The sequence below is a fragment of the Phoenix dactylifera genome, chromosome 6 (genome assembly GCF_051530095.1).
Source record: "Phoenix dactylifera cultivar Ajwa chromosome 6, Ajwa_hap1_PhDact_Kaust_v1.1, whole genome shotgun sequence".
NCBI lineage: Eukaryota > Viridiplantae > Streptophyta > Magnoliopsida > Arecales > Arecaceae > Phoenix > Phoenix dactylifera.
The window spans coordinates 3,379,656-3,451,744 of NC_143195.1; the positions used below are offsets into that span (position 1 = coordinate 3,379,656).

General features: G+C 41.7%; 1 protein-coding gene and 1 long non-coding RNA gene across 19 annotated transcripts; both read right to left on the reverse strand.

The window, feature by feature from the left end:
* Window positions 1-15,011: 15,011 nt before the first annotated feature.
* LOC103703834 (uncharacterized) lies at window positions 15,012-50,619 on the reverse strand. Of its 18 annotated transcripts, none has more exons than XR_003384991.4 (12): window positions 50,099-50,566; window positions 49,931-50,017; window positions 45,348-45,694; window positions 41,980-42,138; window positions 37,146-37,232; window positions 28,559-28,648; window positions 26,828-26,920; window positions 26,615-26,732; window positions 17,164-17,271; window positions 15,732-15,783; window positions 15,605-15,649; window positions 15,012-15,526 (listed from the first exon to the last, which is right to left on the reverse strand). XR_003384991.4 is itself a non-coding variant. In XM_008786849.6 (12 exons), exons 3-12 carry the CDS (start codon window positions 45,615-45,617, stop codon window positions 15,489-15,491), a joined length of 1,086 nt encoding a protein of 361 aa, XP_008785071.3. In that variant the 5' UTR covers window positions 45,618-45,646; window positions 49,931-50,017; window positions 50,099-50,562; the 3' UTR covers window positions 15,012-15,488. The 18 variants fall into 18 exon arrangements, 13 of the variants coding, with proteins under 13 accessions (XP_008785071.3, XP_026659121.3, XP_008785070.3 ...); XM_008786849.6 differs by having other exon boundaries at window positions 26,589-26,732; window positions 45,348-45,646; window positions 50,099-50,562; XM_026803320.4 differs by having other exon boundaries at window positions 26,589-26,732; window positions 26,828-26,902; window positions 50,099-50,558.
* LOC149753242 (uncharacterized) lies at window positions 43,055-45,340 on the reverse strand. Its single transcript, XR_016395685.1, has 2 exons — window positions 44,714-45,340; window positions 43,055-44,628 (listed from the first exon to the last, which is right to left on the reverse strand). It is a non-coding gene; the product is annotated as an uncharacterized LOC149753242 (long non-coding RNA).
* Window positions 50,620-72,089: the final 21,470 nt, after the last annotated feature.

Sequence of the window (72,089 nt, forward strand, 5' to 3'; positions counted from 1 at the left end):
GTTGCTCTTGCTAAATCATATATTCATATATAATAGATTTATAAGTGTGAGTGAATATTAGGATTGAGACAAATATTGTATCATAAAATTCCATGATAATTGATCTTGGATAGCCTATCTATACACCAAATTAAATAAGTCATAAAATCATCCAGCCCAAAAATAGGGAGGGTGTTGCCATTAAAGATTCGCAAGAACACTGTCTTCCCTTTTTTTTCATCTGAAAAGAAAACTACCCCCTTTCTTTCACGTCTTAGAATGTTATGATACAAAGGAACTAATAAAAGTATAGATAACATCAATATATATGAACCGTCCATGAATGGTTAAGTTATATAAGTATTTATTTATGATTTGGCAAGTATATTCATTAAAAGAAGTACTATTTAGAAGTGGTTTTCTTTTTGAGATCTAAAATTATAAATGATTGCACTTGCTGAAGCATACATGCAAGCATATGTAAGTGTGAGCGAGCATTAGAGTTCGGACAAATGTTGTATCATCAATTTCCATGATCTTTTTATCTCGGATGGCCTATTTATATTAAACACAACCGAATAATTCATAAAGTCACGCGGCCCAATGAGGAGGGTGATGCCACTCGGGACCAGACAATAATTTTATAAATTAGATGTTGCTTGGATTGGGAAATCTATTTTTAAAGTTACTATAGCAGATTCACTAGAGCACTCTCCCTTTTATTTAAAAGGAAAGCTACCTCCATTCTTATCGTTTAGAACATTATGAAACAAACAAACAAATCTATTTGAAAAACATGAATGTCCCGTTCCCCTCGTGTTCAACATTTTGTGTCTTTTTTTTTAATGGATGAAATCCAAGTATTGCGGAATCAATCCTCTTTCTTTTATTTTATTTTTCTTGGGATCTTGCCATGCATTGCTGTCCCTATGTTGGCTTCTTCGTAAAGGTAAAGCGGTTAGAAAACTGTTTCTAACTGTAATTAATTTGATTTCCGAAGAGCTTCGAAGAATACAATGGACCTGGTATTTATGGTTTTGTGCTCCTGGAGCGATGGAGATCATGTAATTTCTATCTCATAAGATAATTTTTAATTAGATTTACACTTAAGTGGAGAGGTGAAAATATCTATCTCCTGCAACGATAGATGCCAAATTTTCAAGTTTTCTAACCATGTCCCTCCCTGGATGCCTAAACCAAAAAGGTAAAATTTCACACTTTTGTAGAAAATTCCAAGCCAAGTGAGGAAAGGTTTATATATAAAAATCCAAAGAGAAATCCCAAAAAAAAAACCATAATTCCAACCATGCACACAAACTAAAATATGTGCCTCCTGTCCAAAATTTCCTACCAGCGCTTTCTTCTCTCTGGCATAGTGGCATATGTCCAACGTTCCAGCTATTTAAAAAAGAAAGAAAGGAAAGAAGGAGGGCATCATGATTACGTAAGAAGTAATGTTCTTCTCGCTTATGGTTATGCTTTTGTTGTATATCTTTTCCAAAGAAATACCCTCTTTGCTTTCCCGAATACTATTTAATGTAAAGGAGATACCCTTTAATCCACTTTTATGCCGTTGTATATATCTAAGCACCGCATAAGATAGAGAGCCTTCTTTTCTTCCTCCAATTCTTTTCATTTCCTTCTCTTCTCTCCGAATAATTCAACATACAAAATGCCACGATACTCAATATAAAGTAGTACACGGATGAACTCCTAAGCATCCTTCTATCACACCTATATGACGCATTGGAGACCGTTGTCAGAACAATCCTCCCTTGCATGATACCATGATATATAAGTGGGGTCCGGAGAATGAATGCATGGGTGATGATTGGTGAGGGGAGAGGTGGGCAGTAGAGTTTGGGATTTAGAAATCACAATACGCATTGGTAAGTGGTAGATAGGAATAAATGGGAGATGGTTATTTTAAATGAGAGAGACCAATGGATATAGCTGCCTATTTATTCCATTCAATTGAGATGCAACAACCCACTCCCTGTCTCCTCTATATAATCCTTGCAACCCTTCCTTTTCTTCACACACTAACACACACTCTCTCTCTCTCTCTCTCTCTCTCTCTTCCCCACCCTCCTCTCTGTGACCAAGTCATATGCTTCGAGATAATAGAAAGGTTTGTGATGGTTTGTGGTCTGTAGGAATGGAGGCTGACAGAAGAGAGTGAGCACATATGGTGTTTTTCTTGCATGGGGAGGGAGACTCCATGCTCGAAACTATTTGTGCTCACTTCTCTGTCTGTCAGCCACCATGCACCAACTCCCTGTATTTTGGTGCAGGCGTTGGTGTTGCTCTTTTCCTGCAGATGTTTTACTTGGATGCGTCATGGGTGTGTACTTTCTTTTATTATTAACTAGTCACTGTAGATGGCAGGTAGTCTTCCAGTGCAGCCCCAGCACCCTCGTTGTTGATTCATGGCCGGTAGTTTTGGAAGTAGCAATCGTAGTTATTTTAGCAAAGATTTCCATAACATGATATATTGGTGGCTTATATATGCAGGATTTATCAGAGGCCCACAGCGGGGGAAAAAATATAATTTGAATGATGAGGTTACGTAAAAAAAGAGGAAAAAAATGGAAATCATTTACCCTTAACTCAAGGTATATCATTGACCTACCAAACCAAGTAATGCTCTCCTCATCATATTACATTAGTAATCAGGCTCCCTGCATCCATGGTTCTCAAATTTGGCCAATTATCAAAGGCCTTTTGCTACTTAGTGTATTCAACAATATGCTGACATATATAATACAACAGGATTCAGGGAAGCATGGAAGGCACCAGTTGTTGGATCAGAGTGACGTCTTATTTTACTGCAGCAAAATTTTCTTTCTGTCAGATTCCCCAGTTCAGCAAGCCTGATTGGTTTAGCAGACGCTGGCTGTCTCACTGGAGGCATGGAGAGCATGACCAGTTGAACCACTGGCTAGTTTGGTGCGATGTTACTTGAAAGCAAACGATCAAGAGACGTTAAGGCACCTAAACGACTGCTGCGATTCTAGAAGAATACATGCTTGTTTATAGTTTTCCATATACTTGATTCAAGGCTGACTTTGATACCAACAAATACTGTTTCCTGTTTTGTAATATGGACTGCACTTAACATTCCTACCAAGGTTGAACCGTCGTGTATTTAGGTCACTGTTTCAGCTACTTCAAACATGGAATGCAGAGTGAAAAAGAAAATGATGAATAATTATTTAAAAAAAATTAAAGATTATAACTAGATGATTTTTGCAGCAAATTATCTACCGCAGAGTCCTCTTTGTCATATGCCTTGCTACAATTATAATAATTATAAGGAAACGACTACAACTGAAGCCTACTATGTTTTGCTCAAACCCTAGCGTCGACCATCCAACCTCAGAGCAATTGCATGTGTTTTTGGTATCATGTAGACAACAATTAGATATAATGTATGTGATTGTTGTCAAATGGAATGGCAATAGCTTAATGTGGAACGCGAAACACTTCTTAATTCCAAAAGAAAATGTTCATGAAGCTACATGCAACCGGAGGTCATCCGAGCGTCAAGATCCGGAGAAGACAGATTCAGCTTGCTCCTGATCCCAAGTGGTTCAGGGGAGCTAGAGGTTTCGGTGGGAAACTTTGCGTGGGACCCAGGAGGATATTGCTTGTTTGAAGGAGCGTTTTTCTCAGGTGGTGTGTTTCATAGCAAAGGAGCTTGATCAGAGTTCCAATTGGTGGAAATCAGCCATTTTAGGTAAGTTTATGGGCAAGGGTTTCCATTAGACTTCATTCAAAAATCACTGAGGGTAAGGTAGAATTAAGCCACTTTTGGAAGGCCTATTGCTATTTTCACTTTTTTTAAAGGAGGTGAAGACTAGGGTTCTGACTCGAGGACCCTGGTCCTTGGCTGGTAATTGTTAGCCGTGAATGGAGACCCACCTTCAGACCTAGAATGGATCGGCCGAGATATGCTTCTATCTGCATCCAACTCTCACACCTACCACTGGAGTTATGGGAAAAGGAGATGATCTTAAAGATCATCACAGTAGCCGGTAAGCCTCTGTTCTTAGATCAGTGAACAAAGGGCAATACAAGGTTGGAATTTGCCCAGGCTTATGTTTAACTTTATCTAACCAAGAGTGTGTGTCCTAGTACCAAACTCTAGATCAATGATACCACCATACAATAGGAGTTCATATATGAAGATCTTTCGAATATATGTTATATATGTGGGAAGATTGGGGCCACAATGGAGGACTGTGGTTGCTCTTGTGAAGGAGGTTATGCCGGCAACAGATCTGTGTTTGGTCCTTGGATTTGGGCAGCTCGAGTTCCTCCTACATAAAGAGTTTCTACCCAAGAAGCGTCAGAAAGATGGGACTCTCTTACACCATCTCCAATTTCTATGCAACCTGCATCGGAATGGGTACAACCATGGCGAACTTCTAAGAAGTCACCCTCGAAGCCCCCAACATCACTCGTGACTTTGGCATCAATAGTGCCGATTTCTCAGTTTGGACCCTCAGCAACATTTGAACTCCCAGAATAGTGGGGGGGGGGGGGGGGGGTTTGGGGCTTAGTGCTAAGTTGCCAGGGTTAGAGACTCCTCAACGTAAGGTGGTGGTTCTAGAGGAGGGTGGAGGTGCCTCATCGGTGCAGTAGTAGGGGTCCTCATCTCTTAAGTCAAAAAATGTGATTAGTCCGCCGAAGAAGAAGGTATGGAGGATGGTATCGACCAACCCTGGTAGCTCTTTGGATTACTAGTGTTTTATTGGGTCGATGCCACCAACACTAGACCACTGAGGCTGCTATTATTCTGCCACAGTCCATAGGTATTGCAACAGTTAATCATAAAACTCATGTTCAACTGTTGAAGCAGCATTTGGTGGCTTCCAAAAGCAATTCTCTATGTTTTATCATCCAGCATGATCTCCATTCAATTAAAGAGAATTATGGGCATGTGATAGAGGGTCCTTCTGGGGATGTTCGTCATGAATGTCATAAGATGGGGGAGTGGGAGGGTCTCTAGCTCCTTTTGAAGAAGTTTAATGAAAATATTAATGTGTAACTGTAGGGTTGCAACCAAGTCCCCTTTTATCAAGTATGCTAGGTTATTGATTGGTTAGTTTTATTCAAAAATATTTGCTTTTCTTGAGGCTAGACTCTTGGAAGAGTCTATGCCTCGGATTAAATAGATGATGTGTCCGATTTGGGATCATCATATGAGGCCAGCTATTAGTTTATTTGGAGGCATGACTGTTGTTTGGTGTAAAGATACAGGAGAGGTTAATTTCGTGCATGTGGATCGGCATGTATGTTTTGACATCATCATATTTAATCAGGATTAGTTTTGAGTGCTTGAGATAGTTTATGCCAGCACAAGTGGGGTGTGATGGCGAGTGCTATGGGATTTGGTGTCCACTATAGGCTTGTCACTCTTAATTGGTGACTTTAATGTAATCTTAAATGCTAATGACAAAAGAGGGGGGGGGACCCTTTAAGGTGGATTTGCTATTCGGAAATTCCAAGCCTTCATCCATACTAGAGGGCTCATTGATTTGGGATTTCAGGGGCTGAAGTATACTTGGTGTAATAATTGATTGGGTTTGGCGCATGTTTGAGAGCAACTTAATTGGGCCTTTGCCTTTGAAGTTTGGCTTTACCTTTATCATGAACCTCAAGTTAGTCACCTTACTAAATTCTCTTGTGACCATTGCCCACTTCTGATGCGTGTTGGTATTCAGGAGGTGGACAGGGAGGCATGGCATTGTGAAGGTTCTTATTTTCTAGGGGTTTGATTGTCTAAATTGTTATCTAATGTAAAACATAAACTTGGGCAGTGGAATAAGATAAAGGTTAGAAATATTTTCAGAAAAGAAGATGTTATTAATGCTACTGCTCTCGATTTTCAAGAGATAAAGGCACGACAAGGAGGGTTAATGCATGAGTAGCACATGCTATGATTATCTTACCTTCGGGTATTCCATAGAAATCTTTGTATGTAGGAAATTGTGGATATAAAAATTCAGAGTGTATAGCTTAAAGTGGGGGATGCCGATACTATGTTTTCCCTTACAAAATGAGGCAAGTAATAAAATTGAGAGTGAGGAAGGAATAAGAACCCTATTACTTAATCATTTTAAAGCTAGATGAAAACTAGAGTGGCAATTAGAAGAGGAGTATGTCCCTAAGGTGGCGCATACACTTACTGATGACCAAAATGTGGCCTTGATCACTTCAGTTACGGAGGATGAAATTGAGGTGGTGCATGGTTCGCTCTATGTACCTTGATAAGGTACCTGGTCCATATGGGGTTCAATCATTCTTCTTTCAAGAGTTTTGACTCAATATAAAGAAAGAGGTGGTTGATGCTATAAAATATACTTTTTTAAGTCTGCTTCTATGCCAGAATCTTGGGAACAAATATATGTAGCATTACTTCCTAAGAAATATAATCCCTTACATGTTGTGGACTATGGACCTATCAGCCTATGTAATACAGTTTATAAAATTGTTCCAAATATCCTTGCTAATCGGTTGAAGTCAGTTCTTCCTTCTTTAATTTCTTCATCTCAGGGTGCTTCCATACAACAGAGGAATATTATTGATAATATACCACTAGCCCAAGAAGCTAATGCACTCTTTGATGAAGGCACCACGCACTCGAAGTTTAATGTTGATTAAAGTAGATATGGAGAAAGCATTGTATAGGGTCCAATGGAAATATTTGATTAAAATCCTTCATCAATTTCATTTCCACCATAGATTCATCACATGGGTCATTGCATGCATTTCACAACCTCAGTTTGCTTTGCTTATCAATGGTTCTCCCACAAAATGGTTTTATACACTGTGTGGCTTGCGGCAAGCTGTCCCTTATCTCCTTATCTTTTCATTCTATGCTTAGAGATGTTATCTGTCTCCTTGCAGGGTGTTGTTTAGATGAAGCTACAACAGGCTTATTTTCTAAGGCCACAGGGTCTCTATTTCTCTCATATTTTTTATATAGATGACTGCTTGTTGGTCACTTGAGCTATAGTAAGAGATGCTTTAACATTAAGATTATTACTTCAGGCTTACTCCTTGATGTTTAGGTAGGCTATAGATGTTGCAAATTCCCATATTATTACTTTAGGTGTTAGGTTGTGGGGTGGAGGTGAAGGGCTCTATCTTTTGTTGGAAGGGCAACCCTTCTACAATCCATATTATCTTCTACTCCCTTATATGCACGTCCCCTATTTATATTCCTCTCCTAGTGGTTAAATGACAGTGAATCCTAGGTTCTTCGGTATTAAGCATGCTGAATTTTATTTTATTTTTTAAACCATGGTTGAACCTGTTCGGGTTGCCTACGTACCCCTTTATAAGGGGGATCAAGTCATACGTAGTTCTTTTTAAGTTTTAAAACGTAGCGGAAAAATCGAATCAAACAATTTAATTCATGCATGCTTACAAGATCAAATCTAGAAATCAGCACCTTAAGAACACATAGGATTATGCCGAAATTGTTTAAACAATTATGCTAAAACTTTCATGCATGATTAACTATCAGATCTGAAACTTAAGAACTCTATTCTGATTAATCTCCGAATATCCATCGAATGGATTCTGGAGATAACTCCGTGAGGAGCCCCAAAGGAGGGTAAAACCTCGGAGAATCAGACCTAGACCCTGACTCCAAAATAAAATATTGATGTGGGATTAATACCTTTTATGATGGAAGAAACTTATGGATCTGATCCTTGACTTCATAGCCACGCACATGAATGGCCTCTATGAGAAGTACACGCGAAGCCCTAGGTAGATCGTCTTCCGCGGGAATGCTAGCTCGCGCAGGAACGTAGCAATGGCTGAAACTTTCTCCTTCTAAACACTCAACCTTTGATTGTTCTTCAAGGAGATGGAGGATGGACGTGAGGAAGAAGGAGAAGAAGGGATGGAGGCCCTCAAGAAATTTTTTCAGAATTTTTTGAAACCTCTAAATATGGTATATCTTGAACCCAAGGCATGGGGGTCTTTTATAGCCAAAAGATCCCCCCACGTATCACACCTAATTTAGCCAACTAATTTGGCTGATAAAATTCCCAAAAAATTCTGGTGGTTTGGCAGCTAAGAGGAGATAAACATATCCAAATTTCGTGCATTTTGGATTTCTAAAAGATAAGAATTCATGCATCCAAAGTTCAGCCGCAGACCACCCTATTTCATGCCCCATGCAATCCCTACAAATTAGGAAATTCATCTAAATCTTTCTAGAAAGATTTAAGGCGCCATTTTTATAGGAAATATAGCGCCACGCCTCCTCTCTTCTCACGCCAATTTTTGGCCAAAAATAAAGAGGATAGGCATAGAAAATATTGGAAATAAATTAAGGTGTCATTCTTCTCCAAGAAGATAAGGATGGGTTCCTAAAATTTAGGGATTCTTCTCCTTATCCAATTCTGATTATTTGGACTCATAATCCTCATCAAATAAGGTCTTCTAATTGATTTGGATCAAGCCCAATCCAATTGGGTCAAGTTCCATCAACTGGGTCAAGCTCAATCTACTTGGGTTGAACCCAATCCAATTAGATCAAACCCTGATGCAGCCCAAATTGAATCCTATTCAATTTGGCTCAACTTAAGCCTAATTACTCAATCAAATTGAGTTTATTAGCAATCTAATTGCTAATTAGTCCTCCAATAATTCAATAATTATTTTAATGCAATTTTTGCTTTGGATAATTTGTCAATCGAATTGACCAAATTATCCCTGAATGATTCTTAATCATCAATCAGCCATTTGATCAACCTAGAAACTTCTATGCGTGTGATCTCATAGGTTCGAACCTAAGCCGGTAGTATAGGAACGTCTTCCTATACTAATCGATGTGACCATCTAGCAATGGTACCCGACGTCCAGATAGGTTGAATATATGCGAAGCAAATATTCTGCAACCCTGGACTATGGTTACTGTATAATTCAATCCCTTTGACTCCTAATGCCAGGATGACTTAGAGCTCACTGTTAACCCTATAATTAGTACATCCATTATGTGATTTACTTTAGATATCACGTGACTCCTCACTGAGATTACCCTGGCCAAGGTTTTGCTAAATTAATCACAAGACATTATCTCCTATTTTCAGGAGGGGTCAATTCTATTTTAACTCACAACTGACTACGCAAGTACTTGACTGCACCCAGTGACCTTCCATCATTGAATTAGAAATTCAGGTAGTCCGGTACCAAAGTACAGTGAGTTGCTTGCTAGTCATAGGTTGCGGTCTTAGGTCAAAGGGCCAAACTTATACCCATATCCACTCGGAACATCTCCTCGACAGTAGAGCATTCCGGAATTGGTCACGTTCAGTGAAATGTACTCCTACACTTCACCTGTATGGCATACCAATGTCTCCACACTCCTTGGTTAAGAGGACAACCAACGTATATGTCACACAACGACCTAATCTCGATAATATTGTCGTCCTAGTAACAACATATCATTTGGTCGCGAACAAGTTTAAGGACTCAAAGATAAATTCTCCTTTATCATAACATAAGTCCTAAGGACTTCATCATATAAGAGTTCATTTGAAGATGAAATGATGAATAATACCAAATAATACTTTATTAATTTGTCAATTCATTTACAAAATTCAATCATCAATATGCTAATGATTGACATTTAGGATACAATTCCCAACATTAAACAATAGAAAAGGAGTTTAGGGCCTTTTTGTGAGAGCATTCTGCTAATCGGTGGGGAGTGCATCTTCTCTCTTGGTCTACAATATATGAGCCAAAGTGCCTGAGAGGCCTACGACTTCATTCTCTGTGGTCTAGTGAGCAGGCTTTATGTGAAACCTAGTATCTTGGCTCGATCCATTTGACTGGCCAAAAGTATTTGGCCCAATAGGAAAAAATATATAAACAAAACTCACACGTGCCAAGCATCTGTGGAGACGGAAGAAGACTCCCAATCGAAGTCTTCTTCCTCCCGACCTCATCCAAAAAGTCTCACCAACGGGAGGATTCAATCATTCTTCAACCCTATTTAGGGTCCCTCCGATCTTCACTTTGATCTCACTAGAGAGCCCAGGTCTCTTAGTTGAAGTCATCATCAGAAATCTTTAGTTTTTCCACTCTGAATGTTAGCAGCCATTCATAACGTTGCCACGGCCAATGTCGCTGGAAACCAGGTAAGGACCCGATCCCTTCAATTTACCCCTCTCCTCTTTCTTCTAAACCCCTTAGAGCCTTAATTCCAGTTGGCGATCGTTAGATTTTTGGCGGAAAAGAGTGATGCCCTATTTTTCTTATTTTTGAAAACCCAATCCTTTTTCTTCTGACTTCGGCTGTCTCAGTCGCCATCACTTGTCACCGGAGGCTTTCCTCGATTCCTCGAGGTGGCTGGAAGCCATAGCTAGGACTCTGGTCACTAGGATGCCGTGGATTCCATGGTTTAAGAGGTTGAAACTCCTATTTTTGGTGAGTTTTAGCGTTATCGGCCACTTTCTAGCTCGCCATGCGTCTCCTGACCCCAGGCACCATTTGTAGCCACCCTATTCCTTTGTTCTTCCTTCTCTCTCTCTCTTTTCTCTCTTTCCCATCCTTTCTCTCTCTTATTTCTCTCTCTGCCAGGATTATCTCTCTCTACTATCACTCTAAGATTGTTCGACCAGTAAGTATATCTCTCAGTGACTTTTGGGATCGTCTCTAGTGAAGAGTCCTGATCTATGGTCGTTGGGCGGCGTGTCAGTCCCCACCCTAGCCCTTATCAGACACTATTAGATTTGATCACCCCCGATCTTTGTTGAACCATCTGTGTCCTAGTCCAAGTATGATTCGATGAAATCACTATCTGTTATAAATATGTTCTTAATCAAATTATTCTTGATTTATGAACTTGATGCATAGTATTTTATTATTATATATACCTTTTTCTAGAATATTGTATGATTGTTGATTGAATGTGTTGGTTTCAATATACATTATGTTCGATTGATTTTAATGTTATATGATTTTATGTATCTTATGATTTGGAACATGTAACATACTTTGAGAAAAAGAGTTTTGCTTCGAAACAGATTTAGACTCACAGCTAGATTATGTATCGATATTCTGCCAGTGGAGGTTATGTGTCGGTATATTGATACCTCGCCAGTGGGGATTATATGTTGGCATATCAATACCTTGCCAGTGGGTTATACGTTGGCATATCAATACCCTACCAGTGGAGGCTATATATTGGCATATCGACACTCTATCAATGGAGATTATACGTTGGTATATCGATACCCTGCCAATGGAGGTTATATGTTGGTATTTTGATTATTTCTGAGCTCATATTCTGGCTCAACAAGGTATAAATATGGTCATAGTTCATGACTATCGAGATAAACTTGATATTTTTGAAAGAAACTGATTTACGAATGAAATTGGCCCACTTTTATCAACATAGAGGAGAATCTTGTTAATGTTCATGTTGCGGATTTTATTACAAGAGATCGTATGTGGGATCTTTATCAACTAGCTACTTGTTTGAATGTTGATATTGTTAAAATATTTGCAAAAATGAAAAAGAATAAGAGAAAGAGAGAGCTGTGATTTTATTTCTCTATTTCAATACATTCGGTACATCCAGCGGTTATATATACTCATGTATAGACTTTAAACAAGAAAAATAAAATAGGCTAATATAGGATCATTCTAATAAAGAAAAATAATACTCATCAATACAAGTTATTATGTGATTTCTAAATTCACTCTAATAGGATCATGCTAATAAAAAAATAATATTGACCGATACAAGATTATGCTAATAAAAAAAATATTATGGGCTGATATAGGTTGCTACGTAATTTCTAAAATTACGCTAACATCCCCTTTCAAACTCAAGAGGGTACTATAGATGCCAACTTGAGTTTGGAAATTAGATCACGAATATACCTAGAAAATGTACTAAATCAATAGTTGAAATAGCATATCAAAAGCTGACGTGATAGACTAAGAGTTGACAGCTCATATACTAACGTGGTGGTAGATCAAAAGCTGATGTGGCAACATAGAGCTTGGTGTGACAGAACATAAGCTGTTATAGTAGCTCAGAAGCTGATATAGCAGATTAGAAGTTAACATAACAACTCAAAAACCGATAAGGAAGATCGATGTGTTTGAATAATGTGACAAACTGACATGTTTATCGATGTATCTAATTGATTTGTCTGATGATGTGGTAGCGAGAAGATACATAGAAGATGATAGTTGCAGCGAGGATAGAGCTCAAAGAGAAGGCAACCAAAATTCGATGATCCCAGTAAACAAAGGCACCATAGAAGAGGAGCATTGGTTGATTGACTTGTCAGATGATATAGCATCGAGAAAATATATAGATAACAGTTGCAGCGAGGACAGAGCTCAAAGAGAAGGCAATCGGAGGTCGACAATTTTTGTAGATGAAGGCACCATAGAAGAGGAGCAAGAAATTTCGAACTGGATGGTGAAGGAGCCAGAGGTAGCAAGTGAATTCGGAGATGGAGAGAAAAGGACCGAGCCACGGTGAAGAGAGACAATTGAAGATCTGAAACTGAGAAGAAAAGTGGTAGAGAGGAGCTGTAGAACTATTAAAAAATAAAGGATCTTCAGATATTAATCTGCCAAAATAGAGGATATAACCTGAGCTTGATAAGGATATAGCATAGAGCTTGATATGGCAGAACATGAGCTGTTATAGTAGCTCAGAAACTGATGTAACAGATTAGGAGTTGACATAACAACTCAGAAGCCGATATAGCAGACTAATGCATCAAGCTAATATGATAATACATAATTTGATATTGCAGAACAAAAATTGATATAGCATTTTAGAAATTGATGCAATAGATTAAGGAGTGTACGCAGTAAACTGATGCGTTAGACAAAGCTGATGTAGCTAACTAATATGGTAGACTAATACGTCCACTAATATGACTGCTTAACATAGTAAACTGGTGTGTTTGTCGATGCGTTTGACTGACATGACAAACTGACGTATATGTCGATGTGGCTGATTGACTTGTCTGATGATGTGGCAGCGAGAAGACACATAGAAGATGGCAGTTGCAGCAAAGACATATCTCCAAGAGAAGATAATCGAAGGTTGATGATTCTCGTAGATATAGGCACCATGGAAGAGGAGAAAAAGACCTTGAACTGGAAGGTGAAGAAGCCAAAGGCAACAAATAAAAATGGAGATGAAGAGAAAGGACCCTAGCCACAGTGAGAGACGACCGAAGATATGAAGTTGTGAAGAAAAGTGGTGGAGAGGAGCCGTGGATCCATTAGAAAATGAAGGATCTTTGGATATTAATCTACCAAAAATAGAGGATATGCAGATCTACTAAGCAATATAAGATCTTCGAATATTGATTCACCAGAAAATAGAGGATCTGCCAGAAAATAAAAGATCTGTGAATCTACCAGAAAATAGAGGATCTTTGGGTGTTGATTCACTCGAGAACAAAGATCGATAGATCGAAAACGGGGGGTTTTTAAAGTTTCTAGACATGGCAATGATGATCATAGCAAAGGCGAAAAAGATGGAGGCGGCAGATTAGGTGATCTGTGTCTCTGATGCCATATTAATATTTACAGAAGGAGAAAAATATGAAAGAGAGAGATAGAGAGAAATAATTTTATTTCTCTGTTCCAATACATTCGGTACATCTCGGAGGTTATATTACTTATGTACATACTCCATACAAGAAAAATAATAGAGCTTGATATAGGATCATGAATAAAAATAATACTCGCTGATATAAGTTGTTATGTGATTCTGTTAGGGTGTCAGTTGTTTTGTTATCCTGTTAGGGTGATTTTAAGGATCACAAGTTTTGAAAGTCCCTAACCAAGCTAGGCGATTAGAGTTTAACTGGCTTTAGAAATTGCAGTTCCCAACGTGGGTCAAATGCTTATGATGGAAGCTTATGTGGTGCCAAATTTCTTGTAAATATGAATTGAATTGGACGGCCTATTGCTGAATTCTTTTGTCTATTGTGACTTGTGTGCAGGGACAGTGGAGGACTACCAACATCAAAGTATGCCATACCATATCAAACCAAATAGTACGGAATGTACTGTACTGTACCGGTTCAGTACCGAAATATGGTATGGAAGATGTGCCGATATTCGATACGCCGAATTGGCTTTCGTACCAGGCATACCGTTATAGTAATAAAATGGCACCGATATGAAGCCTGGTACCGAGACAACATACCTTGGCGTGACATATCCATTTGCTATGCAGTGTTGGCACCGAATGGCTGCGATATCTAAGCTTCAAATTCCCCTAGCTTATTTGCTGGCATTGACATCATTCTTAGCTCATGCCCAGGTGGAGAACGGGGTGAAAGCAATGATGGTTCGCATGGCCTGCTTGATTTGGAATGCCCGCAATGCGAGAATATTTCACCATTAATTTACACCTCCATGGTATTTGTCCGGACAACTTTCTTATTTTCATGATGTGGGCAGGGAAGGAGTCATCTTTCTTATTTTCATGATGTGGGCAGGGAAGGAGTCATCGACACTCGTTCGAAGCACCGGGGCAGCTTATTGGTGCCTAATCAACACTGCAAGCACAGGTTGCTGTCTTGGCTGCCTCCTCCTCCTCCCCCCGGCGTCCTTCGTTGAGGTGTTGAAGATTAACTTTGATGCCTGTGTAGTTTCTCAAGTTTTCCAGGAAAAGAACAGTGCTGCTGATTGGCTATCTAAGAGGGCTCTCCAATGGAGAAATGCTTCCTCTAGAGTTTGATTTTGACAGATGATATAGTAGGGGCTGGATTTAGGAGAATGGCTTGCCAAGTTTGACAGCGTTTGTTGCATTGTTTCTAGAAGTTCTAGTATAGTTAGTCTGCCAGTTGTATCTGGTTGTTATCTTTATCTTCTTACAGTTTCTTGGGCTGTACCCAAAAATAAAAAAGAATAATTGGAGGCCACCAAAATATAATTAAGCATTAAAAAATAGCAAACTAAATGCATTCCCCTCAAGTATTACTTGAACCACATAATAATACGACAAAATATTGGCAAAAAATGCTGCATAAATATCGCAAAAATAGATGTGTTGTAATTATACCAGGATACATCTCTAACATTGGAACTGCAGTTTTCAACTACATAGAAATAATATTGCTTCAAAGTGGTAACTTGGTATTACAGAACCTGTAATAAGTAAATAATGTATATTTGCTAGATCACTGTATTCATTTTAGTCCCCAACTTACCGGGCATTTGTTTTGCCTTCTTCGCCATGAAATTAGCACAAGAAGTTGACGGTATTAGGAGGAAAAGGATAAAGAAAAAGAACAAATGGTAACAATTGAAGCAGCTGTACATACACCTGTATTCACTCCCCATAAATAGAGGTAAGAATGCTAGCAGGCATCTGTTCTTTCTTTGACAGTGCCATCAATGATGCAGATTCTCAGGCTTCAGCATCTTAGATGTTTAGTCCCAGAAAAAACACACCAAAATGGAGAGAGCTGCCTTGAGAATCAGAATTAGTGAAGTTCGTCAGGCTCTTCACAGACTTTGCCAACTGCAGAAAAATCAGACATCATTACGCAGTCGCACGACTCAAAAAGTTCAGACAATAGATAAGACTTTGGTTCCTTACTAGGAACATAAAAAAGTTCACCAGGGTCTTCGCAAACTTTGCCAACTGCAGAAAAATCAGACAACATCGTCATGCAACTGCAAATGACTCAAGAAGTTCGAACAATAGATAGAATTTAATTACTTACTAGGAAGATCGGCAGCTAGTTTTGCTTGAGTATCAGCATCAGAATTGAACTCCTTCAACAGTAATCAACAAAAGCCCATGTCAGTACAGAAGGTATAAAATAACAGGCAAAAGAATGTCAATAATTAAATAGTCAACTGATTTGTTTCCCCTTTTTTTGAAAAAGATCTCTAGTTACCAAGAGAGACAAAATTATGCTCTCCTGAGAAACTTAAAAGAACATGGGAACTCCCACGATAAGTCAATTCTGACATTATTTCCACTACCAAAGACAACAATAACAAGTTCTCTATAAGAAAAGAATACGTTATTTTTGCATATATTGTTTATTGTGTATAACTCCCTTTCTTCTTCCTAACTGGTGCCAAACACCTCTATTACCACAAAAATCACCACATAACTCCACCATTCAACAGTATGTTAGTAAACAAGGAATATTATGTACACTAACAGGTTGGTAGCATAATGCTACTATTTTACAATGTAATTGCTTATACAGCTAGATTGGATGGCTGGAACATCTTCTGTTTAGAGTCCTTGGACTTGGTATCCTCTGTTATGTAGATACTGGTACAGCACAGAGTGGCATATTAATACATTGTACATATATTGTTCATTAATCTGGTTATTTTATAAATGTTTACTTTAAAAAGTAAAGGTATCTCCAAGTTTAAAGAAGCAAAGGGAAACTGTGTCCTATATTTGAAGCATTAAGCTATTAATATTCCAAGAACATTCCTACTGTACTAAAAAACAGTTAACTACGGAGTCATTTGGGAATTATTGTGGCAACGAAGGTCTTAGTTGCAAATAGTGAAAAGAAAGGGACTCATACAAAAATAAACAATAATCTGGGAGGTTCATTGCACCCTCACCGGCATTCGCACGCACGCGACTCATACAAAAATAAACAATAACCAAAGAGGTTCTATGCACACCATCATTCGTGCGAGCACACACGGGGGGGGGGGGGGGGGGGGGGGTGTGTGTGGGCGGAGGGAGAGGGGGGGAGAGAGAGAGAGAGAGAGAGCTTGTTTGTCAAGGCTGTATTACCATGCATCAGTGCAATAGGCAAGGATTGCCTTCATATCTTACCTAAGAAAAATAACAAAACTATTGTGCAGCCTATTCGGGAATACAAGGTTTTAATGTCCATGTGCTTTCTAAAATTTGTGAATGCAAAAATTGCTCCTAAGAGCAGACTCCGATAAAGACAGCCTGTTGATATAAAATCAGCAGATTCTAGTACATGAAGTTAAGCAAAACTGAACAGTTTACTGTATTCATTTATGTCATGGAAGTTTGTACAGTTACACATGGGATGAAAAATGAAGCATTTGCCTTATACTGTGCAAGAAGCATTTTGCTTATACCTTAACATCATACACCAAACTCAACTAAGGTAAGCATTGAATGAGACAGATTCTTCTTACCCTTTTGACATGGCCGATCTTGAATGATAGGAACATGTCCTTCAGTTCTTTTACCTCTTTATACAAGTCAGCCAAATTTTGGTTCTTGGTTTTCCAAAGATCTTGTACCTGTTTTCAGGAAGTAGACAGTGTCATGGCATCAAAACAAGAAAGGGCAATACAACGTCAGATTAGCAAACAATGTTGTATTGATAAAAGTGACAAAGACTAAGAGTAAGACGGTTGTTTTGCAGAAGGCAGACTAGATGATGAATGAATGACAGTGGTATTTCTCTAACTGGACAGAAAAAAATGAGTGGGCACAAACTAAATGATGGCTTTATAGAAGGATTATGGCAGTGATGGATACCATATGGCAGTGATGGATACCATAGAGAGGATATCAGAGGCTAAAAACAAGATACAAATGCCTCTCCTCAAGGAGCTCATTGGAGGGGAAAAAGTATTCCACACATCTGATCAAGCAACAAGCATAAATTCCATTAACCACAGAAATTACACATAGTGGTCATCTTTGCTAAAGGACCAATACTCTTTTCCTAACTGCAACTAAGCCACAAGTGATAAAACAAGACAGAACTTATTTGCATTGGATCAGATAGGATGAAATCCTGCTAGATTTTGAAATCCCATTGGATTTCTCAGCTGTTGCATTTTTGACACAATATTTTATTTGTTAAATATCCCACCAGAGAACTAAAATCCCATGGAATCACTTTTTAGGGAAAAAAAAGGAAGTGTTCAAAAGAACATTTCTCCCCTATGGGAGTTGATGCATTTCTTGCAAGCCTCTCTTATGGTCTTTGAGAAGGTTTTCACTCCAAAACCAAAGAATCCATCCCAACCCTTTTGCTCCCCACTCCCACCTCAATCTCGCATCCCAATCCTACACCTTCCATAACTATTGGTTTACCCTCGAACCCTCAATTCTCCTATCATAAGGCCCTCACCTCCTATACTCCTCCCAACAAAAACTGCCCACGGGGCGCTTCTCAGCGTTGGCCTCTCCCTCATCAATGCAGACCCATTGGTGGCAATGAAGCTACCAGCAACCCTTTATTGGGCTCATTCTCTTCTCTACAAATGACTGATAATCAGCATGGGCCAACTTAGGGATGAACCAGACTGACTAAAATAAGATATGGGCCTTGCCGTGGACCTCTAATTTTTGGCAGATAAAACCTTTGGACTTCATTGGCAGGTCCAAATTGGTCCCATAACCCACGCTGCCTCCCCAATAATCCTTTCCCCTCTCTCCTTTTCTCTCTCTCTCGATTCTCCATTGCCTCTCCAGATTAGGGTGTGGTACCCAAAAACCCGATATCTCAACCCGATTATTTTATAATATTCAAGTATGGATCCAATTTAAATTCCTAATAACCTTATGGATTCAAAGTTAGATTCCACAGAAAAGATCAGATTTCTTATTGAATCAAACTTGGATTTATACTATACTCAAGTCTGAAAACCCGATAACCTGATACATACATGCATAATGTATATTTGTAGTAGATATAGATATAGGAATGTAAAAAGAATTGGCTACATGACTTGCGTTAATTCCTTTTGTCCACGTTCGGATTTGTGCTTTTTCTCACGCATGCGCTCCTTAACTCTCGCCAACTACCATTTCATTTTCCAAATCCCAACTGGCACTTACATTTCAATTTAGTTTTAATCTACATTTCAATTTTATTTTAATCCAATTAAACACAAATTGAAGGCTAAATTTGTACTCTCAAAGTGATTGGAATTTTTTCAAAACCAATCATTCACTGCTAATATCATGCTCCTTTCACACTGCAATCTACTATTTCAGAAATCGACCGCGTGCCAACCTTGGCACTCCAACATAAAGTAGATCGGCACACCTAGCACCCCGACTAGGCCTAGTAAGCCCGATTAAGATGGGCGCTTGGGTGTGCTTTCACATGTAAATCACCTACTTTGATTGAACGGATCGGGTCATTCGGGTAACTAGAAAATTGATATGTTGCACATTTCACTTAACCTTCCACCTACCATCTCTCCCAATTATTCCTCCTTATATCTTCCTCAAAACCACTAAATCCATCCCCACAAGCCCCCCCCCCCCCCCCCCCCCCCCCCCCCCCCCGCCGCCAACAAATGGTGGCTGGTGGTCTCTGGTCAGCGATGAGCAAATAGCATAGTGTGGCGGTGATGGACCATGGAGGTGGCATTAGGGTGGTGCTGTAGTGGTTGAGACATGAACATGGAGGTGGTGGGTGGAGCCACCAATGGCGAACTCGAGGTGAGTACCTTTCTTTCCTTGTTTTCTTCCTCTTATTTTCTTCTTCTCTACCATTTTTTTCTTTTTAATTTTCGGAGGGATGCTTGGGTAGCGTGGAGCTGCGGATGTGCGGGCTACTGCTTGCAAAATGATGGTGGAGACATGGTGGTGCTGCAGCTGCTACCAGTGGTGCCTGCAACAACAATGACCGCTGCTGAGATGGTGCCTGCAACAGCAGTGGCTGCTGCTGTGACAATGCTGCCTTGCAGAAGCAGCAAGCAGCCAATTCTGCCGCCAAGTGCCAATGGTGCTGCAGCTGCTGCCCGGCATCAGAAGCAAGCAGTGGCTGCTGCTATTGATGGCGACACCTGCAGCAGCAGTTGCTGACAGCAGTACTTCCTGGAAACGACAGCAGTGAGCAACTGAGGTTGCTAATGCTAGTGCTGCCAGTTGAAGCATGATGTTGCCGCATCCTGCAGCTCTGTGACAGGTCACATTTCATTTTGGATGTCTGACCCATTCAATAAACAAGCCAGTTCAGGTTGACAAGTTTCTGTAATAGCAATGTCTCAACCCAACCCGACTCAAACCTGTCCCACTGCCACCCCTAATCAATGGTGGAGGAAGCTTTGTACGCGAAAGAGTGATGGTGGGAAAAAGCAAGTTTCTGGAGAGGAAAAAAAGTTATATGGTAGTCCAGTTAAGGAAGGAAGATGCAGGAAGATGGAAAGAGTGACCGCTGGAATTAGCTAGAGTAGAAAATTGCTCCCTAAACAGAGAAATACTAAGAATTCAAAGGCTCAAGGACTCAAACCTGTCCCACTGCCACCCCTAATCAATGGGGGAGGAAGCTTTGTAAGCGAAAGAGTGATGGTGGAAAAAAGCAAGTTTCTGGAGAGGAAAAAAAGTTATATGGTAGTCGAGTTAAGGAAGGAAGATGCAGGAAGATGGAAAGAGTGACCGCTGGAATTAGCTAGAGTAGCAAATTGCTCCCTGAACAGGGAAATACTAAGAATTCAAAGGCTCAAGGAGAGAAATCATGATAACAATTGTCTTTATGTCAAAATGAACAGAAGAGGAGCACACCTATATTCAAAAGGAGGTGTGGTGCAGACACCAGTGCCAAATCAGCCATCACTCGAGTCTACGGTCGCCACCAGGTCCAGCCAGTTCAAGTCTTATGATGTTATTTTGGATTGATTTTATGTTATTTTGTTTTATTTTATGGGTTTATTTGCATATTGTTATTTTAGGACTTTTATGGGATTGTTTTCTTTGTAGGGATCTTTTGTTATTTTGGAACCCTATATATATGGGTCCGTACATTGTTTAGGGTTGATGAATGATGAATGAAAATTAGCCTTCTTGTCTTCTTCTTCCTCCTCCTCCCTTCTCCTCTTCTTCCTCTTCTCTTCTTCTTCTCTCTCTCCCTCTTTTCCCTGAGCCACGGCTTTGCCCCTGTTGCCAAAGCCTCGATCCCTCTTTTCTCTTCCCTCTCTCTCGATTCTCACAGAAAGAATAGAAGGGGAGAAGCCCCTGCGCCAGACCCTCCCCACCTGCCGTCTCACCTAAGCCCGCCGCCGCCTTTAGTCCCCGCCGCCGCCTCCCCCACCTCGCAGCACCGCCGGTTCGCCACCGCAGACCACCACATCCCCACGAAAGCCACCGCCAAAAGCAGAGTCCGTCGTCAACAAACACCATTTGTTTTGGGCTGTGGCCACCCTGTGGGCCTCAGGCTTTACAGAGGAAAGACAAAAAAAACAAAAGAGTAGAAGAAGACAGGGGTTAGGACGCCCCGTCCAAAGCCCCTCTCGTCTAGCTGAGGTGGGGTTCCTCGCTTCCCTAGCCTCGGCCGGAACCCAAACCGACGGCACCTGAGGAAGAAGGCTTGCGATCGGGCGCGAGAAGAAGAATACGCCTGATCCCAAGTGACCTGACGCCCCTTTTCCCCGCCCCACCGTCGCAGCCGAGCGCGCCGCCACGTTCTCCCGTCGTCGTCCACGGCCGATGCAAGGCGGAGAGGAGCCGAACCCACCGCCCCATCACCTTCCGCCGCCGCAGCCCCAGCTGCGAAGATCGGCACGGGCTCCCGAACTGTCAGAAGGTTGAAGACGGACTGCGATTCACGGGTAAGATCCCAAACCCGAAAACCCACTAGCCCGGGTCCGTTCCAACAAAAAAAAAAAGAAAAAAAAGAAAAAAAAAACAAGAGAATAGACAAAAGAGTGTCACGTGACCTACACGTGACGGACCCATAGCGGGTTATCGCAGCGGGTCGCGCCCAATAGCCTGAATCCAATCGGATCCGCAAAAGAAAACAAAAAAAAAGAGGGAAAAAAAAAAGAAAAAAAAGAAGAGAAAAACAATTCCCTTACCTCTGTCATCTTCTTCCTTCTTCCCTCTTTCCGTGGTCGCGCCGCCCGAGCACGAGCCACCTCCCGCCGCCGCCGAAGCTCGCACGCCACACCACCACCACCTCTACCGCGCCTTCACCGCCTCCGCCGTTGCGCCCGTGCCCTCTTCCTTCCGCCGCGCTCCACCTTCTTCATCTTCTCCCTTTCCGCCGCCACGATTCGCCCCTCATCTCCCCCTCCCGTCCGCCCACACACCCCATCAACCCACTTGAGCCGTCGGGCCCAACCACATCTTCTCCCTTCCGCCGACGCGCTCCAACCCATCCCCACTTCCCCCATTCAATTTGAGGGCCCAGCAGGCCCCATCACCCTCCCCTCCCCTCCCCTTTGGGTCCACAGCCCATTAGGCCCCCATGCCCAGCCTCTTCATTCGAGGCCCAGCAGGCCCATCAGCCCGACTACACACCGGCCCACACAGCACCCCCCCTCCTATGGTTCGCAGGCCACTCAGGCCTCACGAGTTGCTGCATGCAGACCCAATTGGAGCCATTTGACGAGTCTACTTGCTATGGCGTGCTTTTGGTCGTCGCTCCAACCCAGGTCAGGTTTCTTTCTTTACAAAAAAAATTCTATTTGTTTGTCTAAATTTAGCATCAACTAACTCTTAAGTACTCTATTGATATTACTCTTGAAAATTTCAACACACCCACTCCAGACAACACCAAAACCCTAGTAGTGGCCTATCTTTGTTCTTAATTGTAGGGCTACCTAATCTTTGAGAGTTCTTTGAAGCTCTGTGCAGCCCAGCAACACACTAAAACTAGTACTATCTGACTGCAACTACTTGTCTGGATTTATTACGTAATTCTACGCTGATTTCAATTGCTAGAGTTAGCTTCCAATTATATTAAGCATATACATTGCATTTTAGACATCATTTTCATGCATTAGGTCTGCCTAGGAATCACCACTATCTTCACATTGTAGGACCAAGCATAATTTAGCACTCTTGATATACGCACTTTCATAGTGGTTGTGTTGTCTCCCAATTCGAGTCTTAGCTGACCATGGATGCCCGCATCGAAGCCTTAATGAAGGTAGTCGAAAACCTAACCACGGTGTCCACCCAGGCCTATGCCCGACTAGACTCAACTGTGGCTTCTCTTCAGAGGATCATGGGATCCAAAGAAAGTAGTGCCTCCCATTTGGAAGGCTCAAAGGTCAAGGATGAAACCCTAGACCATCTAGGGTCGGACCGCTAGGGTTGTTCGACACTAGCCCTTTTCCAGGCCGTCCTCAAACCTACCCTCGTCATAAAGGACAAGGCCCTTTTCCTAATGTCAATAGAGGTTATCGATACAACGTAGAACCCAGAGGGTCTCGTGACCATGTTGAAGATGTGTCAAAAGGCATCCGGGTTGAAGCCCCTACTTTTGATGGTCGCAATAACTCTAAAAATTTTTATAGACTGGTTGCACGAAATGGACCATTTCTTTGAGTGGTATAATTTGTCTGAAAAGAAGAAGGTTCTGTTGGCCAAAATAAAACTCATCAGTCGAGCTAAACTTTTTGGGCAAAGCACCGAACATCTGTTAGCTAGAAGACATCAACATGAAATAATTGATTGGGTAGAGATGAAAGAGAGACTTAAAGAAAAATACCAACCCGTTAACTACCAAGACGATCTCCTTAACCGATGGAGCACTAAATCCACATTTGTAAGGCGCCCTGACATATGGAGCACTTCCACGGGCCCTAATTCCTTAGGGTCCAAACCTTATGTAGGGTCCACTACTCCTAGGCCCCCTCCTACTGCCAATGTCCCAAGCCGAGACACTAATGGCAAAAAAATCCTTCGTGAACCTTCCAAATCACATTCCAAAATTCGGTGTTACAAATGCCAAGATTTTGATCATGTTGCCTCCCAATGTGCTAACAAATCTTTCGTTATTGCTTAGCAAGAGCAGGGAGGTGACATAGATGACTGAGAGGAGCAAATCTATGAACCAAACCTCGATGACATTCAGAACATTGAGGAAGAGTATGATGACAAACCTGAAATCCTAAGATGCACCCACACTACACCTAGCTCGCTTGCACAGTCAGATAAAGAGTCTGACCAGTCCACCATGAGTGCAGTTAGATATACCCTCGCACAACCCATCGAAACTGATGTTAGAATTTCTGAGCCTGCATATGCATTTGCACAACACATTCATAAGTTGCATCAGAAAATCCATAAGGGCATTCATACACGTACTTCTCAATATAAGATGCAAGCTGATTTCCATGCTAAAGAATTTCAAACTTGGGGTTACGTAATGATCCGTCATAAGAAATTGCAATCTCTTAGTGTTGGACTATTCAAGGTGTTGCACAAGGATGGCACTGATGCCTATACCATTGACTTTCCATTTGATTTGGGTAATAACCTTACTTTTAATATCACTGATTTGGTTGCAATCCCTTATGACTCTTTTGCTGAACCCTCTCCCAAGCCAATTGCTTATCCTATTACTGATTCCATACCATCTTCGTCTCCTTTTCTCCTCCATCGAGCACAAAAAGAGTATATTGATTCTATTTTAGCCGAGCAAATAGTTTTTAACAGTGATGGAAGCATCCAGCGTTTTCTGGTTCGCTGGCGTGGACAACCGAAGTCTAGCTACACTTGGATCCAGCACGAGGAGCTACTACTGATTGATCCAGACTTGTTGGAGTACTACCAGGGCTATACCGAGTCACTTTCGTCGAGGTCGAATTCTTTCCACCCGAAGAGAGTTGGTGTGGACACCAGTGCCAGGCCAGCCATCACTCAAGTCTACGGTCGCCACCGGGTCTAGCCAGTTCACAGAGTCCAGCCAGTTTAAGTCATATGATGTTATTTTGGATTGATTTTATGTTATTTTGTTTTATTTTATGGGCTTATTTACATATTGTTATTTTAGGACTTTTATGGAATTGTTTTCTTTGTAGGGGTCTTTTGTTATTTTGGAACCCTATATATATGGGTCCGTACATTGTTTAGGGTTGATGAATGATGAATGAAAATTAGCCTTCTTGTCTTCTTCTTCCTCCTCCTCCCTTCTCCTGTTCTTCCTCTTCCCTTCTTCCTCTCCTCTCCTTCCTCTTCTCTTCTTCCTCTCCTCTCCTCCTTCTCTCTTTCTCCCTCTTTTCCCTGCTGTCCTGCATCAAGGTGCTAAGATGAAGCCTTGTGATGCACAACAAAGCCTTGTTTGAGAAAGCATTATCCAAAATAGAAGGGTTAACATAAGCTTGAGAGCCAATTATAAAAGTTCCCAAATGTTCATGGATCTCTATAAAAGTTCCCAAATGTTCATGGATCTCACTTTGGTCAATAAAGGCAATCCTATGTATGCAGGCTAAGGCTTATGGATCATGTCTAGGTCAAGGTAGTAGACCTAAAGGTATCAAGATGCCAATTAGCAATAGAACATGAACAAAGCCATTTTTTAAGCAAGATACTAATTAAGAAGAAAGGAGGAAGTGTTGCTTATTAAGTAGAATGATAAAATAATTCTGTGAAAATTAGAGGTAAAAAATAGATAATTTACAAGCAATGAGATGTTCTCTCCAATACCAACATAATGTGCATCATTGTCAAGGTACTACTAAGGAAGTTTCCTAGAGGAGTAAAACCAAAAGGGAGACACTAGCTATTGTCATCAAAGTGGGCAGATCTTAGTAGCAATGCCACACATATAGCAGAAATTTCTGGCTGCTGAGGGACAGATTTGATGATTTAGCAAATATGGTATCAACCAAAAAAATAAAAATTGGCCGTGCTCCAACTCATGTTGAGTTACATAAGTCATGCCCTTTATAAAAGTTTTTGGTCTCAAAGCATAGCCATCTAAATGTCTACTTAAACATGTAAACGATCCAGTGTAATATGAAATTCGATGATGCAATATCACACAAATCGACATGCATGCATGCACAGACACCCACACAAACAGAATAATTGATGCAGTTGTTAGGAAAATGATATCTATCTAAGACGATGTACCAATTTGTATTTCTTACAATGTTGTCTCCTTTAAATGAATTGCAAAACATAAAATGCGGACATAAGATGTAACATGAACCAAATTCCAAAACCTTCCCTCCTTCCAATTACCCAATTGACAGCAGCTCTCTTTCTCATCCTCACTCTCTCTTTTTAATATCCCTTTATCTATGATATTTTATAACATTATTGCTCATAATGATAAAAAAAATTAGCATCTAGTTGGTCAACTGATTGTATCTTATAGTTTTTTTATAACTATTATTTTTTATAGAGTAGCTTAACAAATATGATTTTTTTTTCAATTGCTTAACCATTTGATCGCTAATTAAAGAATATAAGGCTATTCAGATGTATGAGAACCAGATAGAGTTTAAAACTAGTCTTGACAACCATAGTGTGAAGTTCTAATAATAGGATCCAACAAGCATCATCTTGAAGGTATAACAAGATAGACTTGACTAAAGCATCAAAACCATCACTCACACAACAAAGAATTGTCTATAGAAGCCAAGGGGTGGAATTACCAAATCACGAACTTAAACTGAAATGGTAAAGTTCTTGTTGCTAATTAAGAGGAAAGTAGAGAAAAGCAAGTGTTTTGCCAGCTTTGCCAACCAAGGTATAAAAAATTTGAGAACAGAAAGTGTTTTGGCATGGGTATTTAAAGTTCTGAAACCCTACCTTATTAATGTAATGTGCTGCCTTGATATGTTTTCATGAAAATGTGAAATATGAAAACTGTAATAAAAACAGTTAGTAACCTTATAACATTAACTGAACCATGTACCTGCATACAGATAAGTTTAGAGTCACCTTGCACATGAATTTGCTTAAATCCTTTCTTAAGAGCATATTTCAATCCTAAGATCAAGGCTCGGTATTCTGCAACATTGCAGGTCGCATCACCCAAACCTTCACGAAGCCGAGAAACCTTCATTCAAGCAACAAGGAACCTAACTTGTCAAGGCAACAATAATTTGTCTAAAATAGAAACATGCATAGGCAAGAGTTTGGTGCATTCTCTACCACAGTTCCATCTTCAGTTCGAAGTACTGCTCCAGCACCAGCTTTTCCAGGATTTCCTTTTGAAGCACCATCAAACTTAAGAACACAAGACATCTGCATGTATTAGACAAATCTTATCTCCTCGAGGATAGTCAATGAGAAAAATACAAAACAATACCGAAAATGGCAGACCAGGGATATATAACCAATCATGTAAAACCAAATATTATTGTTCATGAACAGGGTGAACCTGAATCATGTACCATATAAGCATTTTATCCACAAATATAATCACGTATTACTTAATAATATAATGAAAGATTTCATCTATTTTGAGCCACAAGGTCAATGTAAAGTTTAGAGAATCAAGAGGTTCCTCTGATCCATGTCTGTTTTTTCAGACCACAAAATTTATGATACAATTGTCCAAATTCCAAGAAACAATGTAAAATATGACAGGTTTAGAATAATGAAGGATATAAGCAATGTTGGAGGCATCCATTAATGGATATAGTTTATGCGGGGATACCTCCCATATTAATCAACATAATAGGGAAATAATACATAATGAAACTCAGAGGGGAGGTGTGCATAAACATAACATGCTTATGCTCTTTAATGATGGGCCTGCTAAAGTTTGAAAGAAACATAATGCCAATGTTCATGAGAAAATAAAAAAAAAAAAGGAGAGGAAAAAAAAAGATATGCATTGTATGCAATTTCAAAGCTTATACATGCACTTTCCATATGAATACGCTGCTTTCTGGGCTTGAACGTTGTTCTTTGTAGGTCGCCTGAGGACCCAAACTGTACTGTCACAATCAAACAAGAATTTGAATCAAGGTTATCTGGGACAGCCCAAATAAATGCACTCAGCTTGAATTTTCTCTGAACCACATGACATCATGGAATATATGTGCTTATGCTATACAAAATTTTATTAGACAATACTATCTGGTAAAATAATGATAAGGTCGATGTGTTGTTTTGTTGATGACTCACACTAAAGTGCTCATAGAAAGACTCTTCCCAGAGGGATTATGGTTATGTCAGTATATTAATGTGATGAAGACTTGAATTCAATTTCTTAAAAGACCTCATCATTAATTTCTTAATGCATATGAGCATTTCCATGGCTTCAAAATGACCTAGTATTTTCATCAAAAGTGTAACCAGTTTAATTGGTTTGTCTGGTGTGAAAGCAGAAGCAATTGGAACTAGCAATTCAAAGGTCTACCTCCCTGATTCCTGACAAGATTGACATATATTTTGGTTCCAGCCAGACCCCATTCAGCCAGACTGGTCTTAAACATATCGGATAAAACATGTATAAGGCATAAATCCTTAACTAACCAAAAGAAAGAGAACAAAACATGCATTGTCCCTGGGATTGGCACCGCATAATAAGTCAACCTAGGCTACTAGATAAAATAAGAATAAAACAACAACTTGAGGTCAAAATCTATTTAAAAAAGAAAAGAAAGGACCTAAAAGTGTCTACAGTCAAACAATCCATCAACTTATATCAAATTCACTTTGCATGAAACTTGCATCCAAACAAGTTTTTTGAAACATATCCAGCCAAAATCGTACAACACAAAATAATAAAAGTTTGCGAAACACGTAAGCACAGGGAAGCATCTCCATATAAATGATGGAACACTGACTGTGTGGTACAGAAGAAAGCTTTTTCTGAGCACAAACGGAGCAGAAGAATTACATACGTCAATCTTTAGCCATGCAGAAACTCACATAATTACATGAAATTGGTTGTGCCTCCTTAGAATGCCCTAGTTCGAGAGGTTTATTTGCTTGTTCAGTTGATGTAGATCTAACTGCATCCTGTAGGACACAGCATATAGAGTGAGACAACCACAGAAGAATGAGAATCTACAACAATGTCATAGGCGACAACAAAGAAAGCCTTCTCCTAAAACTTGAATTTAGTGTATGCCTATAGTGCTAAAGAAGCAAACAGAAATACATCACATCAAGATTCGCGGTACCGATCGTACCGGTCGGCTCCAGTAACGGTACGGTACCGGTGCCGAACCGATACCGTATCGATAGGGCACATTCGGCCTGGTTTCGACCCCATCGTCGTTTTTTTTTTGGAGTTCTTTCACTTTTGGATATTTTTTTGATGTTTTTATGTTTAGGTTTAAGGTTAAAACTAGATGATGCAACTTATTACTTCCAAATAATTCAAATAATGAGATGAAAAACATAAAATATTTTCAAATTAAGATACAATCAATTACATACATTTAAAGCACTCTCGGATATCTAAAATCGGGTCGAGTGGCGATGCTTCTCGTCAATATCTGGATCATCAGCATAATATGGAGGCAGATCAACCCATCCCTCTAACCAAGCGGCATTGTAGTCTTGTATGCTCAATCCTCGAGGAATGCGCGTCGGGTCATAAGAACTCTTAGATCTCTCGCTGAAGCTCTGGCTCTGAGAGGTGTCTTGATAAGGGGCCCATCCGAATATGCCGGCACCAAAATCCGACCTGTAAGACCCTCCGGGCTGCGCAGGGTAGTAGCCACCGGAAGATAACTCCGATGCACCATATCCATAGGCTGGCTGAGGCCGCGGATAATAGGAAGACTCGGAACTTGATACATCAATGGATCCGACTCCACATGAGAGGTCATCTGCAGCTGCATCCTGGCCTCTTGAACGACCTCGAGGAGCTCTTCTTCGATATGCAATGGTATCTGACCGGCCTATATCAGACGGCCTACCGTGGTCCGTATCTTGTGTAGCATGCGTAAACTGAGATTCACCGGTGTATCGAAAATCTTTCTCCGGCTGTGTTTCATAAGTAGTACCATACTGTCCTCCACTTCCTCCATGGCTAGTAGATCCATCACCACCAAAACCTTCATCGTTGCTGGTCCAAGTCTCCTCCTCGACACTCCATTGGGGCCCTTTCCTTTTCTTCTTTACTGGGATTGACGCCCTCCTGATCGAGTCGACTAGGTACTAGAGCGTCCTCGTCCTCGCATGAGAGGATCATCTCTCTGAACGGGAGCATCGTACCAGTCATGCGGTGACTGGCTCCCCTCTAGCCACGTCATATCAGCTGTAGGAGTGCGTGGAATGTTGCGCTCAGCCCATTGCTGTGGATCGACCATAGCCTCAGTGGCTATGATGCTGGCTGGTCGTCGAGGCGATCCTGACTCATCAAGCTCGGGCTCGTGCTGCTGGACCGCAAGCCAGTCGAGCATAGAATTATCATCATCTGTAAAAGTCCTATAGATGGGATCTGCATACTTGAGCTTCACTTCCTCCTGAATGCATTTTAGCCTCAACTGCAGATTGTAGTGCACATAAACTAGGTCATTGAGGCGTTTTTTGTGTCAAACGGTTCCTCGATTTGCTGTGGATAAGGCCAAAGGTGGACCAGTTGCGCTCACAGCCACTCAAGGAGACCGTTTGGAAGAGGATCCGGATAGCTATCCGCTTAAGATTTTTTACGGATCCGCCAAAATGAATCCACCATTCAACTGCAAAAATATTGAAGATAATTACATTTTACATATATGATGGCCTCATAGTTGAAGATAATTCAGATGCAGAGGTGTCTTGCAGATTTGTATTGTACCTGGATTCATAGTTGTCTTGCTCACGACAGCTGGTTGCTGTCCAAAACTATGGTTGCCCTCTCTAAATAATTTGGTCTGTAGAAAGAAGCTTGTTGTAGTAGGTCAATAATATAAGATCCAATATATTTACATATGTTACTAAATCATAGTTACCTCTTCTATACATGACGCGGCGACTTCTGGATCAGGCTCCATCTTATAAATAACATTACGCAGAGCATGAAGAAGTTCATCATCCATACCAATTCCACTCTCGTACTGAAATCGAGGATTTAGATAGTATGCTGCACATAGATGACACCATCTTAGTATAATTATACAAATATATCAATCAGTATAATTATCAATATTATCGCTTACCTGCTAGATGCAATTCCTAACCCATTTGGGCTCCCCACCACTGCTCAATGATGTCGATGTACTCCTGGGCATGGGCTACATCTGCCTCCATGATCTGAGCCTTTGCCTTCTCCATCATGTGATACAAAAAGCCCATCTAGGGATACCTCTCGCTATCTACGGCCCGTAGCACTTGATATAATGGTTTGATAGCCTTGACTATCGCATTGGCCCGCTGCCAGAATGACTGCCTATTTACCAAGTCTTCCATTCTGCTTCCTTCAGTGCCGGCCTGGGCATATCTACTTTCCTGCCACTCGGAACTGACAAACATCTGACGTAGGGCTCCTTTCTTCTCAATAAGGCTATCAAGTGCAATGTAATTCGTAACAAACCGTGTGACTCCTGGTCTAAGAATTTCTCTCCCTGCATATTTTCTCATTAATGAAAGAACCCAAGTATGGCTATAAATATACCTGGTGATGCGTTGGGCTATCTCCACCGTATGTTGCACCCTACGGATCTTTCCAATGTCCATCAGGATGAGGTCGATGCAATGTGCAGCATATAGGGTCCAAAAAATTTGTGGTCGCCGCTCCATCAAGACCTGCCCGGCCAACTTATATTGCGACCCGTTATCAGTGACGACCTGCACGATATTCTCCTCTCCAATCTAATCAATCACCTCCTCCATAAGTCTGAGGATGTAATTGGCGTTGTGCACCTTATCTGAAGCATCAACTGACTTATGGAAGAAGGTTTTCGTATCACAGTATGTCAGAAAGTTGATGATGGCCCGCTTTGTCGGACCGGTCCAACCATCACACATCAGAGTGAGCCCATATGTGGGCCACTTGCTCTTATATAAGCCAATCCAATTCTCTAGCTCCTTATTGTTGTCAAGAAGCTCACCGTAAATGTCCCTCGGGCCTGGAGGATCGACACCGGGACCGGCAGACTGTATGGCAGAAATGGCAGACTTGTCGTATGTATTGTCTGCAGCATTCGTTGGAATGTGGCTGAAGTGGAACCAGGATCCAATAGCTCGCCACATATCCTTCTTCTCCTTCTTCCACATTGTGTCTACCCTTTGCTGCTTCGAATCTCTCCTGGGGAAGGCATGCGGATCTACATCATGGATTGACGCACCTGGTGGAATCCCTCCGGAAGACTTCTTTCGGCCACCAAAACCACCCAGGATAGATGCAATCCGGCTACGTCCTCTGCCCTCGCCCTTCCTGACTGAGGTTGTCCTTTGAAACTCTGGATCTTGTCTGCTTCCACCAGAACCGGCGCCCGACTCGAAAAACGAGGGCCCAAATCGAGCCCGATGCCTCGCCACCTCCTCCTACTGCCACCGAATATCCAGACTCGCCCGCATGGCAGCCTGGATCTGTGCCTCCTCCTCATCTGGACCCTCGACCTTCTGTGACTCCATCAAGTGATAGGAAGGTGCTTCTGCAGCTTGGCGTTTCACCTCCGTTTTCTGCTTGGCAGCCCTCTCCTTAGCTGCTTTGATCTCAGCGAGGTTTTTCCTCATCAGTTGATGGGTGCTCGGTGGGCACTCCGAGCATGCAAATATCTCACGAGAATTACCGGCTAAGTGCTGCTTTAATCTGGTTACCCCTCCTCCTTTGAAGCACTTGTGGCAATAATTGCACTGAAACTGGTGCCGTTCACCGAGCATCTTCCCATGCTCCCAGCCAATATTATGCTCTTGGGGTTGCCCTCTCCTTGATGGCTCCATTCCTACGACCACATTAATTTTTTTCAATTTCTATTTTTTTGTAATTAAAAATTATTTTTAAAATTTTTTAATTAAATTATAAATTATATAAATTCTGTAAAAACAAAAGTTAATGTCACCATTAACATTGTCCATATATCGACAACATATAAAAAATTCAAGACGAAATGGAATCATTGAATCATTTCCTATTTTTTGGTAATTTTTGACTTAATTTTTTTTAAGCAATTTAAATGAAATATTAAAAAACCAATGTAGGGGAAAGAAATTTTACCTTATTTAGTTTTTGCTGGATTTTTCTTCAAGAAAAACGACGCTCTCCGACCCTTCTAATTTTTTTTCACACCTTTGTCTTTGCCTTTCTCTTCTTTTTCTCCTCTCTCTCTACCTTTCCTTCACCTAAGCTGATGGATTTATTTTTAGCATTCGGTCGGCTTTTATAGCCAACCGTTGAGCCACTGTGCACTTCGGATTTTGCTACAGCGCGGCACTTCGAAGTGCCGCATCGGCACCTTCGAAGTGCCCCACTGTGGCACTTTCGGAAGTGCCACACTGTGGCACTTTCGGAAGTGCCTTTGGCCAGTGCCTCTGGCCGGCGCAGCGTTGGCAATCCAATTTCAGCACCGAACCGGTGCGAACCGGGTTCGCACTGGTACGGGGGTCGAACCGATCGGTTCCGACCCATAATGGGTCGGAACCATTTTATACCCCTGCACCGGACCGGTTCCAGTCGGTACCGGTCCGGTCCGGTACGGGCTGAACCGACCGGTACAGGTCGGTTCAGCAGACCTTGCATCACATAGTTGGTTTTATAGATGTTATAGATAGGGGTGGCAATTTACTCTGCCTCATTAGCTATTCAGCCTGACCTGACCCAAATGGGGTAGGTTTTACCTGACTTGTTTAGAGTCAGCAGTGGGGGGTCTTGATTTCAAAACCCGATGCAAATCCGCAGAGGGTGCCAGTGCAGGTAATGGTAAAACCTATCCCAAGCCCAACATGAATATATATAACTCTATTAATCCCCTCCCTACCCTTTACCCAAGTTGCTCCACTTGCTCGTCCTGCGACTCCTATTGTCCGGTTGTCCCTCTATTTCCAACCAAACCCTAGCCGCAATATTGCACCCACTCTCCTGGCCAAGTTGATCGGATGCCAGTCGATTCGCCACCCCCTGCACCCAGATTTCTATCCACTAATTCGGTATTAGTTCGATTCTTTACTATTTTGTTGCTTTGTCTTGCTTTCCAATTACGATCACAAGTTCTTGCTTCAGTTCCCATAGAATTTCTTGATACAATTATGGATTCTTGCTTCAATTCCTACGCATTTGAGCTACTTCAATTTGTTCTTTTATTAATTTTTGACTTCATAGAGAACAATATTTTGTTTGTTGTGTTTCTATTATTGTGGAAAAATTGGTTTATTATGTTCTCTGTCTTAAACTCTTATTTTGTTTAATGTTATATGAAGTACTGAGGTTTACTTTTATATTCTTTTTATTTGTTTGATTTGTATAAAAAAAAAGAGAGAGAATTTTGTAGTTTTACTCAACCCGACCTATCCAACCCATTCTGTCTAACTCTACCTACCCCGCCTTGCCTCAAGGTGGATATGGGTATACGGTTCCTAATTGCAGGGCAGGTATAGACAATGGCCTACCCGACCCGTTGCCATCGCTAGTTATAGAAAATTGAAAAAAAATATATTCCAAGCAAGTTTTATTAGGCCATTAAAATACATCAGATTCTTTTAGTTTCTTACATTCTAGAGGTAAACAAGAGTTCAGCATAGATGAGCAACGAACGCATTCATCCATCAATAATTTGCACACCTTTAGAATCTGCCATAATCAGCATCAATTCGTTACATGTGAATTTCCAATCCAACTTGGATTCCTACAATAACCTCATAGCCAAATCACAGAGAACCAAATTGCCAAGTACTACCCAATACACATACCATAATTAAGAGTGACTTCCAGAAAAGGATTTAAATGATTAAGAGAGATGCAGGCCAACCAGTACATGTTTCAGCTTATGTCTTAAGATACTTAGACATCCAATATGAAGTGCTTTGAGCAATTCCAAACAAGTATCATGCAAGCATTCACAAACCCATGTGTGCGCATGTGGCCTTTTTTTCTTGGTGGTGGTGGGGGGGAGTTTTGGGGGGGGGGGGGGGGGGGGGGGGGTGGTGGGTGGGTATGGTGTTCTATGATTGCATGCATGTGCTAGCTTTTTACCCAAAGTATCCTACCATGCATTCTAATCACCATGCAAGAAAAGGACATTTTTTTCTCAAAAAATGAAACAAAAGGACATAAAGAAGACATCAGAGAAGGCTCATTGGAGGGGGGAAGGTGATTTTCCCACAAGCATAGAGATGAACAAATTTGTTACTGGAATATCCCACAATCATGTTCACAAGGATAAATGACAAAAATATGATCAGCATGTTTTACAAGAAATGAACTAAGCAAGCAACGATTTACAAGAAATCATATAAATTGGTACCTAGTACCTGACTAAAATCTTAAATGAAATAAATCCAGAATAAAAGAAGTCATAACTCTAACCATCTAATCTTTTATCATCCGAAGCTCAAATGAATTTTTTTCCTTGGGGGTGGGTGAGGAGGCTATAGGGTGTTGTGGTCGGAAACTTAAACAAAAAGTGAACCTAGATATAAATCTAAAATCAATGAAAAAAAGGTTAACTGCATACCTAGAAATCCACATCCTTGATACACCATTTTGGACCCTCCAGGCCATTTGCACTTTTTGGTGATAACATCTCCCCTTAAGAATCTTTTCGAATCAGCCATGAGAAGCACTGCCAAAGAGGGAGTTAAGCAAGAGGTTGCATAGGGTACACAAGATACTCACACTCGGTAAGGGAGAGTACAAGCAGCCAGCAGGTGAGAGAAAAGAGAGGGGTGAGCAATAGACAATGGAGAGAGTAGTAGTTGAAAGATGCCACTGAAAGCAGGTGATGGAAATAGGAATGTTACATGTAGATAAGAAAAAGAAGAGTTTAGGGAGGCAATGATGGGCAGGAGAAGGTAAAGAATTGCGCCCCATACAGGTGAAAGGTATATAAAGCTAATGGCAATCCATTGACAGTCAAAATCAAATCTTAGCAAGGATGCTGATCCTTTCTAATACATTACACAAAGGTCAAAGTAAATCATGCATTATTGTGATACATGAGGGGCCAAAGTTAAAAAAGAAAAGAAAAGAAAATGGATCCAAGAATTCGTTAGAGTCGACCGCATCATATTATAAGGGTCAACGCAAGATTCATTAACCTTAACAAACTCCAAATAAATAAAGAAGAAGATGCCTTCTAGAACCTCAATTCTTGCAGAAAAATGCATGAAGTTAAATAACAAAAGCCACAATTTTTTAGGCTGTCATAATATAGTCTGATAAGACAGACACACAGGTTTGATTGATTCAGGGACAGAGATTTACAGAAAAGGATTAAATTCTTGACAAACTCAACTTCAAAGCAAGGTCATTAATACATTCAAAGTGGAAAGAGTTTCTAGATATCTGCTTTCATTATGCTTCATTGTGCTTGAAGGCCTCATAATTCATAAGGTTATTTATGATATAAATGCTAACCATGCGATCATGATACTATGGTTCTTAGAGATTATTTCACACCTCAGCCAACCTATCAACCTACCACCTCAACCCCCCCTTCCCCCCCCCCCCCCCAAAAACCAAAAAAAAAACCTTCGAAAAAAGAGCTTCTTTATATTTACCACTATACACATTTTACGCATATATAATTTCTCACTTGTAGAACAATCAGGAATTGCTTCCAAGCTGACGTTTCGCTATCAATTAATTGATCAAAACTGAAGCAACCACTTTCACATTTATCTTATCAAGCTAGAACAATCAGGAATTGCTTCCAAGCTGACGTTTCGCTATCAATTAATTGATCAAAACTGAAGCAACCACTTTCACATTTATCTTATCAAGCATAGTGTTCTAGTTCCAAAGATTTTTTGCATGTTGCTATATATTATATCAAGGAATTACATGGTATGATAGCATCCTTCAAATTGACAAAATTTTTAAATATATTTCAAATCCATTTTAATTTAAATTAATGAATAACATTTTCTTGAAGTGTCATAATTACTCTACATAATTATGCTTGGCCCTAAACTTTCATAATGATTTGCAATTTTTCAACAAACTTAAAGAATTGTATCACTTCTCAAAGTAACTAGTCGGGAAAAAAGCCAAACTATGCACGAAAAAACACGAGGTTATTAAGGAGTTGGTACTGTGAATGTAAAATATAAAGAAAACTCAGGCAATTAACATTTTACTGGACATAATTTGTTTCTTATACCACTCCCATCATTCTATCATCCCCTGCAGCAAACATGCATCCATATAAGAGTAACTCAATTCATAAACAGTTGTCCACACGATAATTATTCAAGCATACAAAGAAAAAGGAAGCAGAATAAGAGACAGATGAAAACATGCTAATTTGCAAGCTAGGTGTAACACAAATTTTGTAAGTGGAATCAAGTATTTATTGCAAGCAGACGAGCCTGCTACAATTCATGCACCAAAATAACTAATGGTACATAATGAGTGAAAGTAACTTACTAAGTTATTCAGCATATCCTTTGACGTTTTCTGAAAGGACATCTTTTTGGGTGTTTTATCAACTAAAGAGGCAAGTCCATCTGGTTGCTGAAAGCAAAAAAGGCACTAACTTTGAAGATTACAAACATATATCCATGTACATAATAGGATCATAATCAAAAAAAATAGATTTCATTCATAAGAAACATCTTCAACTTTATTTCTCCATGTTAACGCAGATCCTTTAGGCCCAGCTTTGTTGCAAGAATTTTATCCCGGAGATGGAGATTTATCCCCATCTAGAACTTTTGTCCTGGGGATCAGCTATTTTTCTGTTTGGTTCATCTTTTTCCACTGTGGTTGCCTGGGGTAAGTATGTTAGGCTTGGGTTAATAAGAGGGGTGAGGGAGATAGAGAGAAAATCATCTTTCTAAACAAACATACAGCCCTTGCATTCTCAACCATCATTTAGCACAGAATGTGGACAAGCCTGCGCACCTAGGCATAGCTAATACTCATGTGGGCTTAGAATGGTCCAGCTTAGCCATCTCAAACTCACATATGGACTAAGGCCCGTTTGCCAAAGCTTTTGGCACTTTCTGGCCCTCAAAAAGTACTATTGGATGATATGATAATGTTTGATAAAAAATCGAAAAGGCTTTGCCAGAAAGCTGAAAAAGTCTACTTGAAAAAAGCTCTATTTTGGAGCTTCTCCCAAAAATGCTTTCTAAACAATGTTAGAAATCTATTTTGGTTTTAATAAAAAATTTCTGATTACCAAAACATCCACCAACAAATCTCACGATTACATCTTATATCATGTCATATCATATTATAATATATTATTATACTATAAATATAATATAATATAAGAATAAATTAATATTATATTATATTATATTATTACATTATAATAGTATAATATATTATATTATTGTAGTAATACATAATATATATTATATGATTAATAATATAAAAGATAATATATTAGATTCTATTACATTATATTATATCCTGTTATATGATTATATTATAATAATATTATATTATTATTAAATATATAAACAATAAGAAAAGATATGTGCTTGAGTAAGAAAAGATTTTATATATTATATTATTAATATTAATTATTCATTAAAATATATCGCAATAATTTATTATCTATTAAATAATATGATATTATATATATTATATTCTTTTTATATTATTTTTAATATTAAATCATATATTAATTATATATATTCATAATATATGTTATTGATATTATGTTATTACCGTTTATATTGTATATTATATCATATTTCATAATATATTATCAATGATATTATTTTCTTATCATAATATATTATGTTATATCTTATATACTATACAATTAAACTATTATAATTAATATTATTATAATTTCGACAGATGTGCCAGTATAAAGGGTATTTTGACATATGTAGAAAGTAAGAGGGGTATAGGTAGACCGAAAATCGCATGGAATATAGTAGTAAAAAAGGACTTCGTATCTCAACATCTTTTAAAAAATATAGCCCTAAACTGAGTAGAATGGAGAAATAGGATTCATGCAGCTGATCCCGACTAGTTTAGAGTAAAGCTTAATTGAGTTGAGTTGAGTTAATACTTAATAGTATTATAATTATTTTACTATTAAATATATTTTACAGTTATTATGTTATAAAATCAATATCATTAGATTATTTATTATATTACTTCTAGTTGCATTATTTTTTATCGTAATAATCTTATTTTTAGTACTAATATCAATAATATTATTACATAATATGTATGTTATAGATAATATAACTTAAATAATATTGATAACATATTATTATAGTAGAAGATTATATATTATTATAGTAATAATATTAATATGATTATATATTTATTTTTCAATAATATATTGTATATTATATGCAATGTATATTTGCATCGTTTTATTACCATTACAAAAAGTATTAATAATATTACTTACTAATATTATGATATTAATACTAATTTTATAATTATTCTGAAAATAAAAAATTATGATAAGCAAGGTTCACCATACCGGTCAATACCAGTACGTATCGACCGTACCCGTACTGAACCGGTACGCAGTATAAGGAACGTACCGACACTCGGTACATTGAATCGACTGTTGTAGGGGACATACCTACACTGCAATTGATGGTACTGATAAAGGGTTCGGTAACGAGACGACGAACCTTGGTTATAAGGTTAATTTTAATATCACCATACCAATAATATTAAAATTATGAAATACTACAACATATCATATTAAAATTATATAGTAAATACAATTATAAACTATATAGTGTTATATTATATTATATTATATTATATTATATTATTTATACATTATATTATTTAGATTATCATTATCATGATATTATATAATATAAATATAATTGAATCCTATTACTAATATTACAAGTATTAATATAATAATATTATTAATATTGTAATATTAATGTTTTATATTAATATTATTAAATATTATTATTAAATATAAAAACATATATTATTATATATGTTAATATCGATATACTAATATTGCTATTAGGTCAGTTTCATTGCCTAGGGATTTACTTGACCTATCCAAACATAGGAATCAAACGAATCATTCCTGACAATTCCTAAGAATAGATTTTATGGGAATGGTTTTCCCATTCCTGCTTTGCATTCCTAACAACTGAACATGGCCTTAGGGGTAACTGTGGTCTTGCAAGCCATTTTATTCACGAACTAGGTAGGAGGTGGTTATCTGAGGTTCCAAGCCACTTCAAACTCTCTCATGGATCGAAGTATGACTGCTAATTATTTCATCTCCAACATGTGAAAATATAAGTGCTAATGAGACAATAAATTAATCTATAAATAATGCAAAAGAAAAAATGCAATCAGTTTGACACTTCATGGGAGCTAAATTCAATTAGAAATCAATAACCTACAAAGACTTATGTACCATCACTAAACTGCAAGTCATAAGAACCAAAATGAGAAAAATAACAAACAAGAGATGACCCCACATTGTTAACAATTAAAAATCCTTCTTACTTCATCTTCAAGTGAAATAATTGGAGATATGCAAGAAAGCAAAAAGAAAGTATTATGACCATCAAACCTAAGCAAGAGAACAAGAAAAATAAAGACCAAAGCATTCCCAAAATGGCAATAAAACTAAACAAACAAAATTATAAGAACTTGAAACATATTTTTATCATGCATTTTGACATTGAAATAGGAATTTTGCAACTTGCTTAGCAAAGACAATACCCTCAGAAGTTCTTGAAAAAGAAACATTATTTTACGAGTTTGATAGATATAAATCAGCAAGCCACAAAATACCAGGCTACCAGCAATAGAGAAAGATAAACAATTTTCTTAAGGCTAACATAATAAACATATTAAAATATTATTTGATTCTGCTAAACTGCATGTAATATTAAAATGTAAACTCTTTTCAATAGATTTGAAAAAGAAAGTCAATAGCAGGGTAGAATTTAAGTTTCTACACTTCTGTACTGTCACAGAAGCTCTTCAAGAGTAGAAAGTGGCTTATAGTCCAATCAAAGTCACTATGTATGGCTGGTATATATGGCAAAGCTTGTGTACACATTTTTTTCAACTGTTTTACTCACTTTGAAGAGTAAGTATTAGATGTTGTAACTCGTCATTAACAATACTGAAGTAAAGCACCAAAAGTTCTCAAGACAAACAGAAGTTCAGAAATTTTAAAGGAGAAGGGGAGACACTGCTGTACATGATATTTTTATTGGGGATTATAAGACATGATCACCATCAAATGATGCCAATGAGAATTAGACTCTACCACCAAAGCTTTCAAACAAATTGAAGTCAACTTTCATAACAAATATCTAAATGTTCAAGTAGAAAGGACATGAACTTTCAGGAGCCTTCTAGTATTATGTTATAACTCCAAAAGAACTCATCGAAATCATGATCTATTTTTCATTTCCAATGATTTCGATAAAATTCAACATTTCTTCTATGTTTCATGTTTTTAGAAGCAGAATAAAATCTCAGCATTGACACAATCATTTGATAATGTATGATGTTTTTTATATGAAACTGATACACCATGAAAGAATCCTTAGTTAAAACCTTGTCTGAAACTAAATTTATGCATTGAGGCATAAGAACGTCATATAATACTTAAGAACACTGTACATATAATGCTTAGCAGAATAGACGATATAATCAGAATTTTTTCTAATAGATAGGAATTATACTTGAAAATTCTTTTTTATTAGCAAATGCAATACTTAATTGACCATATGTGAGCCTGAAACATTATAAGAAAAATATGGATGAACTATCATTAGCTTTAAAATTTTCTTTCTGGAAGAAGGTTACTTTCAAAAATCAAGGTTTAAAAAACAGTGTCTTGATTATTTATGTTCTTAAAAAAAGAGGAAGATTTGATGGATAGAGAAATTGACCACCAAAATTCTAATTGATTTGCATTCTTGTGATTATCACAATATTGACATTTAATCCTCCTAAAAAGATTACATTATGCATGACAGGCAAATTAGACATGATTATGGCATAAGAAAAACATAAAAAGACAAACCACGTTGTGTATGGCCACTAAATTTTCTATCAAGTTACAGTGTTAAGGTAAGAAGAGGCAAAAGGCATATGAAAATAGTCTTGTTTTCCCAATAACCAGTTTAACATATTCAAAATCCAAAGTAAAAGAGCTCTAAGAACAGGATATAGTAAATCTACAAAAGAACTAATGATCCACATATTTATTGCAAGAACTTCTTACAGCAAGCTAGTAGATGACGATACAATGGGAATGGGTGTATTGGTATCTCACCCGAAAAGGACAAGGCGTTAGGGTTCCAAACAGATCATCTTTCAAGTCAGCTGCATTCATGGAGTATAAAGCATTTTTCAGTCCACGAGAAGCGAGATACTCCTCTGTTTCTTTATGGAGAGAGTAACCTTTGTACACACTGACAGAGGGATCAGATACCTATATGAAAAGAAATCACCAATACATATTAGGAACTTTTAAATACCCAGAAGCATTATATACACTACTGTGTGAATTGATTGCAACAGTTTCTGGCCATCGTATATCTCTAGAGACAGGTTACATCTACTTTGCAAGATGAACAAATCGCTAACTTGCCAACAAAACAAGCTTCATTTATAGGAACTGGGGGAAGTGCTCGTAGCTGTACTAACTACGATTACATGAATACATTAGCAAGAAAAATGAGCATTTATTAGATCTTATTTCATAGGTACCTGCTGATGATAACAATAAAACACTTGGGCTGGATAAGTGGAATAGCAAAACCATTAATCATCTAATCCTTCAGCAACTTTGAAACAAAAATGGGTTTATTATGGATTCATATGATGAGTGCCCCACCTTTAAGTCTCGGATGTCTAGAGCCTTCACCATTATCTTATATTTTCAGTTGGAAACAGATAGTTTCACCTACATACTGATTATTATGTTCTAGACAAAGCTATATACCTATTGTTAACATAAGATATAACTAGATGTAGGAATGTCTAGAACTCTTAGTTCTTCCACTTCCTTCACATCCCCTGCTCCTCTATTATGTCTCCTCAAGCCCCATCTTACTTCCACCTGCCACCAGTTTCCGCCACTTCCACCCCCGCCCCCGCCCCGCCCCCTCCCCCCGAAAAAAAAAAAAAAAAACAAACCTCCAACCACCACAAAAATGGGGGTCTATCTGTGAACCCATCTGATCAACCACTGCAACCCTGCCTCACTCTTCCTTCCTCCATGTTCCTCCTCTCCTCCTCCCCCACTTACCATCCCCTTTATCGTCCATATGCTTCCTCTTCCATCACCTGCCCTCCCCTTCGCCCAACCTCCAACATGCATCCCCTACAATCACTGACCTTTCTCACGTCCAACAAATGCTTCCACTTCCCCACTCAGCTCCCCTTCCTCTAGCCTCTACCTCACAACGTCTACTGACAAGCTATAACTTCCTACACCCTCCTCTTAAGCTCTCAATCCTCTACCATCCATCCTTTACCCTGTACCCAGCTTCTTTTCTGATAATAGACAAACCCTAACGAAAACTGCAATCAGGATGCAATCTAAAACCCAAGCTTAAACCCATAGGTTTTGTCACCTTCTTATTCAGTTATTTGAATCCTATCATATCCTTCAGGCTTACATCCAAATATCTCACGGATCAAAACCATATATAGCCTAAATTGTAATAATTCCATACTATTTAAGTATTTACTCCATAAAATTATGCAACTTTATAGACATTAACACAGTGATCTACAGCTCACACTTGCCCACCATAAAGCACATGCATAAAGAATCAACTTTTATATAAAAGAAGCAAGAGAGAGAAAGAAATAATACATATTCTCACTACAAATAAAAATTTGGTTAAGCCCACATATACTTTGTCTACCCAATACAAAAAATGAATTGGTAACACCTAATTTTAAGCATCAGAATACTCATCTCGTTCTTTCAAAAGTTAAACAATACAATCTCTCGCAAGCCAACCCCTTTGATTCAAACAGCAAGGTTCGCCGTACCGATACCGGACCCCGTACCGGTGCCGCACTAGCATAGTGTCGGTACGGTATGATATGAATTTTTTTTTTTGCATACCGAGTATCGATACGCCACCGGTACCAGTACTGATACTGAACCGATACAGTACGGTATGCCTGGTACCGTCCAGTATGGTACGGTATGGCATACCATGATTCAAAGGGATAAAAATGAGAGACTCTTGGAATTCTTTGTAGTTTTACAAAACACAGTCTTCATAATCCCTTCATGGGTTCTAGATTATAATAAATACAAAATACAGAAAAGAAATATCTGAAAAAAAAATGTAGAGACTGAGTTTCAAGAAAAGAAAGAGACAAAGGAAAAGAAATAAAGTGAAGGGATGCTGAACAGAATGAGTGGCATGAATGACATTTTTCTGTAATCTATTAATCGGGGTGGCCAGTTAAGAAGGCAAAAAGATTAGAATTACTTCCTAAAGTGATCAGCAACTGCTAGCATTTTGTAAGTAGGGAAGATGCTCCCATTATATATGTGGAATTGCAGTTCTATTACAAGGGCCACCATGAACAAACATAATGCTAATATAAAGCTGATCCATCATTTGGGCCCAAAATATTTTCTAACAATAATTCAGGAACAATAAAAGTGGGAAAAATAAGAGGAGATAGTGATTCAAACATAACAAGAAGAATTTAAGTAAAACAGTCGGTGAACAATGTAAAAATAATGTATAGAGTGAAATAATGAAGAACCATGGTCTGCTATACCACCTCGTACGGGATATAACGTACCATATCGGGAGAAAACTGATAAGACACTTAACTTCAAGCCGGTACAAGCTTGGTACCGAGACATACCGCCCCATATCAAGGTGTACCGACCTGTACCAAGGTGTACTGAGGTACATACCAGTCCGTACAGAGGTGTATCGGCCTGCATCGAGGTGTACCGAGATAAAAATTAAGCAAAATAGTTAGAGAGCTATTTCGGTACAGGGGTGTATCATACTGTATCGTACCAAATCGATAAGATACCGACACGGTACTTGATATCGAGATTGTGGACTTTGTGAAGAACAAACTGCAAACAAGCATGATGCTTCAAATTTGAAGAAGAGAGAGAAGTCTCAAGCTTTTTGAAGAAGAGAGAGAAGTCTCAAGCTTTCACCAGGAAAGCTCGACATTGATTACTTTCATGCCAGCCAGAGACATCGAAAGAGAATTGATTTTAGAAATTCTGCTTGTAGTAAGTTCTTCAAAGCATTTCAACCATATCAATGAGAAGACAAGGAGAATCCCCATAACAACTAAAAATGTGAACGAATGAATTCATTTCTGACTTATGCTCATTATTCAAGCTGCAAAATCAGCCATCGTACACCATATGGTCCTACAAGCATCAGTTATAATAACTTGTTTGGTAGTTCCTCATGCATATGATTTATGAAAAGACCAAACAATTAAGATGATTGAAATATTGTGAAGCATAAATTCAAGAAGAAACATGTCCAAACAAAAATTTCAATTATACACTAGTTACAAGATATGAAGGTAAAAATTTAAATAGAACTTTCAGCAAAAAAAAAATAAATAGAAAAACTTAAATGTAGCAGACAAAAACATTAAAATTATTTGGAGTGCTATATATAGTACCAATAAGCTAACTTGAGCTTGACAATCACTTAAACTATTGTAGAGACCAATGATATCCCCTTTCCGAACAACGTAGAATGCATTACTTTCTTCCTCCATTGATGGTTGCGGCTTCACCTCTGGCAATCGCAGTCTCTTTGAATGCCGAGCAGAGAAGCACTGAACACGAAATCCCATCAAGATGAAATCTAATTTAAGTACTTTAATGCCAGCATGCCGTATGCTGCTTTTCCATGATGTACTAGAAAAGCCATATAAAGAACTTCTCATGATGACACGACTCCCATGTGAAAATAGAGCTGCAGAAGATACATACGAAATGCAGTTCATCACGGAGTTTCCACTAGCTACAAAGTTCACATAGGGGAATAATAAAATTAGAACCAAAAAACCATCATAGCTCAAAGAGAACAAAGATATTCTATATTTCAGTAAATTATACTGTAGCAGTATTGAGCTAGACAAATAAACTGAGATGGATAGGAATTGCATGCAAGATTAAGACAGTCTAAAAGAAATGACGTGTCTAAAGAAAGCATACTTGAACTTCCTTTCATACTCTGTAGAACAGGGTCAAGTAAAACAAACTAGCGACCTCATTTACATAGATGGAAAGAAAGTGAAAAAGGGGGTACAAGTTCAAAGACAGCAGCACAGTACTACAGCAACAGGCACAACTTAGCACTAAGAGTTTGTTGGGTCACTGAGAAAGCTACAGGAGAAAGTTACAGGAGAATTTTTCTGTCCGATATTTCACAATTATTGAAAAATCTGGAGAGTGGAAAACAAGAAGAAATTAAGAGCCTTCACAAGGACTGAAAAATTTTCCCTCTTTTTTTTTGGGCGGTGATTTTTGAGAGAGAACAGCAGAAGTTGTATCGATGATGATAACTCACTCACATGTCTAACACATAGAAATATATATCAACTAAATAGATAGATAACTTCCCATTCACAAGGTTAATCTTAATGTAGGTGAGAGCAAAATCTGAGAGAATGAACAGAATAGTGCATCAAGTTTAAGCCTCACAAGACTTACTATTTTATGAAGTTTCACCTAGGCAAAGTTCTGCATTTTAAATACTCGAAAATGCTCCAAGGTTCAAGATGTTATCTCTGGGTTAGCAGGAATATGACAATAAGAAACACTATCTTTTGAAGAATGGGCAAATGTGATGGCTGAGATTGACTGTTTGAAGGTGTTTTATGATGTGAAACAAAGGATATCTGCCGGCCTACATCAAGTATGTATTTCTGATATATTTTCCTTCGAACACTTGGTGGAAAATTGTGGACCGAAGTTTAATTTTAGCTTTTATAAACAGATATATTCAATTTACACTCTCTCTCTCTCTCTCTCTCTCTCTCTCTCTCTCTCTCTCTCTCTCTCTCTGTGGCCTTACCAGCCATGCTAATTTCCCAACTACCTGTGACTTTCTGTTGGTTCTAGTACCCTCAAACAGTCAACTTCAATCTTCAAATTTTGCAGTTCTTCACGAGTTGGTGCTATGCATGCTTCTTGTCACATTTCAGTAAACATGCAGAAGTATCACAATCTGAAGGCATTTGCAAGAATTTAAACTGTAAAGTTCCATACAGTCAGAACATCACAAAACAAATGAATTTCATGGGACACAGACTTTGATGTGCTCTTCTGCTTAAACCTCTGAAAGCTTGCAAGGATTCAATATTTTTCACCATCACACACACACATTAGGAATAACCCCACAAAGAGGTTCAAAACCATTGTAGACAAAAAAATGCTGAACTTTTATATGCCCTAGAATCCGTACGTCATCAGTGGTACCATTATTCAAAGCAATTAACTGGCTTTCCACCAATGTTTCAATCATACAACATCTTAATAATTACTTAAGAAAAATTCTTCTCTGACATGTTGGGGCCGGAGGAAGGGGGGGTGGTTTGTGGAAGTTAACATTTGGAAAGTTTAAAACTTTAAATTCTTTTAAATATCTCACTCACCATCATCAAAGGGACAAGTGCACAACAAAATATCCTTCCATACCTCCCATGGTCCACATATTTCCACAAAGTACAAACCTAGTAGGAAGCATGTCTAGTAGTTTACAAAATTCATGTTTTCCAATATTATACATCTTTAAACAATCTACTTATATTGTCTGACAACAATTTAGATGAAGGGTTTAAGTCCCTCCAAAGCAAAACAGTACCATCGTTTCTGTACTATTCCAACAAGAAACCAGGACCTGGGACACCTATGGGACAGTGGTTCTCTTTAACCGGGATGTTCCTATCATCCCAATTCATCCCGACATTAGGGATGCATCAGGACAGCAAGACTAACCGGGATGGACTGAGATGCAATTTTCTCTTTTCTTCTTATTATTATTGGTTGTTTCACTATGTTTTGACCATATCATCCCTACCTAGTACTGTACTGTACCAAGATTTAAACCCTTGATATTGCCCATAGAAGATTTCTGATGAATTTGTCTAAACAAAAAAAAAAAACAATGATCAACCAGCGAGAATGTAAATACAAGAAATATAATTATTCTTGTGACCCTACTTAATTATTGATTGATCTCATAGTGTTCAATTACTGATTTGCTTTAAAATTCTCATCCAATTCCAGCTTCTCTTAAACTCGTACTATTGCATAATGGACATATTGCTAAAAATAGATTCCGCCATGCTAACAAATTTTACATAACTAACTCATACTACTCTAGCTATAATCTAAAAGAATAGATTTAGACATGCTAAGAAATAAAAAGACATCTGCCGCAATAGAAACAGGTAATCTATAGATTAAATAAGACAAAATGACAAGATAACACTTATCAACAAAACAGATATGCATGAAATACTTTCAAAAGAGTTATATGCATAGATAAACTCCAAAATGAAAGAAGCAGCAAGCAGGCAAACAAGAAAGAAAGAACGAAAGAAAGGTCAGGCAGTATGAACATAGCAAGATTACTGATCAAAATATTAAACCAAGGCATGAAGTTAACCCATCCTTTGAAATTGAAACCCATCCTCCTGTGACTAAAACATTCAAAGATGGCATTCATATCATAAACTTCATTTTATCCCTTCAATACCATGATACCGTGATTAAAATGGGTCCGGTTGGCCTCCCTGAGACATCCCAAAATCATATATAATTTACTTCAAACAGATATTTGGATCTTCAATTACAGAACCAAAAAATATTGTTGTATCTAAATCCAAAATTAAGAAAAAAGGGGGGGTGAATCAAATTCTAATTCCAACCCTGAGGACTTCTATATCTTGAAGGTGCTTGAACCTATGCTATGTGACACTTTTGCTGCATTTATAACATCTTCTAGACCTTCAAAATGACACTTGATGGTGGCTCTGATGCATCTTGATCATTGATCTTAAGATGTTAGCTGCCAACTGTATGTCACGGTAAATTGATTGTTGGAATTTTAAGATCTTATCAATACACACATGACAAGCATTTGGATGGATAAAGATGGTCACATAATTGTTTACATGTAAAATCACTTTCATGAAAGAGAATGTTTAATAAGAACTATTGTCTGCAAATTGTGATGGCTCTTCTATGGTTTCTGGTGGAAAGTTTATTTTTCCTTTGAAAAGAATCAAGGAAGCATCATGATAACAAGCATGAAGTGCTTTGTCATTCTTCTTGTCCCCCTTAAAGGATGCGAGCTAGATGATTTAATTGGTTAAATATTTCAGGCCTACTTTGAAAACCACACTTTGCCTGAAGCAGACTTAAATTTGGATGGGTCACTTCCCTTGCCTCTACCCCTGACAATTTGCATACAAAAAAACTAGTGGTAAAATGTGTTCACATAATTAGTATTCCAACATTTTCATGCATTTATTTTTAAATCAGACAATATTTATTCGTTATTGTATTGTAACCATACTAAGCTTTCAAGCTGCAATTATATATGTTTTTTTTTATTGTTTTCTCTAACACATCTTTATGCATGCCTTCTCTTCTGCACATTCTGGGACTGTCCAGTTTATCTTCTTTTCTATTACTCGGGAAAATTTTGCAGGTTACTTTAAAAAAAAAAGAGCAATGAACAATGAAAGGATGGGAAACCCTTCAAATTGAGAAATTTTGCTGATATGCAACTAAACTGTAGAATGTTTGCATAGCTTCCTGAGTAAATCCAGTTCATCGGTGAAGACAGATTCAGTTATAGTTTGATGGAATACGACTTGGTTGGTTGTCTTCCAGACATTGTAACATACAATACATGGCTTGCTGCATACTGTCATTCTATTAGGGAGGCAGGTTTAAGACTTGTTGTCATGCCTTGCAACACCATGATTGATGAGGTTGCTCATTGTTGCCTTCAACAAACTCCCGGCCCCAGGTTCTTTTTGAAGCGATGTTGCAAATTGGAATCGTTGTTGTCTTGTAATTTGATTATTAATGGGCTTCGCTTGTCTGTTTGGCTGGGTGAAGCAAGAAGGATTCGCACCAAAATGCCGTGATAAAACAATTACTAGATGTTGCTATAGATTCAGACGATTTGAGCTAGGATTTGAGATATTATCAGAGATACAAAAGGAATCTTTTGTGTTACCTATCTGAACCAGTTGGAAGCACGTCCAAAATGTTGGACCTCTAATAGCAACCGGACGACTAGTCGCCAGCCCCGACCTCCTCTCACCTGTAAAATCAAGGAAAAATGAATCAAGTATTTTAAACCTAGGAGCTCAAATTAGAAGATCAGAGAGATCGGGGAACCTACGGAGAGGATGGAGGAGAGCTCCGGGAGGGGGGGGGGCTGGCCGGAGGTGGGGATCGATAGACGGAGAGGAGCGGAGCGGAGCTTCTCAGAGATCGGAGCGAAGCACGGCGATAAGGGCTTGGGATGGAGGTCGGAAAGCCGTGGAGGTCGCGGATTGATGTCGGCAAGGGGAGGATGGAGGAGAGCTCGGGGAAGACGGAGGGAGCTCGGCAACGGCAAGGGCGAGGAGGAATGGAACAGATGAAGGCGGCGTCAGGTCCGAACGGACGTGCGTCTCCACTCCGTCATCACTCATCAGGACGCCCGGCTCTCAAAGTTCCATCGTCAATCCGACGGCCAAGAGCGCGCAAAATACTTAATATTTTTCTGCGCGAAGGATGCGATTGGCTTGATCGTCGAGGCCCAAAATAATAGTAACCGATAGTTGCCAATTCTTCGGCACTTCAGTTTCTGAAATGAAGCTGAAGGCAGCATCGGCTGAGCTATGCTCGGTATATACTGCAGGCCAGCATAGTTATATTGGAGGGCAACTTGGTCATTGTAATTGGTTGGATTTAGGATGGCTCCGATGACAATAGTGGAAGTCACCCCATAGTTTGGAGTATTTGGGTTAGGATAAGTATTGGTATGGTCTTTCAGGTTAAATATATGATTAGAGAGGTAAACGGGGCTACGAACATGATGGCTTGATATATGACTAGTTATTTTGAGGCACCTCGTGTGTTAATGAGGGAGAGTTGTCTAAAACGCTCCGGAACTTATTATTCTCCGTTGTTATTGGATATCTGTGCTCCAATTATATGCACCATTAGCTTTAGCGGAAAAAAAAAAAGCTTCAACGTACACATCCCTATCCAAATCCAAAATCAACCCACCCACAGCCCGACACCTGTTACCTATCTGCACAGCCATCCGGCCCATCTTAATCAAGACGCAATCATGGCCGTACATTAACGGGAAAATAGCAGTTAGAATGATCTGGCCGCAAAAACACCGCCAAGCCTGGCCAGGACAAGAGAGGAGGTTACAAAGGCGGTTTGGCCTTTTTTTTTTTTGGTTTGGCCTTTAAATACAAACAATAAAGAAACGTTAGGCCTCTGTATCTCTGTTTTCCTTCTCCTTTGTGCTCCTCTCCTTGGCCTAGTAGTAAACATGAGTTTTCTTCTCCTCCCTCATAGAGACTAAAACCTAGAAGAACAAGAGGATTGAATTTTTGATTGGATGTGATGGGCCAGCGCATGTCGATGGCGAGGAGGAGGAGAGGTCGCAAGGGGTGGAAGAACGGCGCAGCATCAGAGAAGATCGGTTGTCTCGCATTGGCGAAGGAGCAGAGGTCCAGAGTTTATATTATTAGGAGATGTGCGGTGATGCTCCTCTGCTGGCACAAGTATGGAAAGTATTGAAACTTTGCAAGGTTATGGTCAGGAGCTCTGTTTGTTATATTTCTTTTGATGCTTTTGTTGTTATATCTTTGTGATTGTGTTGTAACAAAATTCACATAGGTAGGGAAATAAGGGCTTGGTTTAGATTATATGATGAGACTTGGGTTGAAGAATTTGGAATATATGATGGCATGGGAATGTCTCTTTCTGTTTTCTAAGCAAGTTTGGTAGGTTTATGTTTTTGTTTCGGAGATTGTTTCAGTTTTCTTATTTCTTTGGCTCATATTTCTCCTTATTCGGCTATTGTTCCTTTGACTAATAGTTCTGGTTGTTGCACAACTTATCTATAGTTTATTGTGTTACTTCAAGGTAACTGGGTTTCATTTGTGTTACACCCTAGAAGTTAAAAATGTCATGAGCTGAGTCATAGGTACCTTATAAGGGGATATGGGGATATTGACAGAGTTAGGGAGTCTAGAGTATGGAATTCTTTTGAAGGCCAGTTTAACAGTCTGTTTGTTCTTAAACAGATTGAATTTATATTGTATTAGAGTGAATTCTTGTACTTCATGAATTTGAAGGTGAAAGGTTGGCAATCCAGCAAGAAAGAAACTTTTCTAGTAGATGCTACTTTCGATTGAAGAGGGTCAAAAAAAAAAAAAAAAAACTGCTTGTGGCTAGTAATAATGGTTTCATGCTCCGACAATGTGTTAGATTACGTGATTTTTTTTTCAGGGAAATGAGATATCGACTCTATTCTTGTAAATATAGAATTTGTTTCTTTCCTTCTCCTCTTAATGTTTTGCATGTAGTGCTTAGGCACCTTGTCTATACATTTGAACAATTTGAATCTGAAGTTGTCTATATAGTTAATATCTCAAGGAAAGTACTTTTTTTATTTAGGGAGTTGATATTTCCTGCCTAATTTTTTGTAGGAAGTAAAGTTTTGTAGTTAGGTAAGTCATCATTGCAATTCAGTTTCTTGCACAGGTAATATGCATGTAAACCCACCAGTAGACTAGGATCCATCTTTCTCTTTCTCATAAGCTTGTTGTCTTTTATGGACACAAACCTGCACCAAATGATTGAGTTCTTCTTCCACCTCAGTGCAGCCTGAATCTCCTAAGAAATAGAATTAGATTCAATTCTATTAAGTTCAATCATCCTGCTTTATTAAGTTCAATTCACGCCAAGTGGGGTAACAAGTGCCTTTTTTTGGCACTGGCACAAGCATTGAACTTTTTAGATTGAAATCTTGATGGTACTCACTACAAAGACATGCATGAGACTGTTTGGGATGTTGAGACCAACTGGAATAAACACTTGCTGCTTCAGTCCAAGTACTCGTTCTTCTGATTTTGATCGTATCCGCTGCACATCTAAGAATGGAAAATATGAGAATGCACAAGAGATAATGTGCTATTTTCTTGTAAAGGACCACTTTCAAGGCATCAGAGGGACATTTCAATATGTGCATATAATATTTAGTTGGTGACTTCAAACTCACTGCTTTGATGCTTCTTATTTAATAGTTGGTTAAAACAGAAGTCTAGACTGGGTTCAGAGGTATTGGTGTAGAATGAAAAATTATACATAATTTTACCAGATTGTCTTTTAGTGGTGGATTTGTTTTTAGTTCTTAATTAATGTATTGAAATTATAGACATGGTTTCTGAACAAAGGGATCACTTGTTAGTATTTTATTGTAGGTAGAGAGAGGCTGCAGCATAGCTTGCTCTTTTTTTAAAAAAATGAAATTTTAACTCTTCTATGTGTAATACAGGTCATTGTTGCTATGTTCATTGATTTGGTTTCTTATCTCTGTGATATCTAAATTCCTAAGGTATGCGCACCTGGAAACACTAAAATTCCTCTAGTTGCGAAAAAAAGAAATTATTTTCAGATGAAGAAAGGGATAAAAACCAGATGATAGGATGAATTGACTAAGTATTATCCGAAATTTTAGAATCAGGGAATCCGCAGAACAGGAAACCGTTCACTTGAGGAGAAAAGAAGTTGATAATTTTCTCCATGTTATTGATGCTTGTATAACCTTAACCATTGATGTTCAAATATTTTCTTAGAAATAAAACGAAACTAGATTGGGAGGAAAGAACGCAAGGTTTTGAGATATATATATATATATATATATATATATATATATATATATATATATATATATATATATATATATATATATATACATATACATATACATATATATATATACATATACATATACATATATATATATACATATACATATACATATATATATATACATATACATATACATATACATATATATACATATATATATACATATACATATACATATACATATATATATACATATACATATACATATACATATATATATATATATACATATACATATACATATACATATATATATACATATACATATATACATATACATATATATATATACATATACATATATATATGTATATATATACATATACATACATATACATACGTATATACATATATATATATATACATACATATACATATATATACACATATATATGTATATACATATAGATATATATACACATATATACGTATATACATATAGATATATATACACATATATACGTATATACATATAGATATATATACACATATATACGTATATACATATACATATATATATACATATACACATATACATATATATACATATATACATATACATACATATATATATACATATATATATATACACACACACATACATATATATATTGGTTACAACAGTTGTTTACACTACTCTAGCTTGAGTACAGCCAACAGAATCCAAGGTTTTGATATATGGAGTTGCCTCAAAGGCATGCATTGTAGTCCAAAGATTAAATGGCAACACAAGAACAACAAGTGGGTTTGCCCAACAAGAAGAAAGGGTCCACCATACAGTGAATCTGTTGGTAATAGTTTACCACATAGAGAAAGTCAGCAAATCTACTAAAAGTGTGGCAAGAGTAAATGATTGATCCTTTGCTTTATAGATTATCTTTTCAATGCAATGTGCAATTTGAAGTTAAATGAATTGGAATATCCAGCAACTGAGTTGGAAAGTGGAAGTCAATTGAAAAGGTGGCCGATGTATAACATGACTATATGCATTGTCGAGACTATCCGCAGTCTGGAACTAATAGAGAGGAGGAAGGTCTTAATACTATTTTAGACAACATAAACAGATATAGAGAAAAGGAAACAAGAATTAGTGAAAGACAAATCAAAACATAGTTTTTTGTGTGTAGAATCAGCTGAAATATCATTTTTGTGAGATTGAACAGACCTTGTGTTGCACCGGACATCCTTTTTTTATTTTCCTATCAATTCTGTTGTTGTGATGCCTAACAAAAAAAGTGAGCCTCAATAATTCACCACAATCCATGAGCAAGACTGCCAATCTAGATCATCTATTTAGATCCTTTCGAGCTTATAAGTTTAGTTTGTCACCAACTGTAAAATGTCTTTGTAGCAGATCTATGTTAAGCCTTTTACACTTAGTTCATGGAGACCGAAACCACAGAATTTTCTTAGCCGAGTCCTTGATTTAGTGGAGAGTTAATCTAACTGTGCCTCACTTCTGATTTTTCAGAAAAAGTCATGCTAATTGCATAATCTGCGCCTCGAAAATAAAATGATCACTTTTTTTGGTGCATTAATAGAAATATTCTTATGAAACATTCATGGAGAGCAAAACCGTAGAATTTTCTTAGCTGCGTCCTTGATTTATTGGAGAGTTAATCTAACTGTTTCTCGCTTCTGATTTTTCAAAAAAGATCATGCTTATTGCATAATCTGCGCTTTACAAATAAAATGAATCACCTTTTTTTGGTGCATTAATAGAAATATTCTTATGAAACATTCTTCAGGCTTCTATGCATGAATTCATGTTTGAAACTTTTGTGTTTCTCAAAGTGTAGTAGCATACATTTCAGGGGACCTTGTGCATCTCAGATTTATCTTAGTATTGCTTAGTTTTTCAAATAGGAGTTGGTTAGAAAAGGCAACACTGTCAGGTAATGCACAACCTAGATTAGGTATCATAGAGAACTCATTCCTCAGAACCCTGTTGTAGTAATGCTGGGGCCAATTCAGACCAACATTTCCGAGGCTGCTCAGGATAATACCAGAAAAAGTCTTCAGGACTTCGGGTATGGCCTTGTTAGAGAACCATTCAAGAAACTATATCCAACAACATAAATTATTTCTCTACCTGCCACAAAACCATTGTTCCCCATTTTCCTTATCTATATTTAATCTCACAAGCTTCTTTTGATCCTTTCCCCTGGCTGATTTCAAATTTTCTTTGGCCGACCTATTCCAGTAATATTTTTACCCTCATCTATTTGGTACCAGGGCAATATATGGACATCCTTTTTTAATCAAAACAACTTTAGGTCTCAGAGACATAAACTTATATACTTTTTGTCATAGAACTATTGTATGTCGTACTAGCCTGAACTAGGCGGCACCGCCATCCGGTACGGGTGGCGTACCGAGGGTTGGATACCGGTACCCAGAACGGGTGGCGTACCGACACTTGATATGTCAAAAAAATTTCATATCTTATCGTATGGATATGTACTAGTGCCGCACCGGTACGGAGTTCGGTACTGAGACGGCGAACTTTGCATAAAACTATTATAGATATCTTTGCATTTGTTTGCCTTTAGGATGTTGAACTAGATAATAATTCTTATTAGTCAGAGAGACAACTCCTACTGAAATTGATTGTGAAAACAGTAGAGGTAACAAAGGTCTTTTTCTCTACATGAAATTGATCAGCCCTTGGATTACTGAATCGGAGATCTAGGGTGCATAAAAGATAAAAATTGGCAGTTTTAAGTTTGCACGCAATCTTTGTCAGGTATTACCTTCTAATTTTGTATTGCTTTTTTGCTGCTGTTAGAATTTTAAGAAGAAGTTAAATCAGGTATGTGAAAAGCATAGTCTGGAAGAAGTTTCTCTCTTCTTCTTCTATTTTTTAATACAAAAGTTGAGTTCATTAGGAGGTTCTGAGTAGGATGCGGAAAAAGAAAAATCAAATAGCATCATCAATTCTGTCAGGTCAGTATGAAGCCTTTTGATGCATCATTAGCCACTCAGTGAAATTTATCAAAACTGCTCGTTTTAGAAGTTAAGCTCTGGATTTTAGATGATATTGCATCAGAAGGGGTGGACTCAGAATTCTTTAGGGGCCGGAAAACTATATTATTATAAATGATAAAACTCTATTGGTGAGGAATGAGAAGGGAAAAAAATTTAAAATATATCTATCGGGGAATTATAACTTTATAAATTCTAAGATTTGATTGCCTGTGTTATTTATAGAGATTTATATATAGAAGTTTTAAAAATATGAACAGTAAAAAATGATATAACATGTGCAAAAGGAAAATAGGCAATATATTTCTATTTCTATGATGCAAAACTCAAATAGTAATAAATAAGCAAAAGAAATTGAAAATAATTCAGCAGTTGGAACTCTGAAATCTAGAAAAATGTAATTCAATTGTGATTTTGATGGTATTTCATTATTGAAACCAAAGCTTTTTGTGCAAAAATTAGTAATGTTAGGGGGAGTAAACTCATACTAGGACATGAGAAGGAAAAAAGAAAAGAAAAGAAAAGAAAAGAAAAGAAAAGAAACATTTCCGTTCACCGTTGAACTCGTACGTCTCTGATCTCCTCCTCAGTTTTACATTTCTCCAAGGCCATATATCTTTTGCTTAGGGGTAATGGAGGAAGTGAGACACCCCCTGAATTTGTTGATCAAAGAAAGGAAGGTACATTGAGGATAAATTTTTAAGAATTGCAAATGAAGGGATGAAGGATGGAAAAGAACAAAGATCACATCAAAGTTTAGTGTTTTCCAGTAGCAACAATGAAGACAACGAGTTCCGAAGTCTACGATGACCTTCGACCATCCCATCGGAATAGAGATGTTCCCAATGGTGGAATACCTAAATGGTCTTTTGGAGAATGGATCCTCATATTTCTCTCTTTTCAAATTTGCCAACTTAATGCTATTATTAAATGGTCCCAAGCTCTTTGGAGCAAAGTTTGCCGTCTCAGTATCAGACCTCATACTAGTACCATACTAGCATATCGTCGATACAGTACAGTATGAGATTTTTTTGGCATGTCGAGTGTCAGTCACTCATACTGAATACGGATACTAAACCGATACTGTATGGTACGCTCTGTATCATCCGATTTAGGTTGGTACGGCATACCATACTTTGGAGTAAGAATTAAAGTTTCTGACGCCTCCATGATGCCCAAAGGGTGTGAAGATTAGATGGTCATCCTCTCAAGTTGAGGCAAGACTTTGGAGTGAATCCAAGCCATTTAATGAAAAGGTATGTGGCAGATTCACCTAAGATCCACATAATGGGTAACGAGCTAACTGGCCATCTTTTCTAGTAAGGACTTTTCCTGTATGCAATCTGCTTCTCAAAGCTAGCCAAAGAAACACTTTGACTTTCTCCTACATGGCGGCTTTCCAAATAGTTTTGTGGTAAGGGAGGAGGAGTCACCATTATTAAAGAATTTGTAATAGGAGTCCATTAAAAAATTCCATTTTGGTTGAGCTTCCATACTAGTATATCTGCAATCCTAGTAGGTTTGATAAAGCTAAGAAGATCTTGGAGGCTGTCTAGCTAACTAGCTTCGTGATGGGAAAGTGGGCCATGCAACCTCATGTTTCATCTCTAGCTCCATTGGGATGCAGCAGAAACATAATGCTTGATAGCTCTGTGATATAGATCAGAAAAGAGTGAAGATAGTTGAACTGGGCCAATCCTTCCAAAAGCAAATGCTCTTTCTGAAACTTTAAGGATATGCAATTCCAAAAAGCATCAAGATCCTTACTGATATCTTTTCGGATAGGAGAGTTTAACCAAGCTTCGATTTACTCTCATTCCAAGTATTCTTGAGCCTTTGATCAATTTCCAGGCCTATTTTACCAATAAAGCGAGGTTCATAAGTCTTAAAATTTTTCAACCATAAACCTCTTCTTCGTTGGAATGACAGATATTTCCCTACTTTATAAAGCAACGAAATGCACTAACATTCTCTTCCGCTTTCCACAGAAAAGCTGGCCTTATTTGATTTGTTGACAACACATCTTGGCAGTTTAAAATTGACGGATAATAGGAGGACTAGCTGAAATTACTACATCAATCAAAGTCATTCTACCACCTCAAGATAAAAGTTTCCCTTTCCATGATCTCCAGACTCCAAGGCTATATATCCTAAGGAGGTTGGTGCTTTATGCCACTACCTATAAGTTAATCATTCCAATCCCCTATTGGTACATGGTCTACTAGTGGGCAGTTCTATATACACCCCCCCTATTGCTCAGGACACCCCCCAAAAATAAAAAAAAAATTAAATACTCTCTACACCCCCCCCCATTTGCTAAGGACACCCCTAAAAAATTAAAAATTCCTAAATTACCCCCCACCCTCCCCACCCCCTCACCTAAATTGCTCTCTACACCAACCAAACCCCCCCCCACCCCGCTCTTCCCCTCCAAAACACCTCGCCAACGCCCAAAACCCCCCCGTTCCCCCTTCTCCCTCTCGTCGCCGGCATTCTCCCGATCTCCGACCACCTCGCCGGCTTCTCCCGGAACCACCTCGCCGGCTTCTCCCGAATTTTTTTTTTTCACGGTTCGTGCTCCGTTCGGCACTGGATCGCCGAACAAAAGGCTTCTGTTCGGCTGAACAGTGCCGGACAGAAGCCTTCTGTTCGGCACTGTGCAGCCGAACAGATCTGTTCGGTTGACGGTTGCCGAACAGAAGGCTTCTGTTCGGCTGAACAGAAGGGGGAACGGGGGAGGAGGGGTTTAAGGGGGGTTTGAGGGGTGTTTTTTTTTTTCTTTTCAAAACGAAACGGAGGAGGAGGAAGGGGGGTGTATGAGAAAATTTCAAGGGTAATATGGTAATTACACTAAAGGTTAGTTTGGGTTTTTTTTTTTTGGTTTTTGGGGGGTGTCCTGAGCAATAGGGGGGGTGTATATAGAACTACCCTCTACTAGTTATGAATGGCTTTTCTTAGTACCAGATATGGGCCTCATAACATTATAAATGAAGCCTTAGATTGGGTAACCTGATACTTACCAAACCAAAGAGCTTCCTACTCTTTCTCACCAGAAGAGAGAGAAAGAGAGAGAAGAAAAAAAAAGGTTTCTCACCCAAGCCTAAATTCTCATTTGGCGAGGTTGTTTACGACTTAGGCGCTACTTCTAAAGTAAAGTCGAGCACCCGGACCGAAAGCTGCCCGCCCAGATAACAAGATTTGATGTCGAAGAGGGGGCCTATTTTTCGATTCGAAATTTCTCTAGCTTGACTTTAAGAAATTTCCTCTTTTGTACAGAAAAGATCAGATCAGAAAAAGCAGCAAAAGCAAAGGTTGATGATAATACGAGGATTGGTCAATCTTCTCCATTTAAGTTCTTTTAGACAATATCAAGTCTAACATTGTTCCAAAATGCTCCTATCCAAATGAATCAGCAAATAACGGTCCATCAATGTTGTTGATTATTAATAGGGCGAAACCACTTAAATAAGATTGGATAAAATAGTATAATACAGGATTACTAGAAGTTTCAAAATTTCAAGGGGTCATGCCCCCTCCCGAAAATCAAATGCTTTTATTTGATGAAAAAATGTTGCGAACTTCAAGTCCTTATTTCTTTGATGCTATGCTTTCTTCTTGGTGGTTTTTGTTGTAAATGTTAGATATTTAAGTTTTAAATAACTGGTAGGAGTTTTTTTTTATTTTTAATGTTGTACTGGTATTGGATGTTTGGTAGAATATTGGAAACGGCTGAAAAGTTCAACCATTGGAGCATTAACACTTGATTTCAAATGCAAGTGAGCTTGTACCAAATAGTCCTATTTTTTTGTGGGTTTTGGGCCGAATACAACGCACATGACTTCGGCCTCGATCTAAATCCATGAGATGTTAGACCCTGTCCAGGCCTAGGCCGTTTGCAGAGCTAGTAGTGATTACCCTCTCTATACAGTGCTCTAGATTCCTTGACCAAGTGCTTAAGATCACCGCCCTTCCAAGCCTTCTGAAAACAGCCATATAGGATACTATTTTGGGGTTCGGTTTGTATCTTTCTCACGAAAGAATGATTAATCTTCCTTCATGACATTAATCGTTAGATCATGTCCTGCATAGATCTCAAAGCAATCCAAACTACTGCATGCATAGATCTCAGGGCTCGTTTGGTTCGCGGGAAGCATTTTCCTTCCTAGGAATATGATTCCTGGGAAACAAATTCCTAGGAAGAGGATGCCTAGGAAAGTACCTTTGGCATGTTTGGTTGACCATGGGAAAGTGACAAATTTCCAAGATGCTTATGTTTGGTTGGCCATCTACTTTCCTAGGAAAGTTATATATAATTTCTATTATGCCCTTAATAAAAATTAGGTTTTTAATGCCTCTTTAATGCTTCTTTAATGCTGAAGGGACTTTTTGGAAAAAAGTAAAAATGGAGTGATTCCCGCCTCATGGGAAAGTAACTTTCCCATGTTTCTCATGGGAAAGACTTTCCCATGAAATGTGGGAATCATATTCCCATGGGAATACAACTTTTCCTTCTCTCTCCTTTGAAAACTCCAACCAAACAAGAGGCATCTCATTACTTTCCCGTTGACCACACTTTCCCCCCTTCTTTTCCCGCGAACCAAACGAGCCCTCAAAGTAGCTATTGTGCAATCTAACAGTAGATTCGCACGAAAAAAGGTGAATCCTTCTGTTGCATAAAAGATACAACCCTATCCAACCGTTTCCAGTTGCCTACAAAAAAAATATGAAAAGCTCAACTAGCCATAGAATGAGATTCTAGTCATCAATGTCGAGCTCCAATGGTACGGGGAGGAAGAGAGAGAATTTTATTATAACCAAGTCTATTTCCCAAAGGTTTATTGGAATTAAAGAAAAAAATTGTAACAAGGCACGGATTGTGGTAATTAGCCTGCCACGAGAATATTGCATTCTCTTTGGCTGTGTTTCCCTAAAACAAAAGACCACTTTTTTTCTTGGTCCTTTGTTTATATATCTATATATATATATATATATATATATATATATATATATATATATATATATGTTGCTGGTGGTCCAAACCGAGAACGATTGACACGACGGTGTGAACGGGGTTCCGCCTGAGTTGTCTTGGTTGATGCTGGTTGCGCTCCACCTTCCGCCAAGGAACCTGCAAACAAGCCTTGCACCACCACCAGGGTGGTGATGGCCCTCCGACGGTCAAGTCAGAGGAGATTGGAGGAGGAGAGATGATAATCACAAGTGGGAGAGAGTGCTCTGGGAGGTATTGCTTACCCCCCCTTCTCCCCCCAGCCGCATATATACCTGGCTGGGAGGTCTCTCAGGGGGGTTTGTCGTCGTGGGGCACGATAGAATGGCCACTGACATGGCCGTTACGGGGCGTCGTGGAGCAGCGCTGGGTACGGTCATGGCAGGGCGTAGTGGAGCTCCGCTTTATACGGTTGATACAGGAGATCGTGGGCAGCATCGGGTACAGCCGTTGCAGGGAGTAGTGGAGCAGGAGGCCGCGGCGTGCCTCTGGAGAATAGCCTGTCGTTATCAAAAGATCTCCGACTCGGGGTCGGAATGCTGGATCATAGGGCAGCCGACCCGGGGTCGGGCTGCGAAGCCGAGGAGGTCCGACTCGGAGTCGGAGTGCTGGATCATAGGGCAGCCGACCCGGGGTCGGGCTGCGGAGCCGAGGAGGTCCGACTCGGAGTCGGAGTGCTGGGTCATAGGGCAGCCGACCCGGGGTCGGGCTGCGGAGCCGAGGAGGTCCGACTCGGGGTCGGAGTGCTGGATCATAGGGCAGCTGTAGCTTTCCTGGATACGCGTGCCGATCACGTGGGGCATGGCGGCTCAATTCCCCCATAACAGTAGCCCCCCACTTCCGAGCCTGGAACCAGAAGGGGAACAGGTGAAGGGAGTGATGTTTCGAGATTGCCGCCATCCTTCGGAGAGGCGCGCGCGCTTCAAGCTTCCCGCCTTCTTTATGGCGTATGGCGGTTGCTGCTGACCTGGCAACCTGTGGATTTCGGCGGACATCCTTCCTTAATGGTGTCGATTCGCCTTTGGGGTGCGAGCGACCCTTCGGCGGCCAGGCGTCTTCTGGCGTCATCGAGGTGTCACTTGCCCTTTCGCCTATTTAATCGGGGGCCCTCCCCCGTCCGTCTTCTTCTTTACGGACATTTTCGAGTTTCTCCTTTGCGCTACCATTGTTGCCGCCGAAACGTTCGCTTGCTTTTCCTTTGACGCTCTCGGAGCCGTTCTTCCTCCTCTTCAAGTGAGTTTCCCACTCTTCTACTTTGAGCTCTTCATACTTTTTCTTTTTGTACTAGTGCACCCCAGTCGTTCCGGCCTTTCCCTCCTTCTTGACCCCGTCCTGACCGTAGATTGGCCATTAGGGATGGGCGAAGTGGGAGCAGATAGCATCAAGTCAAAACTGGTCGCCGAGGACTTAGACGGATTTGTGGCTCGGTACCACCTTCCCGAGGCCTGCAATGTCACGCTCCCAGGGCCTGAGGAGAGGATGTCTCATCCTCCTCGAGGGAAGATCGCCATCAATGAGGGCATCCTCCAGGCCGGGTTCCGCTTTCCCCCTTCAGACCTAGTCTTACAGGTGCTCCGGGGTTTAGGAATGGCACCGACGCAACTGGTGCCGAACTCGTGGCGTGCTCTGACGGTCTTCCAGGTTCTCTGTCGCTTGCATGCGATTCCCGCCACCTTGAACGTTTTCTGGGAGCTCTACGGCCTGAGCGGCCACCCCCAGGACAAAGGGTGGTGGTGCTTCGCAGCGCGGCGAGGGTGCGGCCTTGTCAAGGAGGGTCCTACCTCCATTCACCACTGGAAGGAGCGCTTCTTTTTCGTTGATGCAGACCCCTCCTGGGAAATCAGGGCAATCTGGGGGACGCCGGTGAAGTCCCCAATTGGCCTGTCGAAGTTGTCGAGGGAGGAATCCGAGGGCGTCGCCGCCTTGAAGGGGTTGGTCGCCGAGGGCCAGCTTCCCCCGGTGGGCCGCCTTATTTCTGAGGATACCTTGGTGAACGTCGGTTTGAGCTCGGTCCCCACCGACCGTGAGTCCGCCATCGTTTCTTTAGCTCTTTTCTTCTCTTTCGTTCCTTCTTCCTTTCGGTTTCTCAGTCCCTGACCATCCCGTCCTTCTTGCAGAGGTCGACGACGTCATGCGGTCGGTGAAGTCGAAGGCTGTTGGTAGGGCGTCCCTGCTGGAAGCAGTCCGGAGGAGGAAACGAGCTCTTCCGAGCGGGGCCCCACCGGCGAAGAAGTCCCGTAAGGAGATACCTCCGATGCCGACCGACGAGTCCGGGCCCACCGGTCAGGGAGATGTCGTGGGCACCGACCGGCAGCTGACGCTGTATCAGCCCTCCGGTGGTAAGGTTGCCGCTACTCCGGAGGTGCCACCTGAGCCTGCTCAAGACGGACGGGTCGGACGTGATCGGTCCCCGACCCGGCCTTCGACTCGGTCGGCTCCTGATGACTCGAGGAGGGACGCGCCGAGGCCCCGGCCGAGCGGGACCCTATCAATTCCTGGGGCGACCCCCGCCCCGAGCGCGATCAGCCGGACTCTTCCCCAGGCGATGGATAAGGGTAAGGCTGCAGAACCACCATCCGGCTCCGGGGAGAAATCGGGGTCTGCCTTCACTACCGATGGCGCCCGAAATCTCATCGAAACAGTGTTGCTGGAGAAGGACCGTCGGCGGGTCCGGGAGTTGGATATCTCTGACGTTGGGGCCGCCAGCTGCGTCTGTCTCATGTCGGTGAGTGTTCTTCTGGCCGTCTTTCACCATTTATTGGCTCTGTTGTTCTCCGCCTGACTCCCTTATTTTTCCTATTTCTTAGCTCGCCCAGTACATGATCCGTCTGGAGGAGTGCTACAAGGAACAGGCGGGGCTTTTGGCGAAGGCCGAGGACCGGCTGAAAGCAATGGAAGAGGGAGGCCGGGCTGCGGCAGGCAGGACGACCGGGGACCTCGAGGCGAGGCTCCGGGAGGCCGAAGAGCGGGCACTCGGCTTCGCCGCCCTGGAGGAGCAACTGTCAGAGGCTCGGGAGCAACTCAAAGCCGCCTCGGGCCTCGAAAGCAGGGTCAAGAAGGCGGAGGAACGGGCTGAAAAGCAGTCCCGGAAGATCGCGGACTATCGAGAGCGGTGGGAGAAGGCCCAGCGGTCTGCCGACAACGCCTGCGACCGAATCCGCTCTTTTGAAGCCAAACTAGGCGAACTGGAGTCGGCCCTGGAGAAGTCATGCACGGACGTCCAAGAGCTCCGTTCGCGCCTGAAGGAAGCCGAGGCCGCTCGGGTTGCTACCGAGGCAAAGCATAAAGAGGCTCAGGCTGATCTGCTGAGGGTCTCCTCTGAGGCCGAAGGCCGGATTGTGGCGAAGGTCTTGGAGGCCAAGGCTCAGATTATGGAGCGAGCTGAGGCGGAGCTGGCCGAGAAGAGGGCGGAAATCGGGCGTCAGGCGGTAGAGGCTTATCGCCAGTCCGCCGAGTTCGCCCATGATATGTCGGAGGCAGTGCGGACCTATCGCCAGTCTGACGAGTTTGTCCATGACGCGTCGGACGCGGGGGCCGAAGCCTTCACCTTGGGCTTCGAGGAGGGCCTGGCAAGGGTGTCGGCTAAGTATCCCGAAGTTGACCTGAGCGAGATCTCCCTCCTGGACTCCTCTCCGGCGCCATCGCCTGCTGGTTCTCCTGCTGCTTCCCTACCTCCCGCGGACGAGCCCGGCGTTCCCGACCCGGGAGTTCCTCCAAGCTGACCTCTTGTACCTTTCATTGTCTTTTTTATTTTTGTATGTCGGCGTTTTGCCCAATTGTATGGGCCTCGGCCCTGAAAATTAATGCACGTTGAATATTTCTTCATCTCGCCCTCGTCCTCTTTTTTTTTTTTTTAGCTCTTGGTTGCTTCTTGCTGACTTTTGATTCCCGAAGTTCTTCCGGCGCTAGGCCAGGCATCCGAGGGTTAAACCTCAGGAAACTCTTCCGGCGCTAAGCCAGGCATCCGAGGGTTAGGCCTCAGGAAATTCTTCCGGCGCTAAGCCAGGCATCCGAGGGTTAGGCCTCAGGAAATTCTTCCGGCGCTAAGCCAGGCATCCGAGGGTTAGGCCTCAGGAAACTCTTCCGGCGCTGAGCCAGGCATCCGAGGGTTAGGCCTCAGGAAACTCTTCCGGCGCTAGGCCAGGCATCCGAGGGTTAGGCCTCAGGAAACTCTTCCGGCGCTAAGCCAGGCATCCGAGGGTTAGGCCTCAGGAAATTCTTCCGGCGCTAAGCCAGGCATCCGAGGGTTAGGCCTCAGGAAACTCTTCCGGCGCTGAGCCAGGCATCCGAGGGTTAGGCCTCAGGCAACTCTTCCGGCGCTAGGCCAGGCATCCGAGGGTTAGTCCTCAGGAAATTCTTCCGGCGCTAAGCCAGGCATCCGAGGGTTAGGCCTCAGGAAATTCTTCCGCTCGCTGGTCGGCCAAGGCTGGCGCAAGCCGAAGCGACCGGTCGGGGCTTCCGGCTAGTCTGCTCCCGGGATGATCATCGGGTTAGCCAGGCATCTGAGGGTTGTCAAGCCTCAGGGAAATTCCGCTCGTTGGTCGGCCAAGGCTGGCGCAAGCCGAGGCGACCGGTCGGGGCTTCCGGCTAGTCTGCTCCCGGGATGATCATCGGGTTAGCCAGGCATCCGAGGGCCGAGCCTCGGGAGATTCCACTCGTTGGTCGGCCTAGGCTGGCGCAAGCCGAGGCAACCGGTCGGGGCTTCCGGCTAGTCTGCTCCCGGGATGATCATCGGGTTAGCCAGGCATCCGAGGGCCGAGCCTCGGGAGATTCCACTCGTTGGTCGGCCTAGGCTGGCGCAAGCCGAGGCGACCGGTCGGGGCTTCCGGCTAGTCTGCTCCCGGGATGATCATCGGGTTAGCCAGGCATCCGAGGGCCGTCAAGCCTCAGGGAAATTCCGCTCGTTGGTCGGCCAAGGCTGGCGCAAGCCGAGGCGACCGGTCGGGGCTTCCGGCTAGTCTGCTCCCGGGATGATCATCGGGTTAGCCAGGCATCTGAGGGTTGTCAAGCCTCAGGGAAATTCCGCTCGTTGGTCGGCCAAGGCTGGCGCAAGCCGAGGCGACCGGTCGGGGCTTCCGGCTAGTCTGCTCCCGGGATGATCATCGGGTTAGCCAGGCATCCGAGGGCCGAGCCTCGGGAGATTCCACTCGTTGGTCGGCCTAGGCTGGCGCAAGCCGAGGCGACCGGTCGGGGCTTCCGGCTAGTCTGCTCCCGGGATGATCATCGGGTTAGCCAGGCATCCGAGGGCCGAGCCTCGGGAGATTCCACTCGTTGGTCGGCCTAGGCTGGCGCAAGCCGAGGCGACCGGTCGGGGCTTCCGGCTAGTCTGCTCCCGGGATGATCATCGGGTTAGCCAGGCATCTGAGGGTTGTCAAGCCTCAGGGAAATTCCGCTCGTTGGTCGGCCAAGGCTGGCGCAAGCCGAGGCGACCGGTCGGGGCTTCCGGCTAGTCTGCTCCCGGGATGATCATCGGGTTAGCCAGGCATCCGAGGGCCGTCAAGCCTCAGGAAAATTCCGCTCGTTGGTCGGCCAAGGCTGGCGCAAGCCGAGGCGACCGGTCGGGGCTTCCGGCTAGTCTGCTCCCGGGATGATCATCGGGTTAGCCAGGCATCCGAGGGCCGAGCCTCGGGAGATTCCACTCGTTGGTCGGCCTAGGCTGGCGCAAGCCGAGGCGACCGGTCGGGGCTTCCGGCTAGTCTGCTCCCGGGATGATCATCGGGTTAGCCAGGCATCCGAGGGCCGAGCCTCGGGAGATTCCACTCGTTGGTCGGCCTAGGCTGGCGCAAGCCGAGGCGACCGGTCGGGGCTTCTGGCTAGTCTGCTCCCGGGATGATCATCGGGTTAGCCAGGCATCCGAGGGCCGAGCCTCGGGAGATTCCACTCGTTGGTCGGCCTAGGCTGGCGCAAGCCGAGGCGACCGGTCGGGGCTTCCGGCTAGTCTGCTCCCGGGATGATCATCGGGTTAGCCAGGCATCTGAGGGTTGTCAAGCCTCAGGGAAATTCCGCTCGTTGGTCGGCCAAGGCTGGCGCAAGCCGAGGCGACCGGTCGGGGCTTCCGGCTAGTCTGCTCCCGGGATGATCATCGGGTTAGCCAGGCATCTGAGGGTTGTCAAGCCTCAGGGAAATTCCGCTCGTTGGTCGGCCAAGGCTGGCGCAAGCCGAGGCGACCGGTCGGGGCTTCCGGCTAGTCTGCTCCCGGGATGATCATCGGGTTAGCCAGGCATCCGAGGGCCGAGCCTCGGGACATTCCACTCGTTGGTCGGCCACTTGTCGCTCGCCGCCCATCGGGGTTTCTCTGTGCCCAGCCGCGACCGTGTTTCTCCTCTCCTCCAAGCGTTGCCTGGGGGGAACACGAGAAGGGTATTAAACGCTAATTAATGCGTTACCTGGGAAATCGGATCGCCAGTTGCTGCTGGTGAGGAGTGTTAGTTGAGCGGCCGCGATACGCGGGTTCTTCGAGGAGGATGCGGCCTGGGCGCGAGCGGAGACACGTGGACCTAGGGGTATACGTCACCCGGATCGTCCTGCACAAAGAATGCGATTTAAGGAGAATGACGCTTAGGAAATCGCGGGGAGATACGCCTCGGGAGCCGGAACGGCTCCGGATTCAGTGCGCCTGCATTTATTGGAGCCACCCGTATCGGAACTACCAGGGGGCCGCAGCTTGGCTATAAATACAGGTGCAGGTACGATGGAATTTGCCAAGCCGGAGCTGCAGGTTGCCATGGATCGCGGACCTCCTCCTTGGCATATGACTGAGAGACTCCTGTCGAAGGAAAGGGGAGGCGCTCCCCTTACAACTTCAGCCAACTAGCCGTTTCATCTGGGATCAACAAGGAGGGTCTCCCCGGCGGAACTCCGCTCTAGGCGTTTCATCCGGGATCACATCTCCCCTCCTTGAAGTTCAGCCTCCCGGTTGAGCTCTGCGCCGGACGCTCAATCCGGGACCGCGCCTCCATATACTCTTCCCCCTCGAATCCCTTCTCTTCCCTACCACTGGGGAAGATGGGAATATCCTTTGGAGGCGGCGTTCCCCTGGGGGCAGCGGGAGCTTCTTCTGCGGCGGCTCCTCCTCTTTTTGGTGAGGTGCTGGATGGCGCCTCTGGTTAGAAGCACCCACTTCTGGTGGGACTGCAGCCGCCCTGGGTTGAGGGTTTGGGTCCCCACCTCTTCTTTACTTTCTTTACTCCCTAATTTCCCTCTGGGAATTCCTTGTAATCACACGAGCACGCCACTGTAACCAGAAATTATTGAAATGAAAAGTATTGCACCTTTTTAAATTGTCTTTCTGGCCTTGTTGTTCTACTGGTAATACATCCGCAGGTTAGCGGAATTCCAGCCCCTTGGAATTTCTCGGCCATCTAGGGCTTCCAACTGGTAGGAGCCAGGTCGGTTTACCCAACGAACTTTATACGGGCCTTCCCAATTTGGCGCTAGCTTCCCACCTTCCGTAGGTTGAGATGCCTTAGCTCGCCTCAGCACCAGATCTCCAATTCTGAAAAGCTTCGGTCGGACTTTGGAGTTGTAATATCGGGCCACCCTCTGCTGATACATTGCCATCCGTACCTGAGCCATTTCCCTTGCCTCTTCCAAGAGATCCAAGTTCCCTCGGAGTTGCTCTGAATTGGCCTCGGGTCGGTGCGCGGCCACCCGAGGCGAGGGGAGTCCGAGCTCCACGGGGGCAACGGCTTCCGTGCCATAGGTTAGGCTGAAAGGCGTCTCTCCAGTAGGAGTTCGTTGTGTGGTCCGATACGCCCAAAGGACATTCTCGAGTTCCTCGACCCAAGCTTGCCCCGTCCGGCCGATCCGCGCTTTGATACCTTGGAGGATTGTCCGATTTGTGACCTCGGCCTCGCCGTTGGTTTGGGGATGCGACACGGATGTGAACCGATGCTCGATCCCGAATTCCTCGCAGAAGTCCCGGAAGTGCTTGTTATCAAACTGTCGACCGTTATCCGAGATGAGGACCCGAGGTACTCCAAATCGGACAATGATGTTCTTCTTCACGAACTTCCGGACTTGTGCCTCCGTGATGGTGGCCAGTGGCTCTGCCTCCACCCACTTGGTGAAGTAGTCGATGGCGACAATCAAAAATTTCCGCTGGGCCGAAGCGACGGGGAATGGTCCGAGGATATCCATTCCCCACTGTGCGAAGGGCCAGGGCGCGGTGATTGGCGCCAAGGGGACAGAGGGGACTCTCTGGACGTTGGCGTGGCGCTGGCAGGCGTCGCATTTCCGCACGTGGTCCTTCGAGTCCTCCAACAAGGTCGGCCAATAGTAGCCTTGCCTCATGATCTTATGCGCCAAGGACCTAGCCCCCAAGTGCGATCCGCAGATGCCTTCGTGGACTTCGCCGAGGGCGTAGGCCGCTTCCGCGGGGCGGAGGCACCTTAAGAGGGGGGCGGTAAACGAGGTCCGATACAGCCTCCCTTCATAAAGTACGTAGTGGGCGGACTTCTTTACAAGCCGCCGGGCCTGATCTTCGTCTTCAGGGAGGATTCCTTCGGCGAGGTAGGCGACGAGCGGGTCCATCCAAGACGGCTCCGGATCAATTGCCATCACCGCTCCAGCCCCGTCAATGCTCGGGGCATCCAGGGTCTCCAGGTAGATTGCCCTCGACAAGTTGTGCGCGTCTGCGTCCACTAGGCGGGACAACCTGTCGGCCCTGGCATTTTCGCTCCTCGGGACCTGCTGAATGTCAACACTGCCGAGGTCGGGAATGAGTGTTTGCACCTTCCGGACGTAGCTCTGCATGGTCGGGCTCCGCGCCTCGAACTCCCCTCGAACCTGCCCGACCACCAGCTGGGAGTCGGTGAAGACTTTCAGACGCCGGATGCCGAGCTCCTTGGCGAGTTTGAGTCCCGCGACTAGGGCCTCGTACTCCGCCTCATTGTTGGTCACTGGAAATCCGAACCTCAAGGCATACTCGGCTATCACTCCATCGGGATTGGTGAGGACCAGCCCAGCCCCTCCACCTTCAGGGTTCGACGACCCGTCAATGTGGAGCGTCCAGATCGGGAGATCGAGGCTGGGTGTCTCCGGCGGCTTAGGTTCCGCCTCCTGCACAGTGCACTCAGCGAGAAAGTCCGCGAGCACCTGGGCCTTGATGGCTGGTCGGGGCTGGTAGCGGATGTCGAACTCACCAAGTTCTACTGCCCACTTCACCAGCCGTCCCGCATTCTCTGGATTGCTGAGAATCTGCCGCAGTGGTTGATCGGTCAAAAGGGTGACAGAATGAGCCTGGAAATAGGGGCGAAGCCTCCTGGTCGCAGTCAGCAGCGCGAAGGCGATCTTCTCAGCCTTCGTGTACCGCGTCTCGGCATCCCGGAGGACTCGGCTGATGTAGTATACAGGCTTCTGAAGTCTTGCCTCTTCCCGAACCAGTACTGCGCTGACTGCGGTTGGGGAGACCGCCAGGTAAAGGTAGAGCATCTCCCCCTCTTGCGGCTTGGACAGCAGGGGAGGAGACGCCATGTACTCCTTGAGCTGGTCGAACGCCGCATGACATTCGGCCGTCCAGAGGAAGTCTTTTGGGCGCTTCAACACCTTGAAGAATGGTTGGCAGCGTTCGGCCGACTTTGCTACAAATCGTCCGAGCGCGGCGACCCTTCCAGCGAGCTCCTGAACCTCCTTCACTTTGGTCGGAGGGGACATATCTTGGATGGCTTTGATCTTGTCCGGGTTGGCCTCGATCCCGCGCTGGTTGACAATGAAACCGAGGAACCTCCCGGCCGAAGCACCAAAAGCGCACTTCGCTGGGTTTAGCTTCATGCGAAACTTTCGCAAGGTGGTGAAAGTCTCCTCCAGATCTGCAATGTGCTGGTCTGCATGGCGGCTTTTTACCAGCATATCGTCCACGTACACCTCCATATTCCGGCCGATCTGCTCCTTGAAGATTTTATTGACGAGGCGCTGGTAAGTGGCGCCAGCGTTCTTCAGACCGAAGGGCATTACCTTGTAACAGTACAGCCCCCGGTCTGTTATGAAGGCAGTTTTCTCCTCATCCTGTGGAGCCATCATTATTTGGTTGTAGCCGGAGAAGGCGTCCATAAAAGACAGTAGCTGATATCCGGAAGTCGCGTCGACCAGTTGGTCTATCCGTGGAAGCGGAAAGCTATCCTTGGGGCACGCCTTGTTCAGGTCGGTGTAGTCGACGCACATCCTCCACTTCCCGCTCGCCTTCCGGACAAGTACGACGTTTGCCAGCCACTCGGGGTAGCTCACCTCTCTTATGAAACCTGCCTCCAAGAGTTTGTCTACCTCCTGGTCGACCACCCGGATCCGATCCGGGGCACAGTGTCTCTTCTTTTGCTTTACTGGTCGGTGGGTCGGGTCGACGTTGAGGGCGTGAGAAACGACCTCCGGGTCGATCCCAGGTACATCGGCCGCCGACCAGGCAAACACATCTGCATTGGCTCGGAGGAATTCCACTAACCGGAGCCGAGCTTCCAAGTCG

Bases quoted from the DNA above. Each gene is read 5' to 3' on its own strand.
- LOC103703834 (XM_008786848.6), bottom strand. From the start codon at position 45,677: ATGAACTGCATTTCGTATGTATCTTCTGCAGCTCTATTTTCACATGGG. The intron at 42,139-45,347 runs GTACTATATATA...CTTTTCATATAG, and splicing joins AAGCTCAAGTTAGCTTATTG to GTATCTGATCCCTCTGTCAG. The intron at 28,649-37,145 runs GTAAGTTACTTT...TGTGTCCTACAG, and splicing joins AGGATATGCTGAATAACTTA to GATGCAGTTAGATCTACATC.